The 72089-nt window shown below is 36.7% G+C and overlaps 5 protein-coding genes across 5 annotated transcripts; all 5 read left to right on the top strand.

The window, feature by feature from the left end:
- Window positions 1–2053: 2053 nt before the first annotated feature.
- On the top strand, window positions 2054–2998 carry LOC308417187 (olfactory receptor 5P72; the record flags this gene model as incomplete). The annotated part of the gene is made up of 1 exon (XM_080912343.1): window positions 2054–2998. The coding sequence occupies one exon, from the start codon at window positions 2054–2056 to the stop codon at window positions 2996–2998; it is 945 nt and encodes a 314-aa protein (XP_080768469.1).
- A 25253-nt stretch (window positions 2999–28251) lies between these two features.
- LOC308417186 (olfactory receptor 5P69) lies at window positions 28252–29196 on the top strand (the record flags this gene model as incomplete). Its single annotated transcript, XM_080912342.1, has 1 exon — window positions 28252–29196. One exon carries the CDS (start codon window positions 28252–28254, stop codon window positions 29194–29196), a length of 945 nt encoding a protein of 314 aa, XP_080768468.1.
- A 17198-nt stretch (window positions 29197–46394) lies between these two features.
- LOC308417182 (olfactory receptor 5P76-like) lies at window positions 46395–47339 on the top strand (the record flags this gene model as incomplete). Its single annotated transcript, XM_080912338.1, has 1 exon — window positions 46395–47339. The coding sequence occupies one exon, from the start codon at window positions 46395–46397 to the stop codon at window positions 47337–47339; it is 945 nt and encodes a 314-aa protein (XP_080768464.1).
- An 11493-nt stretch (window positions 47340–58832) lies between these two features.
- LOC308417181 (olfactory receptor 5P79) lies at window positions 58833–59777 on the top strand (the record flags this gene model as incomplete). Its single annotated transcript, XM_080912337.1, has 1 exon — window positions 58833–59777. One exon carries the CDS (start codon window positions 58833–58835, stop codon window positions 59775–59777), a length of 945 nt encoding a protein of 314 aa, XP_080768463.1.
- Window positions 59778–65540: 5763 nt separating this feature from the next.
- On the top strand, window positions 65541–66473 carry LOC308417197 (olfactory receptor 5P80; the record flags this gene model as incomplete). The annotated part of the gene is made up of 1 exon (XM_080912352.1): window positions 65541–66473. One exon carries the CDS (start codon window positions 65541–65543, stop codon window positions 66471–66473), a length of 933 nt encoding a protein of 310 aa, XP_080768478.1.
- Between the last annotated feature and the right edge of the window lie 5616 nt (window positions 66474–72089).

Below are 72089 nucleotides of genomic sequence, written 5' to 3'. Positions count from 1 at the left end.
TTTTTTACTTTGTTGGTAAATTTAGATATTTTGTCTTAGAAAATGCACTATATTCTCAAGCATTGTATAAAAAAAGTCAGATGCAATTACACAAATATGCAGTAGAAGAAAAATAAACAAACTTTATGAAATCACCCTATATTTATATATGCAAATTATTCAGAATGGCTTGGTATAAAGCTAAGATGTTATTTTTACTTATAGAAAATAAATTTTTTTCTCTTATGCAATATATTCCAGACATAGTTTTTTCTCCTTCCTCTCTTTCCAGCTCCCCTCCAGTTTTCAAAGATTCTTTATTTAATCTGGTAAGACCCAAAACCAACACGTCCCTCAAAGGTGTACACATATAGCATCCAGGCAATGGCAACAGACACTTTGAAATGCTTATGTCAGTGAATATCATATGCAAAGACCTACTTTGGTTATGTAGTGAACTTTCTAGCATCACAGTTATAACAGTGGACAAATGAAAATAAAGATAGAAAATGTGAGAAATTACAATAAATCTGCTCCATGTTAGGTAAACTTTGATAAATGTCTTAACTTCTCAGTTTGACTATTTATTAGGTAGTGTCCTCTGTTGACACTCATGTGAATAGATTCCATTCAGCTCTAGATTTAAAACGCTATGGTATTGGGAATGGAGTTAGTATCTTTTAACAAAAGATGATAATAATGTGATAATAGCACTCATATTTTATGTGGCAATGAAACTTATATCTCATATTTACTTTAAAAAATAGTGATCTATTTAGAATCACAATATTTAATGAACTTAAACCAGGAAGTTCCATTTGTAAATTTAACATGACAATACATTTCTATTCTATTTCTTCTCAATTCTGAAAAGAAAATGTATTATCTTTTTAAAAGGTCATGAAGGCATTATCTTACTTACATAAATAATAGATTTTATGACCAGTGTCTCCAACAAAGCACCTCTCTGTGTACTAAACATTGAAAAACTGAAACGCTACCCTACTTTCTTTCCATAATTTTTATGTACCTTTAAGTTCATAACCACCATTCTTTTATAGTGTTCTCACTAACAGGAAAAGACTGAGTCCAACCTGCCTCATGTTTATTTCTAATTCTCTTTTAAAAGACTTGTTTTTCTTTTTGTGTGTATCAATGTTGCATACATGTCGATGTATATGTGCATCTCAAGCATGCATGGTCCCCATGAACACTAGAAAGGATCATTCAGTCCCAATAATTGAAACCATAGACGGCCGTGAGAAACTCGGTGAGTGGTAGGGATCAGACCTGAATTCCCTACAAGTACACCAAGCACCAAATATATATATATATATATATATATATATATATATATATATATATATATATATATATATATATAACTTGAAATTATTTTCTTCTATAAAATGGAAATAAGATAAGAAATTAATGGTTGAAGGACAACAAAGCAATAACACAAAGTTTTAAAGCATGTGCTCATATTTTAGTAAGTATTTAGTAAAAGTTAGCAAATATTTAAGTCTTCATTAAATAATAATATGCTTTTAAAATTTAATCATTTGTTATAATTATAATATATATGTTTATTTGTACAAAGAGAATGGTACAGGAAACATATCATATTGTGGATGTCAAAGGACAATATTCAGGAGTTGTCTCTCTCCTCCCATAATCTAACTTCCAGGAATTAAACTCTGACTGTCAGGTGTGAGGCTTGATGGTGAGAACAATAATATAAAAAGCAGCTTCACCAGGAAAAGTCTAATAATTTTATATCTTCATCTTTAATGACAAATAAATGTTTTATTATAAATAAATGTAAATAAAAGTTATAAATAGTTTATATTTATAGCATTTCTCCTTAAACAAATGTCAAGGCCTTATTTTGTCAAAATATATATGCAATAAAAATCCTAAGTAAAACATCCCTTCTTGGTCCAACTAGTAAAATAATGTATTAGCTTGTAATGTTCTCCCTGTCCATATTAAAATAAATGAAGTGAACTATTTATAAACTCTTTCCTGTCTTATATCTATCACAGCCTTGATCTGGCAGCGGCTACACTGTCCCATGGCTTTCTGGGAAGATGGAAACTACACTGCAGTGACAGAATTCATTTTGTTAGGCTTAACAGATGACCCAGTCCTTAGAGTCATCCTCTTCAACATCATTTTGTACATCTACCTGGTGACAGTGTCCGGGAACCTCAGCACCATCCTTCTCATCAGAGTCTCTTCCCAGCTCCATCACCCCATGTACTTTTTTCTCAGCCACTTGGCTTCTGTTGAAATAGGTATTACATCTTCTGTCACACCCAATATGCTTGTCAACTTCCTGGTAGAGAGAAATACCATCTCCTACATTGGATGTGGCATACAGCTCAGCTTAGGTGATATCTTTGGATCAGTTGAGTGCTTCCTTCTGGCTGCCATGGCTTATGATCGCTTCATGGCAATCTGCAACCCACTGCTTTATTCCACCAAAATGTCCACACAAGTCTGTATCCAGTTGGTTGTGGAATCTTATATAGGAGGTTTTCTTAATGCTTCCTTTGCTATGGCTTCCTACTTTTCTTTTCTATTCTGTGGTCCAAATAGAATTGAACATTTTTTCTGTGATTTTACTCCTTTAGCTGAACTCTCCTGTTCTGATGTCAGTGTCTCTGTACTTCTTATCTCACTTTCTGCTGGCTCAGTTACTATGATCACAGTGTTTGTCATAGCAATCTCCTATTCCTACATCCTCATCACCATCCTGAAGATGCGCTCCACTGAGGGCCGACAGAAGGCCTTCTCCACCTGCACCTCTCATTTCACTGCAGTCACTCTGTTCTATGGGACCATCACATTCATTTATGTGATGCCCAAGTCCAGCTACTCTACTAACAAGAACAAGGTGGTGTCTGTGTTCTACATGGTGGTGATTCCCATGTTGAATCCCCTCATCTACAGCCTCAGAAATAATGAGATTAAAGATGCTCTGAAGAGACAGATTGGTAAGAAAACCTTTTCTTAAAGTAATCTGTGGTTTTATAAATTTTAAGATAATACTAGCAATTGTGCAAGATCCATGTCACTACCATCCCATGTTTGGGTATTTTTCTTTTCACTACTCTTTTACCCTCATCTCCCTTTCCTCCCAGGGTAGATAGCTATTTTTTTTTTTTTTTTTGTATTTTTAAATCTGTATTTGAGAATTTTACACAATGTGTTTGTATCATTCCCCCTTCCTAATTTATCCTAAACCTATAGTTCCCTCTCCTAATTCCATGCTCTCTTAGTCAGATAATACTTGTGCTGCCTTTATATACTCTGGTGTATAGGCAAGAACATTGCTTTAAAGACAGTTGAGTCTCCTTCTCCTGGCAAATATCAATCGTCAATTTCTCCTCTCAACTCCATATTGGGCTTTTATATGGTTTGAGCTCAGAAACACTGACACTGCTCCCATGAGTTCATGTCTGCAACCATTCTATTTAAAAGGGTTCTTTGTAGTCATTGAAAAGTGTATTCACAGTCATTCACCACCTAATTCTTGTAATCTTTTATCTACTCTTTGACAATAACGCCTTCGCTTGTAGAGTAGAGGGGACTAAAATAGGTGTCTCATTTAGAGCTGTACCTTCTAATTATCTGCATACTGACGAACAAAATGACAATTCTCGAATGATGTTTGGAAAATATCCTAATCTACTGGCATAATGACAAGTCATTTAAAAGTGTTTTAACACTATTTTCATTTAATAATAAAATGGTGGTAGATTCTTTGCTAGGGCATTTAGCCTTTATATTACAAGTTTATCCCTGAGTAATATTAAGTACGGGTTTTACCTTCTGGAGCTAACATTAGATCTAGTCAGAAAGTGGTTGGTTACTCCTATAAGATTTTACCACTATACCATACTGGTAGCCTTCCCAGTCTGGAATGTGTTGAAGTGGGACACAGAGTTGGACATAGGTGTAGCTTTAATTACTGATGGTCTCAAAATATAGTTTTAAATACTGATGATCTCAGTGTTAACTTTAATGATACGGTTGTCTCACTGATAGATTTAAAGAGTGATCATTTCAGATCTTCTAGCTCTCTAACTACACTGAATGCTTGCTGATAACTTGTAAAAAGTCCTAAAAACGTTCTTGTTCATTCTGAGGGTTAGAAACCACATTCTTGGGCAAATAACACCTGTAGCCTAATATCAGAGATTTAAATAAAGTACTCTATGCTCCTTCTCTGTGGGATATTCACTGGCTCTGACTCCCAGGCTGCTAGTGAAAGTCACGGAGAAAAAAAAAGAACACTTTGAAAAAAATTTAATTTTTATTTCTAAGTTCAAAATGTAAAACATTCTTTCATAGCTGTGATCTGTATAATGTCCCCATCCCTAATGTTTTTTCTAAAAGGTTCTTCTCTTTCTCTCTAAAAGTTCTCTGAGATATCTTTGTCCTCAGCACTTATATATATTTCAGAATACATGATCCCATGGTAAAAGGTTCATCATGAGTTTGCACACAAATTCAAATCATAAATTGAATAAGAAGTTTACTACAGAAATCTGTACATGCATATTCAATAATACTACTTACCTGGCAAATTCACAGTCTATCACTAGCTTCAAAGGTTCGTGAAGAACTAAAGACTATAACCCAGTTATCATTGAAATTTCATATTGGTAAACCCAGTCAAATTTTTACCTTCTGTCTTTGTACCTATAATAAATTGTTAGTTTCTTTTTATGACCTATGGTTAATTGTTTCACAAACTCTTGGAATGTGCTCTAGTTTGTAAAGCTCTGGTTTCTATCTCAGACACAATTAACCCATGACACTTGACAAGTTCTCATTGCAGTATTGATTATCAGAGAAGACTTGATAGCAGTCCTATGATAAAAGAGCTTAAAATTACTAACATAATTTTAGAAATTCTTATAGTCATCATTAAGAATTAAGAAGTCATTTATTTGTTTATTTAGCATTACTATAAAACAGTACATCTTCATTATTCTGCATACATCTGCTCAAAAGTGTGTGGTACTACCTATGGATTGTTATATATATTTAATAACAGGGAAAGCATATTAATAGTAGGAATTCTTCCTCAAATGTAATTTTCTCAGCCTTGCATAAAGGAGCATTTCTATCATAGCTTTAAAGTCCATGGGGGAGCAGCTCAGAACTATCACTTTCTAGTTTTTAGCTTCTCCTTGATGACTTCTGGCAATAGCAATAGTAAGCATGTCTTTCCAGGCTGATGGTTATTATAGCTTATAGGGTTTGTGAGACAAGTTGTCTGTACAACACATGATTTTAAAACATTTTCATTATACATTACTTCTATTGAAAATTTTATATATCTTCCATCTCATTCAGAATACAATTCAGATACTTTTCTACATGAAATCTTTCTTTAATTACCTTGACTTGCTTTTGTATTGAGATTATAAAGATGAGTATACTTGTTGTTTTCCTTCTGTCAACATTTTACTTACTCTATTTTTAAAAGCCTTGTCACTTTTTGGCTCTTATATCACTTGCCCCATGGGAATTTCATTGTTACTCTACACAAGCACCTATTACCTAACCCCACCATGGCTATTTTCACCACTAATTTCAGTTCTATTTATTCTTTTCTACTGTGTTCTAAGTTTTAAAAGGTTGATTTTTTTATTCAGTAATATTTCCTTTGTATCTATTTTCTCCTAAGATACAATAAATTATCCACAATATATCCATATGGAACGAATGGTTCCCGTGGTTATTCTGTAACAAGTCCAGTCTGACACAATATTACGGCAATAATTTTAAGTTTGAAAAGCATACCCCACTCTTGTTTATCTTTTCTGTCTTCTTCCAAAACTATACTCAAGCAAGTCACAAGAAAGCTAGAAATCTTCATTAATATGTTTCTTGCTGGTCATTAACTTCTTATTTCTCAAAAATATAACTTCAACTAATATATAATATAAAATACAGAAAACATATAAATATTATGACCTCAGAGATATGAATTTGTTGTGTTTATGAGAAAATTAATCTTTATGTTTAAAAATTTGAGGTTGACATGACTAAAGTTCTGAGATCTTATATAATCATATTGACCTTAAATTTTGCCAGATATTTTGAGATGTTTATAACATGATAAAAACTATGAAAAACCTATTCAGAGAGATTTGTATATAGCTTCCAACATGAGTGTTGTTAGGATGAAAAAGCAGAAGTTCAGTGGAAAAAATCAATACCACAATGCCAAATAAACTGACCTTGATCCTGGGGAAACTACATGAAAAAAATTGACTCCTTTAAATTGTGCTTTAACTCACACAGGCACACACACACACACACACACACACACACACACACACACGAGAGAGAGAGAGAGAGAGAGAGAGAGAGAGAGAGAGAGAGAGAATAACACTTTTAATGAGTGAGATAGGAAATTAAAGAAGCAGACTACACAAATCAAAAATTAAAAACTAAAGCAAGACAACAAGATATAAGATGAAATTGGAAGTATATTAGGAGATTGGATGGACTGGAGAATTGTCAGTTAATATAAGTGTATTCTACTCTTGCTTAGAATCTCGGTTCAGTTATCAGAACCTACATTGTGACTTGAAAGCATCTACAATAACAAGTCTAAAGGTTTCAGCACACTCTTCTGCATTCTAAATGTATCTGAAGTGCATATAGGGCACATCCTTGAATGTAAACCACCCATATGCATAAAATTTAAAAGGAAATTAATCCCTTTAAAAATTAAACGAGAGGTTTTGAGAGTGAGCTACTCTATATAAATTTAAGGACTCTCTTTCCTATACTTAATATTAAAGTAACAGTCTCTGTCACCAATGACTATAGTGTTAGTTCATGATTTTACTGATATCTTCATTAGCCCTTGTTTCCCTATTCTACCTGGGAATCTCAAAGAAAAAATAGTGTAGAGCATAGCACCCATTCAAAATATCTGGGCTATTTAATATTGGGAATAATATCAATTAATATTGATAATGGGAATCATGACAACCCCTTCTCTTTGACTGAGTCATACCAATAGAACATTTTATTTCCTAATATTTTTCAATATGTAGTTTCCTTATTTTCTCTTTCTCCACAAAACTGATTTATGTTGTGTTTGTCTCCTGGAGACCTAGAGTTTGTTTCCTAGTCACTCTCCTAGAATGATAGTTGCTCAAAATTACTTAAACACTTCTAACTACTTTATTATCCTGCATGAATCCTTTTACTGTAAATATGCCCTTGTGTGGAATTTTCATTTTCCTAAAACCTAGTTCCAGTGGACATCTGTGGACTCTTTCCTTGATAAATCTATATCCCTTCATATATTTTATCACTATTTAATATATATTTCATGATTTTGATGCAGTATTTCTTTTGTGAAATTTACACAGAAACATGGAAAAATAGTTTACTAATGATACTAACTAGTGGTTAAATTTTTAAACGTTATTATATGTGGCCCTAAATTAAAATAACTCAGTGGATTATGAGGAATTTTGAAAGTTATAAGTTCAGGCCAGCCTAAAACTATTAGTACTCAAGGCATGCCCGAAGATTGCTGAGCACCCAGAGAAGCCTCAGGAGTGCTCTCCCTCCTGTGTCCAGAGGTGAGCCCTCACTTTCTCTCCACTAACTTTTTGAGGAGAGACTGCCGGGAACTCTCAGGATGCTGGTAGTGTGGTACTGTTTGAGAAAAAGATTATTTCATCCAGAGCCAGAGCCAGCCCAATGCCATCAGGGCCCATAGCCTACCTGAAGATTGCAGAACACCCAAAGAAGCATCAGGGGAGCTCTCCCTCCTGAGTCCAGAGGTGAGTCCCCACTGTTTCTCCACCGAATATCTGGAGAGAGACCAACTGGAACTCTCGGGTATATTGGAGCTGCTTGGGAATGAACTGTTCCAACCCTCATCTGCGCCGAGAGCCAAACCTGGTCCACCAACATCAGAACACACAATTTACCCACAGATAGCTGAACACCAAGGAACAATATCCTCCCTGAGCCCACGGGCTCACAGACACACAGGAGAGACAAGCTTTAGACAGAGACAACAATATCATCTAACATCACAGATAACAAGATGGCAAGAGGCAACTACAAGAACCTAAGCAACAAAAACAAAGACAACCTAGCAACATCAGAACACAATTCTTCAAACACAGCAAATAGTAGATATCTCAACACATCAGACAAACAAGATTTGGAGGTAATATTATACCTCATGTTGATGATTTAGGGCCTCAGAAACCCATCTCTACAAAGGATAATAGATGGAAAATTCCAAAAACAGGAGGAAAACTACACCCTGGGAAAAAACAAAAAATAATATTCTTGTAAAAAAATCCTAAACAATATAACCACAAAAACATAATATTTTACCTTTAATATAAAAAAGAAAAGAAAAAAAAACAATCACTGTTCTTTAATATCTATTAACATCAATGGACTCAATTATCAAATAAAAAGACATAGACTATCAGACTCTATATGTAAATAAGATCCAGCTTTTTAATGCATACATGAAACTCTTCTGAATAACAAATACAGACACTGCCTCAGAATAAAGGATGGGAAAATAATTCCAATCAAATGGCCCCAAGAAACAAGCTCAAGTAGGCATTATAATATCAAATAAAATAAATTTTTCACCCAGAAGTTTATCAAAAAAGATGATGAAGGACACCTTTTACTCATCAAGGAAAAAAATCTGTCAAGACTCAATCCTGAATATCTATGCTCCAAATAAAAGGGCATCCATTCAAAAAAAAAATTCCAAGCATATGTCATATGTTGCACTACACACAATAATAGTGTAAGACTTCATCACCCCACTCTCATATATGGACAGATCATGAAAGCAGGAACTCAACAAAGACCCAGTGAAACTAACAGATGTGGTGAACAAAATGGATTTAACAGACATCTATAGACTATTTCATCCTAAAACAAAAGAATATACCTTCTTCTCAGCACCTCAAGGTACCTTCTCAAAAATGACCTTATAGTCAGACACAAAACAGACCTCAAGAGATACAAAAACATTGAAATAATCCCATACATTCCATCAGATCACCATGGACTAAGGCTGATCATCAAAAACAACAAAAAGACCACATACACATGGAAACTGAACAATGTTCTACTCAATGAAAACATGGTCAAGGATAAAATAAAAAATTATTTTTTTTAGAATTTAACGAAAATGAAGACACGATATACCCAAACTCATGAGTTACAATGAAAATAATGCTAAGAGGAAAACTCATAGCTCTGAGTGGCTCCAAAAAGAAACTGGAGGGAGCATACACTAACAACTTGACAGCATGCCTGAAAGCTCTGGAACAAAAAGAAGCACAATAGATTGCAGGAAATAATCAAACTCAAAACAGAAATCTACCAAGTAGAAACCAAAAGAACTATACAAAGAATCAACAAAACCAAGAGGTGGTTTTTGAGAAAATCAACAATATTGATAAAACCTTAGCCAGACTAACTAGAGGGCACAGAGAGAGTATCCAAATTAAGAAAATCGGAAATATAAGGGGAGACATAACAGAAACTGAGGAAATACAAAAAATCATAAAATTCTACTGCAGAAACATATAATCGACAAAACTGTAAGATCTAGAAAAAATGGACGATTTTCTAGACAGATACCAGGTACAAAAGTTAAATCAGGATCAGATAAACCATCTAAAAATCCCCATAACTCCTAAAGAAATAGAAGCAGTCATCAAAAGCCTCCCAAACAAACAAACAAACAAAAAAAAAAAAAAAACCCCTCAGGACCAGTTGGGTTCAGTGCAGCATTATATCAGATCTTCATAGGAGGCATAATACCAATATTCTCCAAGCTATTCAAAAAATAGAAACAGAATAAACACTACCCAACTCATTCTTCAAAGTCACAATAATGTTCATTCCTAAACCATACAAAAACCCTACAAAGGAAGAAAACTTCAGACCAATTTCTCCCATGATCATTTTGACATGTTCCTAAACACAATGTAGGAACATGTCAAAATGATCATTCATCACAACCAAGTAGGCTTTATCCCAGGGATGCAGGGATAGTTCAATATACAGAAATCCAGCAATGTAATCCACTATATTAAATCTCAAAAAAGCCACGTGATCATCTTATTAGATGCTGAGAAAGCATTTGAAAAAACTTGACACCCCTTCATGTTAAAAGCCTTGGAAATATCAGGAATTCAAGGCCCATACATAAACATAGTAAAAGCTATATTCAACAAACTAGTAGCCAACATAAAACTAAATAGTGAGACACTTGAAGCAATCCCACTATAATCAGAAACTAAATAAGGCTGCCCACTCTCCCCCTACTTATTAAATATAGTACAGGAAGTCCTGGCCAGAACAATTAGACAGTAAAAAGAAGTCAAATGGATACAAATTAGAAAGGAAGATGTCAAAATATTAGCATTTGCAAATGATATGATAGTATAATTAACTGACACCAAAAATTTCACTAGCGAACACCTATAGCTGATAAACAACTTCAACAAAGTGGCTGAATATAAAATTAACTAAAAAAAAACAGTCAAAGGATAAACATGCTGAGAAAGAAATTAAGCAAAAAATACCCTTCCCAATAGTCACAAATAAAATGAAATACCTTGGTGTGACCCTAACCAAGCAAGTAAAAGATCTGTATGGCAAGAACTTCAAGTTTCTGAAGAAAGAATTTGAAGAAGTTCTCAGAAGATGGACAGATATCCCATGATCAGGAATTGCAAAGACTGACATAGTAAAAATGGCCAACCTGCCAAAATCAATTGACAGATTCAATAAAATCCCCATCAAAATTCCAACTCAATTCTTCATAGAGTTAGAAGGCACAATATTCAAATTCATTTGGAATAATTACTTAATATTGAAAACTATTCTCAACAATAAAAGAACTTCTGGGGGGATTTTTATCCTTGACCTTTAGTTGTATTACAGATCAATTGCAATAAAAACCACATTGTATTAGTACAGAGACAGGCAGGTAGATCAAAGGAACAGAATTAAAAGACCCAGAAATGAACACACATACCTACGGTCACTTGATCTTTGACAAAGGAGCTAAAAATATTCAATGGAAAAAAGGACAGCCCCTTCAACACATGGTATTGGTTCATCTGGCAGTCAGCATGCAGAAGAATGCAAATATATTCATTCTTATTTCCTGTATAAAGTTAAAGTCAAAGTGGATCAAAATCCTCCACATAAAACCGGGTACACTGAAACTAATAGAATATAAAGTGGGGAAGAGTTCAGAACACATAGTTAAAGGGAAATTTTCCTGAACAGAACACCAATGACTTATGCTCTAACATCAAGCACTGACTAATGGGAGGGACCTCATAAAATTGCAAAGTTTCTGTAAGGCAAAGGATACTGTCAAAAGGACAAAATGGCAACCAACAGATTGGGAAAGTATATTTACCCGTCCTACATATGGTAGAAGGCTAATATGTAATATATACAAAGAACTGAAGAAATTAGACTCTAGATGCCCAAAAGTGCTTACTGGTAGGAGCCAGATATGGATGTTCCTATAGGGGCTCTGCCAGAGTCATACAGATACAGTAGAGGATGCTTGTAGATAATCATCAGACTAAACATGGGGACCCCAATGCAGGAGCTAGAGAAAGGACTGAATGAGTTTAAGGGTTTTCATCCTCATAGAAAGATAAACCAACCAAACTTTCCAGAGCTCCCAAGGACTAAAACACCAACCAATGAGTATATATGCAGAGACACATAGCTCCAGTTGCATATGTAGCAGAGGATATCATTATCTAGTTCCATTTGGAGAAGAGGCCATTGGTCCAGTGAAGGTGCAGTTTTCTCGGTGTAGGGGAATGCCAAGGCGCTGAGGTAGACAGGGTGGTTGGGAGAGGGAGCACCTTCATGGAAGCAAGGGAAGTGGGAAGGGAATGGAGTGGGGGGATTACATTTGAAATTTAAATACAGAGAATATCCAATAAAAAATAAAATAAAAAGAATTACAAAAACACCAAAAAGTAAAAGAAGATGATGTATGGGATTCAGGATTCTACATAGGAATAAGCAAGAGCTTTTATACAAGGGCAACCACATATAGACACTCCAAATATTGTGCTGGTCACCTTGACAACCATTGAATTTACACCATACTTTCGAAGAAAAATTTTTAAACTGTTTAACAAAAGAAAGTTTTAAATTCAGAAAGGTGTGGATTCATGGGGGGGGGGGTAGAAAGAAATGGGCAAGAATAGAAGGATGGGAAACCAAAATCAGAATATACTGATTATATTATAAGAAAAATCAACTTTTAATAGAAGGAAAAAATTAGAGACATAAGAAGGAGAGAGGGATGGAAGGACAGAGAGGTGGAGAGAAAGGGATGAAGGTAGAGAGAGAGGGAGGGGCAAAGGAGAGAGAGAGACAGAGAGAGAGAGAGAGAGAGAGAGAGAGAGAGAGAGAGAGAGAGAGGAAAGAGAAAGAATGTTAATAGAGTTAATGCTACATCCAACTTCTCATCCCAGCATATCCTTCTTCAGGATCTAGTCTCGTAAGACTACTTTACCATCCTCATCAAGTAGAGTTTTCTTTCGCTAAAAGAAAATATATGTTGGCAGGATTTGTAATCAATGGATCTTAGCTGAAACTGTTATTATCTAGTTGGAGTAAGTAGCATAGGACATGAATAAGTGAAAATTCTTACACCAAAAATGATCTACCAGTCAAGCAGTTGTTGAGAGATCTAACAGGACTTTAATGTAAATCCTGCTAAAACATAAGGGAGATATGAGATCTCTCAAAGAAACATTAAACGATGCTTTCTAAACTTTAAATTCTTCAAATGTCAATGACACTGTTAGCACAAGTGCTGAAACACAATGGGTTTAGAAAAGACTGCTGAATTAAACCAGCTCATATGTTATAGGCATATGTCAACTTCAGAATGGAAGTCAGGAAATATGTTGCCCTGGAGAAAAGGTTATGCAGGAAGCAAGAAGCTATTTCTTCAAAAGTAGTAAAGATTTGATTTTACCAGGGGAGAGCCCCTGAAAAGCCTGGCTGCAGACATGAAGAAGAAGACCCAGAACAACAAAACAGATGATGTGAATGTGATTCCTCTACTTGAGAACATCTCTGAGACATGAATTCCTCTGCAGTAGTCAATAAATCATGTTGTTGCCAGAACCCTTATGATTTATTATTACATGACATCCTCTCATATGGTATGGAGTGAGATAATATTACAGCTTGATTATACAATCCAAACAGATTTATTAAGTTTGATGACTTTCATCTGCTCAAACATAGAGCCAAGAATCATCTTTAGCTGATTTGTTCACACCCTACATTCAATTCCATACATGCATTAATGCATAAATGTATATTACCTTTAAAAGTTTATATGTTTTCAGAACAAAAGGACCAGACACCAATGAAAGCAAGACAAGTTGCCCGGGTGATCCAGCCTCACAGACTTGTAGTCCACAGTTCAACTGCTTCTTTCTGGGTGTCAGATGTTTATGTACATCAGACCAACCAAGGAGGGTGAAAAGGATCCTGAGATGAATAGGTTTCACAGGACTCCAGTCTGGACAGCAGTGTTACAGCTCTTAGTAGAGAAATAAAGAGGTTCGGGTGTTTTGCACAGGGCAAGTTGCTGGGATCCTGAGTCATTCAACAGCTGTAGTTGCAGTGGTGCTTTGGCTGTGGGAGTCTAGATGATGGCATAAGCTGCCACTGACTATTATTTGAGTCGCTAAAGCCAACTGAGATGTGCCTTCCCCAAACTGGTTCAAGATCCAGTGGTGAGTGCCCCTGGAGAGAACTCTTCCCCAAATGTTACAGCTCAGCAAAAACAGGCACTCTCAGAGTGAAATAACGTGTGCACTTTATTCCATGTGGGCAGGGACTATATGAACCATAGGGAGTGGGATGGGATTGGGGGGCAAGGATTTTCTCTTGTCTGAGTTTGAGATGTTAGTGATGCTCCATTTACGTGCAAAGGAATTCCAGTGCTACATTATGTGACGGACTGCCCATGATCCTCTGAAATGGGTATTGTGGTTACGTGTTCCAGATCAGGTAAGAAGTGGCTCGACTCCTGCAGTTCTCAAATCTCTGAGATTCCCAATGTTGAGCTTACTCAACCTCAAAAGTTCTTATGCCTGTCAGGTAGCACAGCACACTTGTTCTACACAGAGTGGCTCATTTGTTGCATCCAGGACCATTTCAAAAATGGCTGGGTCAAATGGTCCAGCCTCACAAACTGCTCCAGCCAGGACTTCAGTTAAGCCCATTCCACAAAGACTGAACATCAAAAGAACAGCTAACTCTCCTAAATCTTGACCAATATCATAATTTGCTTAGGTTTTTCAGAAGATACCATTGCCCCACAAACAGCAGGAATAAATTGTAAGAATACAACAAACTCAACCCCCGTTCCCACGACATAAGGTGGGTGGTTTCGGGTCATTTAATAGGTAATAGATATTGTCATCATTTACAAGGTTGGTAACAAGTTGTTAATGGTCTTGTTCAGAGAGGAAACAAAGTAAAGAAGGTTATGAAAAGGGACAATAAGGTAATTTTATAGACCTGGCGGCGACTTCAGGGCACAGAACAGGGCTCGGAGCATCTGCCACCTGGACCTGTGGAGATCCAGGGACACAGACCAGATACAAGGGAAAGGCAAGAACATATCACTGAAAACAAGATGGCAAGAGGAAAGTGAGAGTATATCCCAAGGAAACCAAGACAACCTGGGAACACCAGAACACAGCTCTCCCATATCAGCAAACATTGGAATGCCAAACACTCCAGAAAAAAGAAGACAAAGACCTGAAATCATACCTCAAGATGCTGATAGAGATAATTAAAAAAGAACAGGAGAAAAAGCAAAAACATTCACAAGCTTTTAAAGAGGAAACAAGAAAAACACTCAAGGAACACAAAAAACTAGAGGAAAACAGAACCAAAGAGATGAAGGAATGGAAGAGGAAATTTAAAACAGAAATTGACACAATAAAGAAAACACTAAAAGAGATAACCCTAGAGGTAGAACACCTAAAAAAGAAATCAGGAGTCACAGAAGCAAGCATTTTCAATAGACTACAAGAGATGAAAGAGAGAATCTCGGGGGCAGAAGACAACATTATAAACATAGACAAAACAGCCAGAGAAGATGCAAAAAACAAAAAGCTCCTAACCCAAAACGCCCAGGAAATCCAGAACACAATGAAAAGACTGAACCTAAGGATAATAGGAATAGATGAGGGAGAAGAGTACCAACTAAGAGGCACAGCAAATATCTTCAACAAAATCATAGAACAAAACTTTCCTACCCTCAAGAATGAGATGACCACGAGCATAAAAGAAGCCTTCAGAACTCCAAATAGGTTGGACCAGAAAAGAAATACCTCCGGACACATAATAGTCAAAACACCAAGTGCCCATAGCAAAGAAAGAATACTAAAAGCAGTAAGGGAAAAAGTTCAGGTAACATATAAAGGCAGACAAATCATAATCACACCTGATTTTTCAACACAGACTATGAAAGCTAGAAGAGCTTGAACAGACATCATGCACATCCTAAGAGAGCACAAGTGCCAGCCAAAGCTGCTATACCTAGCAAAACTATCAATCACCATAGATGGAGAGATGAAGATATTTCAAGACAAATCTAAATTTACACAATATCTGACCACAAACTAAGCACTACAATGAATTATAGGTGGAAAACCCAATACAAAGAGGGGAACTACATCCTAGTAAAAACAAGAAAACTCCTAAGCAAGAAAACCAAAAGAAGAAAAAGACACAGACACAACTCAACCCACAAAAACAATAATAGCAGGAAACAGAAACCACTATTCCTTGACATCTATTAACATAAATGGACTCAACTTCCCAATAAAGAGACATAGGCTAGCAGACTGGATACATAAACAAAATCCAGCATTTTGCTGCATACAGGAAACTCATCTCAGAGACAAAACAGACACTATCTCAGAGTAAAATGGTGGGAAAAACTTCCAAGCAAACAGCCCCAAGAAGCAAGCTGGAGTGGCTATTCTAATATCGAATAAAGTAAATTTCCAACCAAAAGTTATCAAAAAAGATAAGGAAGAACACTTTTTACTCATTACCGGGGAAATATCTCAGGAGGAACTCCCAATCCTTAATATATATGCTCCAAAAAAAAAGCACCCACATTCATAAAAGAAACCCTACTAAAGCTCAAAAAATACATTTAACCCAACATAATAATAGTGGGAGACTTTAATACCCCACTCTCACCAATGGACAGATCAGGGAAACAGAAAATGAACAGGGACACTGCAAAACTAGCAGAGACTTTGAACAAACTAGAATTAATAGATATATACAGAACATATCATCCTAACGTAAAAGAGTACACCTTTTTCTAATCACCTCATGGCACCTTCTCAAAAATTGACCACATAATTGGACACAGAACGAGCCTCAATCAATATAAGAAGATTGAAATACTCCCATGCATCCTCTCAGATCACCATGGTCTAAGGCTGGTCTTTAACAACAACAAAGACATCAAAAAGCCCACATACACATGGAAACTAAACAATGCTAACAATAGCAGGGTCAAAGAAGAAATAAAGAAAGAAATTAAGGATTTTCTAGAATTCAACGAAAATGAAAACACAACATACCCAAACCTATGGGATGCAATGAAAGCAGTACTGAAAGGAAAATTCATAGCCCTAAGTGCTTCCAAAAAGAAACTAAATAGAGATTACATCAACAACTTGACAGCACAGCTAAAAGCCCTAGAACAAAAGGAAGCAGATATATCCAGGAAGAGTACACAGCAAGAAATAATCAAAATTAGGGCAGAAATAGACCAAATAGAAACAAAAAAACATTGAAAAAATCAACAACCCCAAGAGTTGGTTCTTTGAGAAAATCAACAAGATTGATAAACCCCTAGCAAGACTAACTAGAGAGCAAAGAGAGAGTATACAAATTAACAAAATCAGAAAGGAAAGTGGAGACGTAACAACTGAAACTGAGGAAATTCAAGAAATCATCAGATCCTACTACAAAAACTTATACTCCACAAAACTGAAAAATCTGGAGGAAATGGATGAATTCCTAGACAGATACAAGATCCTAAAGTTAAACCAGGACCAAGTAAACCATCTAAATAACCCTATAACACCTAAGGAAATAGAAGAAGTCATCAAAAGCCTCCCAACCAAAAAAAGCCCAGGTCCAGACAGTTCAATGCAGAATTTTATCAGACATTTATTGCGGATATAACACCAATACTCTCCAAACTATTCCAAAAGATAGAATCAGATGGAATACTACCTAACTCATTTTTGAGGCTACAATAACCCTCGTACCTAAACCTCACAAAGACCCTACAGGGAAAGAGAACTTCAGACCAATCTCACTTATGAACATTGACTCAAAAATACTCAAGAAAATCCTTGCAAACCAAATCCAAGAACACATCAAAACGATCATTCACCATGACCAAATAGGCTTCATCCCCAGAATGCAGGGATGGTTTAATATAAGGAAATCCATCAATGTAATACACCACATAAAAAAACACAAAGGACAAAAGCACATGGTCATCTCACTAGATGTTGAGAAAGCATGTAACAAAATTCAACACCCCTTCATGTTAAAAGTCCTGGAATGAACAGGAATCCAAGGTCCATACCAAAACATAATAAAAGCAATATAGAGCAAACCAACAGCCAACATCAAACTTAACGGTGGGAAACTTGAAGCAATTCCACTAAAATCAGGGACTCGACAAGGCTGCCTACTCTCCCCCTACATATTCAACATAGTACTGGAAATCCTGGCTGGAGCAATTAGACAGCAAAAGGAGATAAATGGGATACAAATCAGAAAGGAAGAGATAAAATCATCACTCTTTGCTGATGACATGATAGTGTACTTAAGTGACCCCAAAATTCCACGAGAGAACTCCTACAGCTGATAAACAAGTTCAGCAAAGTGGCTGGATACAAAATCAACTCAAACAAATCTATAGCCTTCCTATACTCAAAGGACAAACATGTGGATAAAGAAATTAGGAAAAAAGTACCCTTCACAATCGTCACAAAAACTATGAAATACCTTGGTGTGACTAACTAAGAAAGTGAAGAACCTGTATGACAAGAACTTCAAACCTCTAAAGAAAGAAATTGAGGAGGATCTCAGAAAATGGAAAGATCTCTCATGCTCATGGATTGGAAGGATCAACATTTTAAAAATGGCCATCCTAACAAAAGCAATCTACGGATTCAATGCAATCCCCTCAAAATTCCAAGACAGTACTTCATTGAATTGGAAAGATCAATGTGCAATTTCATATGGAATAACAAAAGACCTAGAATAGTGAAATCCATCCTCAACAAGAAGAATACATCTGCGGGAATCACTATCCCTAACCTCAAGCTATATTACAAGGCAATTGTGCTGAAAACAGCATGGTACTGGTACAGAAATAGGCATGTGGATCAATGGAATAGAATAGAAGATCCAGAAATGAGCCCTCAGGTATATGGTCACTTGATTTTTGACAAAGGAGCCATAAACATTCAATGGAAAAATGACAGCCTATTCAACAAATGGTGCTGGTCCAACTGGCACTCAGCATGCAAAAGAATGAAAATAGACTCTTTCTTATCTCCTTGTACAAAACTCAAGTGAAAGTGGATCAAAGATCTCCACATTAAACCAGATACACTGAAACTATTAGATGAGAAAGTAGGGAAAACCTTAGAACACATAGGCACAGGAGAAAATTTCCTGAACAAAGCACCAATGGCTCAAGCTCTAAGGTCAAAGATTAACAAATGGGACTTAATGAGATTGCAAAGTTTCTGTAAGGCTAAAGACATTGTCAAGAAAACAAAATGGCAGCCAACAGAATAGGAAAAAATCTTTACCAACTCCACATCAGATAGAGGCCTAATATCTAAGGTATACAAAGAACTCAAAAAGCTAACACCAGAGAATCAAATAACCCTATTAAAAAATGGGGTACAGAGCTAAACAAAACATTCTCAGTTGAGGAATATAGAATGGCTGAGAAATATCTGAGGAAGTGCTCCACATCCTTAGCCATCAGGGAAATGCAAATCAAAACAACCCTGAGATTCCACCTCACACCAGTCAGATTGGCCAAGATCCAAAACTCAGATGACAACAGATGCTGGCGAGGTTGCAGAGAAAGAAGAACATTTCTCCACTCTTGGTGGGGTTGCAAACTAATACAACCACTCTGGAAATCAGTCTGGTGAAACCTCAGAAAATTGGACATAGTACTACCTGAAGACCCAGCTATTCCACTTCTGGGCATATACCCCAGAGACCCTTTAATACACAACAAAGATATATGCACCACAATGTTCATAGCGGCTCTATTTATAATAGCCAGAAGCTGGAAAGAACCTAGATGTCCTTCAAAAGATGAATGGATACAAAAATTGTGGAACATTTACATAATGGATTACTACTCAACCACCAGAAACAATTACTTAACCAAATTCTTAAGAAATGGCTGCATCTAGAGAATATCATCCTGAGTGAGATAACCCAGTCACAAAAGAACAGACATAATATGCAGTCACTGATAGTGGGATGCTAACCCCAGAGGCTCGCACTGTCCCAGAAACAACTCACAGACTGTATGAAGTCCAAGAAAAAAAGAAAACAAAACAAAAAAAAATAGTCATGCTCAATCCTTACCCACCAAGAACACATTGACAAATTCCAGGTTGTACCCTCTATTACATGTACTGTCTGCTCATTTAAAAAAAAAAAAAAATCTTTACACACCAAGAAAACTTTGACTATTTCCAGGTTGCATCTTGTTTTACATGTAGTTTATGCTGATTGTTACTGGTGGGATCTTTATCACACTATCAAACCTTTAAAAAAATTAATTAATTAAAAAAAACAAGTACTGACAAAAATGTGTTATATACTTTTATGCAAAAAATGCTTAAAATCTGTACATTTATTTTTGTTTTTTAAAATAAAGTTGTTTAAAAAAAGGTAATTTTATAAGTTTTTTGGATTCCAAGTTTTGTATATATATATATGGTGTGAGTGTCTGTATAATGGAGACCATAATATACAAATTGTAAAAGAAGAATATATATAATTTTTGACATTTTTTAATTATTAAAATAATTTTTTAAAATAATTTTAATTAAATAAATTTTGATCACATTATTATACTTCCAAAAGTTCTTTCAGATCCTATCTCCATTTTTACCCATTCAACCTTAAGTGTTTTCCTTGAAAAAAAAAAAAAAAAAAAAAAAAAAACACAAACACTCAATACAAAAACAAACAAAACCTTCCAAAATCTAGGGTGGAAAATCCAAATCATTCCCAACAATGACAACAACAAAAGGAAAAGGGAGAGAAAGAATGGGGGAGGGGGACCAAACAACCATACTGTGACTTAATTAAAAGCACACTGAAAACCGGCAAGCTCACCATGTGTGGCTCGCAGTTGAACAGAGGCCTGTCAGGGAGTGGTTGATGAATAACTCTCTAGCAGGCCCAGTCACTACAGGCAGGTCTTGCTCACCCTACTTCCTCTGCCTTACTAAACCCCTGCATCACATCTTAAGGCTATAACCCCTCCCACCAAGTTCTAGTTCTTCATTTAGCTACTGATTCAATTCTGAGACTAAAAACCAAGGTCGAACAATTGAAAATCATTATTTGGCTGCACTAGGTAGCCTGTCTGATCAGGACTTTCCAACTTACTATTGAAGAAATTGCCCCTTTTCTACTTAAAAAGTTTTACCAAAAGAAAAGGAAAGAAAATCTGTCATTTGCTGCCTTTGTCTGATACAGAGGCAGCAGCCCCATTGCCCTTGCAGTATAATAAATCTCCTTTGTGCTGAGAATATTGTGTTTGGGTATGTTCTGTACCAACCCTGAGCAGCTTCCCTCCCCTTATGTTGGTACTGGGTCTTGGGTCTTAACTTGAATGGGTCTAAAAGCCCTCCAACCCTGTTCTCATATGTTTAAGACCCTCTCTCTTGCCTACTTACTTCATACAACAGTAGTTAATTGGTGACTTTTTGTTGCACTAAATATTAAAAAATAAATGGCAGTTTATCTCTTTACTGGCCCTGAGGTCTCACTCCTCAGGGTCGACCCTGGTTCAGAGCCGCGCACTCCTCTGGGGCCCAGTCTGAGCTGCCACCACAGACCAATTCGTCTGCGCAACTCCCTTCCCTCGGTGGTTTTCTACAGCCTGTTCTCTGCCTCTGTCCCAAAGCACTTCTGTACCCCAAAATCCCGCACAACAACAATTTTACAGCCAGATATCTTTTCATACAGATTTACATATTCAATTCTCAATCCACAAACCTTCTACACAATAAGATTTCATCAAATAAACAAAGATACAAACTGCCCTTCATATAAGATGCTAGACCTATGAAATCCTTAATGTTCATAGCTATTTAATGCCAATTAATATCACCTGGGTCCAGCTGGTCCTTGGTAACCTCCATTTGCCACGACCTCTAATCTCCATCCTCTCACTTCCTCTGCCTCTCTGACCTCTGACCTCTCCCATCCTCTGACCTCTTAGACCTCCCTTCTCTCCACCCCCCTTGTCCCACCCAGTCAATTATTTCACTAATTAAAATGGGAAGGTTCAGTTGGAGTCCTGAGTGGGCAGCCCTTCTTGGGGAAGTGGAATTAACATTAAAATACAAACAGCTTCGGGACAATCTACAACTTTTTCCAAGTTTCCCAGTCCTAAACATTCCTGAAGACATCAGGTGGTAACTTTTGAATGTCTGGTATCCTTGCTCTATCTTTTAGAATTGGGAAGAATATAGCACACAATCACCTTCAGCAGCTACAGTGGACTGACTACCTTGTATGAGCTGTAGGCACATTCCATTAAATTCAGCTTGTTTGGCAGTTTTCCTTTCACTTCTGGTAGTTTCTCCATTCTCTATATCATGTTAGTCTGTGGGCCTCTATGTCTGTTCTGCATACTGGAGGCTGTCCAGGGGGACCTCTGGGCCTGCCTGGTGGGAGGGTTCAAGGGAAGGGGAAATGGCATGAACAGGAAGGGAGAAGGGCCTCTGCTGTCTTTGTTGTTGCTGCTGCTGCTGCTGCTGCAGCCGACACTACTTTTGCTCTGATACGCTGCACTGGCAGCTCTGAGCCAAGACAGACTGAAGGGTGGTTAGTGAGCAGAGTAGATGGAGCTTCTGGTGGCAAAAGCTTCTGGAGAATATTCTCTTCCCAGGCAGTGTCACAGCTCTTATGACAGATGCTCTCAGACAGCTGAGTGATTTTCACACACCTTTGCTTCTTCTGGATAGATACTTATACACAGTTCTGGGGTAGGTTGGGTCTGACAGCAGATGCTTCCTATTGGTTTTGTCTTAAATGCCTCATCTATGTAAGGAGGAACTTGTAGGCACTGCTCCTACATGACTAATGGCCACAATTATCTCTATGGGTGTGCTGTGGTTACATGACAGGGGCCTGGAGTCAGGAGCAGGCAGAGTTCTACTGTCCCTTCTGGGTCTCTGGGGCTTCAAGCCCTAAATGGACCTTACCAGGCTTCCTCTCACAGTTTATCAGCCCAAAACTTTTCCTTTTCTTTTCATAAAAGAGAGGTTTTCATCAGATAACTGTCTTCTATGTTGGGAACAGTTTGATATTAAACCAAGACCTGATTATTAGTACTCTTTGCAATGCTACCCATCTGCTACTTTAGAAACTTATTGAAGCAGGTGCCAAAAGAAGCAAGGCTCCAATGGCTAGCACAGAGCCAAGGAGGGGAAGAAGTCAAACTACAAAGAGATTAGAGTACCAAGGTGTAGGGTATTGGGAGCATAATGTGCATGGAAGTTCCCTTGGAGCTCTTTGGGCAGCTGTATATTTTGTTCTTCAAGCTCAGATTCATTGTCATAGACGCAACATTTCTCCCCCAGAAAAATGCAAGTCTCTCCCTGTTCACCAGGCAGTAAGTCCAGTACTCTTACATTTCAGAGAATGACTCCTGATATGGAGGGTTTCTGGCATTGAAGAGACTCTCAAGGCTGTCTGCAGTGGAGGCCATTGTCTGGTCATGCTTGTCCTTCATCGTCCTTCATGGTCAAGTTGGCCAACATCGATGGCCAGATGTTGTGTTTGAGCAATGGCTGTTCCAGTGTTTTCTGTCATACTCAGTGAGACAGCAAGGCCCAGTCCAATGAGCAGAAGGATGAAGATCTCTCTCTTATTTCAGCTCCCTCCCATTTGCAAGGCAAGTTCTTCTGGTTCGTAAAGATAAACCTGGGGAACAAGTATTATATGGTGCAGGATTCTTGGAAATGGGGGTTAATACAGGAACCTGAATCCTCAGAGGAGAACAGCAGGATTAACACATACTGACTTGGTGGTGGTGATGTCATGGCCCATGTAAGGTAGGGTTTCAACAAGGGCCCTACAAGGCAAAGAGAGGAATTTCTTCTTTCCTTGTGGCTAAGGCCCCATGGAGGTCATGAAGGGAAATAAATCTTAATGGGAATGACTGCTAATAACTGTCAGAAGAAAAAAGCATAAAAAAGCATTGGGAAGAATTGGGGTGAGTGTTTAAGGAAAAAAAGTCAGTTACATATTGGATGTACTATAGCCAGGAGAGGGTAGCTAGAGTTCCTTCTGAAACTGATTTTCCTATTGAAGAATATTAGCATATGTAAAACATGATTTGGAGGCAGTAACAACCTCATGGGCGATATGTAGGTCAGTTATGGGATATTGGGCATAGCCATTAGGGTAAATTTTACACATGACTCCAGTTTGCCAATGTTTATCCCATGGATCGCTGAAAGATGAAAATGATCTTTTAAGGTTGGTGAGTGTGGTGCTGTCTTGGCCAGTGTATTCCATTCTGAAGCTTCAGTATCTGAAACCTCCATATGTGAAGAACTCCCAGAAATATACACCTGTGCTTTGATAAGGAAAGCAGAGGAAATGACTGAGGTAGTGGAAATGGAATCTGAGCATCTCAATCCTGGTCTGACATCCTTCAGGTGGGCAATCCTAGGTTCCTATGACTTTGTTGTGTTTCTTGTATGTCCTTAGTGAGGAATCGCCACTGGCAAGTGTTGGGAAGGCTAGGGGAGGATGGACAGTAGCAGTTAGTGTAAAGAATGACAAAAATAGCCATAAAATAAAGGAAAGGAGAGCTGGTGGTGGGCACATGGCCTGGGCAACAGTCACTGCCCAGGAGATTTTGCTTTTCTTCTGGATGTGTTACTTCCTCTGCCTCATCCTCTTCCCCTGTCCTTGATCTGCCAGTGAAAGGCGAGCCATCTTCTTGGTTGGAAGAGTGGTGTTGGAAATTTCTGGCAGGAACCCAAATAGGTTTAAGCTGGTCCTGTGGATAAACACAAGTGAAACCACTTCCAATTATAAGGAGTGGCTCTTGTCCCTTCCAAATTCCATTTAAGGGATCATGCTATCATACTAGGATGGGGTGGGGGCAGTAACATTGGTGTGTGACAATGAAGGGAGATAGAAGAGTATTTAGAGGTTTTTATAGATGTTAAATATGTTTAGTGTAGTCAGAACCATCATTAATAGTTCATTAGAGGAGAAGGTGGTTATCTTTTATCTTAGAAGTTGGCCTTTTAGGGTTTTATGTGTCTGTTCTATTATTGCTTGGTCCTTAGGGTTGTGGAGATTCCCTGCATAGTGGGCAATTTCCCAGTGTGTGCAGAAAGTTTTGAATTGAGAGCAAGTGAAGGCAAGGCCATTATCAGTTTTTATTTGTTGAGGAATGTGTTCATGTGAGTCCTAGTATACATATGAAAGTCAGAAGACAATGTCACTTCAGTCATGATCTTCCACCATTTGTTATACAGGGTCCTTTATAGCATTCATTGATCCATACACAGGCTAGGAGACCAGGTAGCTTGCAGTGATGAACCTCTCTCTGCCTTTCTTCTGCCAGCAGGGACAAGAGACACTTTAAATGAAAGATGACTGACACTTTGTGTTCAACTACATTTTTTCAGGATGATATCAAAGCCTCAGTGTAAACCTTAATCAAAATTAGCATTGGGAGAGAGTTGAACTTAATCTTCAGAAGAAGGATCACTGTGTCTCCTATCCACCATTACAGCATTTAAGCTGAGACCAGATGTTATGGGTTTGGAATGTTAATTCTCTGGAATTCATACCCACTTCTTTCTGTTCACTATTTAAGTAATCATAACATTTTAGACACTTGTCTATAAAAAAACTGTGTGCCTAAAATAACTATTTATATTATATCTCATACCTCCCTATATTTACTAAAGTATGTAATAAATTATATTACATGAAACCTAAAATAATGAAAGAAAAATTGGTTAACATGAATGGACGAAAATATTTCCTTTTTCATGAATAGTTTTATGTCTTCTAACATTCACTAACATGAAATCAATATCAACTTGCAAGTATATTTACCTAAGAAAAAATTTCATCATGTACATCATTAAAGTGCACCAATACTTGCATAAAGAGTAACTTAAAACTTGCATAAAGAAAACAAGACTGCTTGAGTTTGACTAACTCCTTAAAAATTAATTGTGTTTGTGTGAAATGCACTCCTCAGTACTCACTGGGAATGAGATAATGATCCCTGATGATTTGAATTAAAATTGGAATCCAGAGCATCTGCAGAGACTTGTCCTCAGTGACAAACAACGACAGCAGAGACAGCTTTATAGCTACAAAAACATAGTAACTTTGAACTTCTCATTGTGAAATGAATTCTTATTTCAAGAGGTAAGATTTTGACTTTGTTGGTAAATGGAGATACTTTACTCTTTGAAATGCATTCATTTACATACAAACAATGGTGGAAGAACAAGACAGATGGAATCATAAAGATATTAAATATAAGAGAAAATTACAAACGACATTCATATACTCACTTTGTATTTCATTAGTAAATTATCCAGAGTGTCAGGCATAAAACTAAGTTTTCATAGACTATTTATCTATCCACTGTTGAGATCAGAGACCAACATGGTCGTGAAAGGTCATGATACAGAGTATTCACCAACAGACTGAAATGTTCACTACCCTCCAAGTGCTTTTGTGACTTACTGTCAGGGTATATCATGTGTATTCTGACGCTTTGTTTATGGACTGAATACTCCAGAATCATAGGCACCAATGTGTATAAATGAGGATGTAAATATAAAAAATAAAGTATAAGAGTCCATCTGTATAATGCTGGGTGAACACTGGTAAACAAACCAATTAACTTCTAAGTTTGAAGATTTGTAAATGAGTGTCTTCTATTGAAAATCATGTGAATTTATTCCACATTCCTGTTATAAAACACCATGACATTGGGAAATGCTTTGGTGTGTCTTAATAGTTAACAATAATGTGCTTAATGTTCACATTTTGCTCAATGATTATGTACTGTTAATTATTATTGGCAATTAAATATATACGTTTTTCTATATGCTATTTTCTAAGTAGCAATGTCATCATATACTATTGCCATTAAAACCCGTGTGTGCCTAAACTAATAATTCCACTTTGTATCTCATTCTTCCCTATATTGAGCATTTTATGTTACACCAAACTCTAAAATACTGAAAGAAAAATTAGTGCACATGAATGGAACAAAAAATAGCTTATCTTAAGGATTATTTTAATGTCTTCTAATGTTTACCAACCTGAAATAATTTAGAATAGTAATGATTTATTTAGAAATATTTAAATATTTAATGAGTTTGGAATATGAGATTCCATTTGAAATTTTAGAGTGATCTTCCTTCTGTTCTTTCCAAGTTCTAACAAGAAAATTTAGTATCATTTAAAAGTTGTTTAAGATATGATTATACATAAAGAAACAATAGACTTTATGTCCAGTGTTAGCAACAATGCATGTCTGTACCATAACCGTCAGAAAGCTGAAATGCTTCCCAGATGTTGGCATAAATATTTATGTGCCATCCACTACATGGCCTTCATTTATAGCTTAGTTACTAAAAGAAATGCTCTTCAGTTTAACCCACTTCTGTTTATATCTACTTCTTTCTTGTTACTTTTACTTTGTGTATGTTAATGTTGCCTGCATACAAATATTGCACCACATGCATGTATGGTGGCTGCAAAGCCCAGAAGAAAGCCTTAGCTCCACAGAAATGGAAATACAGACTGCTGGAGGAAGCATATTGGTGCTGGAGATCAAACCCAAGTTCTTTGCAAATACAGCAAATGGTCTAAATTACTGATACATCTCTAAAACCACACATGTAAAGTTCTTTATATATACATATGTATATATGTGTATTTGTGTGTGTACATATATATGTGTGTATGTGCATACATCTGTATATGTGTGTACATATATATACATAAATGTGTGCATATATACATATAGATGTACATATATACATATATCTGTGTATATATATATATGTACCTATATACATATATATGTTGTGATATTTAAAATTTTTTCTTCTATAGAATGGAAACAAGAAGAACAATGCAATTTAATGGAAATTAAAATAGGAAAACATACAAGTTAATTTTAATAGTGCTGGAGATATAGTAAAGATTTAACAAAAGATACAAATTATTTATGTCTTAATTATAATTTTATAGTTTTAAATTTTGTGCTTTCATTATACTTATTATAAATACATTATTACTTTACAACTCACATCATTTTATATTATTTATTTCACTATTTATTTAAGTGAGGGTGTGGTATTGGTAACATTGCATACATAAGAATAGCAAAGCAAAAAAAATTAAAAACCAATCATCAGGAGTTAGTTCTTTCTTCCCATCTTGTGAGTTCTGGGAATTAAATTGTATTTGTAAGCTTTCAGACTTGGGGACATAACTTGCCAAGTCATCTCACCAGGCCAAGCCTCATAATTTTAAACTTTATCTTTAGTGACAATTGGGTATGTATTAGTATAAATAAAATGTAAATAAACATTTTTATTATACCACATTTCTAGCATTTCTTCTTAAATAATTTTGAAGGAATTACTGAACATAAATGTACTGAAAAGACCATTTCAGTAAACCATCTATTCTTGATGCAATTTAAAGTAATACATTAGTAAAAGTCCTGTTATCAGCATTAAATGAAAGGAAGAGACCTATTTATAAATTTCTTCCTGTACTTTCTTCATCATAGCTTTGATCTGACAGGAGCTGCACTGTCCCATGGCTTTCCTGGAGGATGGGAACCACACTACAGTGACAGAGTTCATTTTATTGGGTTTAACAGATGACCCAGTCCTTAAAGTTGTCCTCTTCACCATCATCCTGTGCATCTACCTAGTGACGGTGTTTGGAAACCTCAGCACCATCCTTCTCATCAGAGTCTCTTCCCAGCTCCATCACCCCATGTACTTTTTTCTCAGCCACTTGGCTTCTGTTGACATTGCCTACTCTTCTTCTGTCACACCCAATATGCTTGTCAACTTCCTGGTAAAGCAGAACACCATCTCCTACCTTGGATGTTCTATTCAGTTTGGATCAGCTGCTTTCTTTGGTACAGTTGAATGCTTCCTTCTGGCTGCCATGGCTTATGATCGGTTTGTAGCAATCTGCAACCCACTGCTTTATTCCATCAAAATGTCCACACAAGCCTGTATCCAGTTGGTTGTAGGATCTTACATAGGTGGGTTTCTTAATGCTTCTACCTTCATTCTTTCCTTCCTTTCTTTTATCTTCTGTGGACCAAACAGTATCAATCACTTTTTTTGTGATTTTGCTCCATTGGTGGAGCTCTCTTGTTCTGATGTCAGTGTCTCTGTAGTTGCTACCTCATTTTCTGCTGGCTCAGTCACTATGCTAACAGTATTTGTCATAGCAATTTCTTATACCTACATCCTCATCACCATCCTGAAGATGCACTCCACTGAGGGTCGGCAGAAGGCCTTCTCCACCTGCACCTCCCACCTCACTGCAGTCACTCTGTTCTATGGGACTGTAACATTCATCTATGTGATCCCCAAGTCTAACTCCTCCACCAGTCAGAAGAAAGTGGTCTCTGTGTTCTACATGGTGGTGATTCCAATGCTGAACCCCCTTATCTATAGCCTTAGAAATAATGAGATTAAGGGTGCTCTGAAGAGACTGTTTGGTAAGAAAATATTTTCTTAGGATAGTCTGTTTTATAAAACCTGATACAATAATGGCAATTACCCCAGAATAATGAGAACATCATATAAGATTTTGTCCTTTACCTTCTTGTTAGTCTTTTTGTCCTGATGTCCCCCTTTTCACAGTATGTATATAGCTTTTACTGCATTTCTCTTGTGTAAATTTTGTGTTTTGAAGAATATTATACAATGTAGTGTGTGTACATTTGTATATGTGTGATCATTCTATTTTCCATCTTGTCTCATTACAAATCCCTCTCCTACATATGCAACTGGTCTTTTTGCCAAACCCATCTTGTGATATCTGTACATACTTAGATATTTAGGCTTCAACTGAAGCATGGTTAACCTGTCAGAGGCTGCACCCTTATAGAAAACTGACTTTCCTTCTTTTGGAAGACATCAGTTGCCAATAACTCCACAACTACCAATGGACCTCAGGCATATGTCTACTCTCTATGCTCAGATTTTGTCTGGTTTGAGCTTGTGCATGACAGCACAGCTAACATAAACTCATATTTGTTATGATTCTCCGGTGTCCTGAAAAGATGGTTTATGAGTAGTTGTCAAGCAGCTCTGACTCTTGTACACTTTCTATCCACATTCTCATGATGCTTCCTGAGCTTGGAAAGAAAGAGGTATGATATATATGCCCCATAAACTGTGAAGCCATAGTAATTACAATAGCCTTTAAGTTTCTGCATGTTGATAAATTAATGTTAATTGCCTACTGTCTGTACAAAAAGAAGCCTGATAAGGAGGGTTGGGAGATGTACAAATCTATGGGTATAATGATAATTCGTGGCAAGTTGGTTTGATACTATGTCCATTTAAAGAAAACAAGGTGGTGTGTTGTTCCCTAGGTGAAGTGGAAGTTTCTGGTTTCTTGAAAAACTCAGTAGTGTCATGAAATGTTTTTTGGAAGCTGTCTTGTGAGTAGGCATGTGATGTTTTTCTGAAAACAGACACTTACTTGAGAGGATATGTGATATTTAGAAAGAATATGAATTGAACCCCAGAAACAGTGAGAGGATTCTCCTGCATTGCTATGCCATGCAATGCTTTACTGGTTTTGTGGGTCTTTGCTGATCTTGACTTCATAGAAAGAAACATGCCAAACAACTTCTCATGGTATTCCAGCTGATTCTTGACAATATTCCTGACTTATACTGATTCAGCAGAAAGTTTCATTTTCTGTTGGATTGAGCCACCCCTACTTGTTTCTTATTTGGTTTTGTTATTAAACTGGACTACTGTTATTCTTACAATGAAGAGTGAGACTGCTTCAAAGAACTACGTCTAAATAGATAAACAATCTCCTTTTCCTACTAACCTTCTTTCTCTCTACCTCTGATGAGTATGCTAGGAGGGAAGTTGAAGCGTTGGGGAACCTTAACTACATTAGGTTTTCAAAAATTAACTTCACATTTAGGTTTAATAACCTCTTTAGCACAGGTTTTGTCCCTGAGGGAGGTGTTAGGTGTGGTGTTCATCTTGTGGAGTTAGATTCATCTTGTGGACTTGATTCAGTAAGAAGGATGTTCATTCCCATGACATTTTTGTGACCATAGCAACAGAAGATATGACTTTCCCAGCTTGTGGTTATTGTACTTGAAGTATTCACAATATAAATTGTCTATACAACATAGATATTTTGAAAAAACATGATTATATTAGGATATATATATTTAAAAATCTTTCTATTCACTTGTAAAAAGAATCCAGGTACCTTTTTGTAAGCACTTCTTATTTTCCTGCTCTAATACTATTTTCCCTTGGGGACTTCATTGCAATTGTACAAAAGCTAATACCACCCACTCATGCCACAACTACATTTACAATTCATAAATTAAATTATTCTTACCAGCCACATTCTAGTGTACTCTCCACTGAACTATCAATTTCATGGGAATTGTTTTATTCAGTGACAGAACTTTTGTAATATTTGGTTCAACAGTAAAATAAGTATTCAATAAAAACACATACGTGGAATGAATGGCTCAGTGCTTATTCTATATACCTGTAAAATCATCTCAAATACCTGACACAATATTTCAGAATGAATGTCTCATAAAAATAAACTCTGCTGACTTTTGATGCCTTTTTTCCTGCTTTCTTAAAAACTAGTCTCAAACATGTATACAATGAGCTTAAAGTCTTTATTGCTACATAAATTAACATTTGTAACTGGTCATTAATATTATTTCTCAGTTAGCCATGCTCGGCTAATACCTAATGCAAAATATAGAAATTATTTGAACACACTGATTTTACATATTCAGATTCAGAGTTTCTAAGGAGGTTAAAATTTACATGTAGAAATTTTGGAAAAAGGTTTATTGGTAGAAAAATGTCTTGAAATTACATAATTAAAATTCCAACCTTTCAGGTAGTCAGAAGCACCTTAACATTTTACCAGATATTTTGAGTTTGTCAGATTGTGTGATAGTTCATTAACTGTTAAAGACTAAGCTGTAAGGAGAGGTAGACATAAACCTCCCAACATGAGAGTTATTAACATGAAGAAGCATAGGATTACTGGGAAAAGTTGATGTCTCAAACATGATAATCTGATTTTTATCCCGGAAAGATATCACAGACACACACACACACACACACACACACACACACACACCAAGAAATAGGCCAAACAAACTACAAATTCATGACAAGTTGACAAAGGGTAAAATTAAGAGAAATTGGATGTATTACAGCAATAGCTTAGTATTTAAGAATATATTATACTCTTACAGAAGACCTGGCTATGTACTACTCTCAGAATTTGCACTGATTCTTACCACCATCTATAATTTTAAATCTAGGAATTTAGCACCCAGTTATACCTTCTTTTTAAAAATATTTTATATTGTATATTTTATGTATTTATATTTCATTGCTTTCATGAAGATGCTCAAATTCCCAAACACAGACTAGCACCTCATTGCCCTGGCATTCCTGTACACTGGGGAAACGAGCCATCACAGGACCAAAAGCTTCTCCTCCTATTGATGGCAGACAGTCCAATCCTCTGATACATATGCAGCTGGAGCCATGAGTCTCTGCGTGGGTACTCTTTGGTGTTTTAGTCTCTGGGAGCTATGGGGTAGTTAGATGAGTGATATTGTTGTTCTTCCTATGGAGTGGCAAACCCCTTCAGCCTCTTTAGTCTTTTCTCTAACTCCTCAATTGGATTTCCCGTGCTCAGTCCAATGGTTAGCTGCAAGCATCCTCATCTGTATCAGTATAGCTCTGGCAGAGCCTCTCAGAAGACATCTATACCAGACTCCTGAGAATAAGCACTTCTAGTAATCAACAATAGTGACTGTGTATAGTGGCTGAATATGGGATAGATCACCGGATGGGGTAGTCTCTGGATAACCTTTCCTTCAGTCCCTTCGCCATTCTTTGTTTGTATACTTTCTCTTGTAAGTACTTTGTTCACGCTACTAAGAAGGACTGAAACATCCATATTTTTGTCTTTCTTCTTCTTCATCTTCATATGATCTATGAATTCTATTTTGAATATTCCAAGGTATGGGCTAATAGCCACTTATTACTGAGTACATACCATGTGTGATTTTATGACTGGGTTACCTTACTCAGGATGATATTTTCTAATTCAATCAATTTGCCTAAGAATTTCATAAAGCCATTGTTTTTAAGAGCTGAGTAGTACTCCATTGTGTAAATGTACCACAATTTCTGTATCTATTCCTCTGTTGAAGGACATCTGGGTTCTTTCCAGCTTCTGGCTATTATAAAGTTGCTATGACCATAGTGGAACATGCATCCTTGTTATGTGTAGGAGCATCATTTGTGTATATGCCCAGGAGTGGGTATCTGGGTCCTCAGGTAGCACTATGTCCAATTTTCTGAGGAACTGCCAGACTAATTTTCAGAGTGGTTGTACCAGCTTTCAATCCCACCACAAATACAGTATTGTTCCTTTCTCTACATCCTTGCCAGCATCTGCTGTTGCCTGAGATTTTTATCTTAGCCATCCTGACTGCTGTGAGGCAGAATCTCAGAGTTGTTTTGGTTTGCATTTCCCTGATGACTAAGGATGTTGAACCTTTCTTTAGGTGCTTCTCAGCCATTTGGTATTTCTCTGTTGATAATTCTTTGTTTAGTGCTGTACCCCATTTTTAATAGGATTATTTGATTTTTGGGAGACTAACTTATTGAGTTCTTTGCATATGTTGGATATTAAGCCTCTATCAGATGTGTAACTGGTAAAAGATTATTTCCCAATCTGTTATCCTATTGATAGTGTCCTTTGACTTACAGAAGCTTTGCAATTTAGAAGTCCCATTTGTTGATTTTTGAGCATTAATCAATCTTAAAGTATAAGCCATTGGTTCTCTCAGGAAAATTTCCACTGTACCTATGTGCTCTAAGTTCTTCCCCACTTTCTCTTCTAGTAGTTTCAGTGTATCTTGTTTTATGTAGAGAATTTTGATCTACTTGGACTTGAGGTTGTACAAGGAGATAAAAGTGGGTCTATTCACATTCTTCTAATTGCTGATTGACAATTGAACCAGCACCATTTGTTGAAACTGCTGTCTTTTTTCCATTGGATGTTTTTAGCTCCTTTGTCAAACATCAAGTAACCATAGTTTGTAGATTCCTTTATGAGTATTCAATTCTATTGAATTGATCAACCTGCCTGTCTCCATACCAAAAACATACAGTTTTTAATATGATTGATCTTTAATACAACTTTAGGTCAGGAATCTTGATTTCCCCCAGAAGTTCTTTATTGTCAAGAATATTTTTCACTCTCCTGAATTTTCTGGTATTCCAAACCAATTTTCAAATTGCTCTTTCAACCTCTATGAAGAATTAAGTTGGAAGGTTGATGGGGATTTCACTGAATCTGTAATTGCTCTCAGCAAATTGGCCATTTTTATAATATTAATCCTATAATTCATAAGCATGGGGAATCTTTCCATTTTCTGAGATCTTCTTTGATTTCATTTTATCCTAAAACAAGACAATATACCTTCTTCTAAGTAATTCATGGTACGCTCTATAAAAAAGAACATATAATTTGTCACAAAACAGACCTCAACAAATACAAGGATACTGGTATAATCCTATGCATCCTATCAGATCACCATGGACTAAGGCTGGTCTTCAATAACAACAACAACAACAAAAAAAACCCCACATACACATGGAAGCTGAACTATTCAATGACTATGCTCTATTCAGTGACAACTTGGTCACCGAAGTAATAAAGAAATTAAAGACTTTTCAGAATCTAATAAAAATGAAATTACAACATACCCCAACTTATGAGATACAATGAAAGCAGTGATAAGAGAAAATCTCATAAATCTGGATGCCTCCAAAAAGTAAATTGGAGAGAGCATACACTAAGAGCTTCACAGTACACCTGAAAGCTCTAAAACAAAAAGAAGCAAATATACCAAAAAGGAATAGATGGAAAGAAATAATCAAACTTAGAGCTGAAATCAACCAAGTAGAAACAAAAAGAACTACACAAAGAATCAACAAAACCAGGAGCTGGTTCTTTGGTAAAATCAAAAAGATAGATAAACCCTTGAACAGACTAACAAGAGGGTACAGAGACAATATTCAAATTAACAAAACCAGAAATGAAAGGGAGACATAACAACTGAAACTGAGGAAATTTTTAAAAATTATCATATCCTACTACAAAAGCCTATATTCAACAAAACAGGACAATCTGGAAGAAAGGGACAATTTCTCAACAAATATCAGGTACCAAAGTTTAATAAAGATTTGATAAACCATCTTAACAGTCCCATAACCCCTAAAGAAATAGAAACAGTCGCCAAAAATCTCCCAAACAAAAAAGCCCAGGACCAGATGGGTTTGGTGCAGAATTCTATCAGATCTTTATAGGAGACCTAATATTAATACTCTCAAAACTATTCCACAAAAGAGAAACAGAAGAAACATTACCCAATTCCTTCTATGAGACCAAAATTACACTTATTGTTAAACCACACAGAGAGTCAACGATATCAGACCATTTTCCCTTATGAATATTGATGCAAAAATGCACATTCTCACAAACCAAATCCAACAAACATCAAAACAATCATCCATGATGATCTTAACCATTCTGATTGGTGTGAGGTAGAATCTCCTTGTCATTTTAAGTTGCATTTCTCTTATCACTAAGGACTTTAAACATATCTTTATGTGCTTCTTAGCCATTTGGGATTCCTCTGTTGTGACTTCTCTGCTTAGTTCTATATACTACATTTTTTATTGCATTATTTGATTTCTGTGTGGTTAACTTCTTGAGTTCTTTATATATTTTGGCTATTAGCCCTCTATCAGATGTGGTTTTACTGAAGATTTTTTCCCAATCTGTAACAGGAAAGCAACCTCGAGAGGTCAGAGTTGGGGGGACCCTCCCAAATATACCAGAGACTTAGGAGGTGAGAGACTCTCAGGACTCAAAGGTAGAAACCTTAAATGAAATGCCCCACAGTGGGCAGAGGAAACTTATAGAACCCACTTTCATCAGAAAAACAGGGCATCAAGTGAGAGACAGGGTTGCCATCCCACAGTCAAATATCTGACTCATAATTGTTCCTGTCTGAAACAGCATGAATGGAAATAGAGAGGAGTTTGAGGAAAAGGAGGTCCAGTGACAGACCAAAAGGGGATCCAGCTCAATGGAAGGCTCCAAGGCCTGATGTTATTACTGAGGCTATGGAGTGCTCACAAAAAGGGACCTATCATGACTGCCCACTGAAAACCCAACAAGCAGCTGAAAGAGTCAGATGCAGATATTTAGACCCATCTAATGTACAGAAGTTACTGGCCCCTGTTGTTGAATTAGGAAAAAGCTGAAAGAATCTGAGGAAGAAGACAACCCTGTAGGAGGACCAACAGTCTCAATTAACCTGGAGCCCTGAAATCTATCAGACACTGGTCAACCAACCAGACAGCACACACCAGCTGCTATGAGGCCCCCAACACATATATAGCAGAGGACTACAGTGTCTGGGTTCAAACAAAGAAGAGACAGAAGGCCCCAGGGATGAGGGTTGGAAAGTTGCGGACATCCTCCATGAGATAGGGGGGCTAGGGAGGTGGTATAGGATGTGGAACTGCCAGAGGGTGATCCAGGAGTAGGATAAAATCTGGAGATAAAAAAACTTTTCATAATTTTTTTTAATTTTACAAATTTCTCAGGAAGAAAAAAATAAATCTACCTCAAGATCCATCTGTAGTACTTTTAGTTATATACCCACAAATATATACATAATACTACAGAGACACTTTCTCCTTTTTGTTCATATATAATAGTCTCTATTTCTAATAGCCAAAAATTGGAAACAATATAGATATCCATTAACAGATTAATGGGACAAAAATGTAATACACTTACATAATAGAGTATTCAGCTATTTTAAAAAACAAAAATATAAAATACACAGGTAAATTGATAGAGCTAAGAAAAAAGTCATTGTGGATTAGGTAACTGTATTAGTCAGGGTTTTCTAGAATCACAGGATATTGGTAGTCTGTATATAGTAAGGGGATTTGTTGGTGACTTACACTCTGTAGTCCAACTCCCCAACAATGGTCAGAAGCAGCTGTGAATGGAAGTGTAGATTCATGTTAAGGTGATGCATACTTGGACAGGAAAGAGATAGGCCGGGAAAGGTCAAGGAGTAGAAGTAGAGGCAGGAGGCAGAAAGGGGATTTCAGGAGGAAAAAATGGTGGCAGATATTTATGTGTCTCTTAGAGTATCTCTTTATAAATAAGGTTGTAATGAATGTTTTATAAGGGATAGAATTGTACAAGATCATTTGATTTATCTAGGTGGGAAAATTATATTTTACCCATTGGATCAGACTGTTTTGATGTTTTCTCTAATGTGGCAACTTAATTGAGTTCAAAGCGTGTATTATCAGAACACGCAAAGCCCACCACAGAGTTGAAATTTGTGTGTTTGCGGCTTGGCAACAACACACCAAGGGGAATTGTAGGAGAACATCATGTCAGGGTGGTTGTATCCACCCAGTACAGAAGCAGCAGAGGCAAATGGAATGAAGCATGACTGAGTTCTTCTGAGATAGATTCCCATAGTGCCATATCGCCCCACAGGAGCTGGTCTTAGCATGGGACAAAAAAAACTTTACTTTTTAGTATTTATTGCAACATGGAAGTCCAAGAATCTATCAGTTGCTCAGTCAAGCAGGTGAAGAGAGAAAGCCTTCCTTCTTCCAATGTCCTTATTTAGGTCTCCAGCAGAAGGTGTGTTCTAGATTAAAGGTGTCTACCACCATGCCTGGATCTAAAGCTTGTATTGTCAGATGATCTTAAACTCATAGATCTCCTTGCCTTAGTATCCTGGGATTCATAGCCACTATGACTCAAGAACTCCATGTCAAGATTCAGGCCAGAAATGTGTATCTTCCAGCCTCAAGAACAGGATCACAGGTGAGCCTTCCAATCTGGATTATGATTCATTTCTGATATAGTCAAGTTGACAATCAGTAGTAGCCACTATGGTAACCTAGCTTCCAAAAGGGAAATATAATATGTATTTCCTTATTTACATACTTTAAGGCTCCAGTAGACATGCTACTATTTAAAAATTATAGAGTATATGTATAGACTAAGGAACTATAACATGGGAAGAATCTCCCAAGGAAATGAAAATACAATATATAGTTATAGAGGAAAATATAGGAGTCTGAAATGAGAGGATAAAGGGTGATTAGGGAAGGAAAGATGTTAACAGTGGGTTTTTGGGAGTATCAACTAACATCATGTGGCATTTAGGGAGTCATATGTAAATTTACTACTATAAAAGAATGTACATATACATATATATGTACATATATAACACACGTGTGTGTGTGTGTGTGTGTGTGTGTGTGTGTGTGTGTGTGTGTATTTCACAACTAAATAGAGTCCCCATATAATGTGGGTGAAAAAGTCCCAACTAAACATCACTTCTCACTAAGTGAAACTTTCAGTGACAGGAGTGAGTTACATATAATTGAGATTCTGGGCAAATCAGGTTGATGAATACCCACACACAACTAAGGATATTGCCAATATTATTGTTTGTCATCCACATCATGATGGTTATGCCATATTGGTGAAGACAACACTTACATATCTCTTTGAACCCAAAGACAAAAAGCTGGTTGCTATTTAGAGCCTTCACCCATGTCCCCTGCATGATGCACTAGTAGTGTATTGGCATAACCCTCATGGGAGTAACCAACAACTAGGAAATTGCATTTATAGCTCAGTTCTTGAGATAGAACACATGTGTGGCACTTGATATCAAAAATCTGAGACTACTTCTTGAACTCTTGCTCTCTTTTGCCTTCTCTTGCTCCCTCTCTTGTCCCCTTGTCTCCCTCCTCCAAGCCCTCCTTTTCTTCCCCTTCTCTTCCCTCTTCTCCCTCCATGTGCTCATGGTCGGCCTCTACTACTCTACTTCTCTATTCCTCTCTCCTCTCTTTCCTCTTTGCCCCTCCTGCCCTCTTAAATCCCTCATGACCTAAATAAACTCTGTTTCATACTATACCATCATGTGGCTGGTCCCTCAGAGAGAAGTAATTCCCAACATGGACCCCCCAGAGGCATCCCCCTTGTCTCCAGGCCTCACCTCACCTCCATGGGCCATACCCCCCCCCCACTCTCTTCATCCTTTTACTAAGATTGGTGCTAAAACCCAGGATGTCATCTTTTAACAACATTGATGCCCCATTTGAGGAGATTAGATTTCCTCACGACAGGTTATTTCTTTTTCCTTTCATTGGTGCCATGATTTGGATCAAGAAACTACAGGTTTGCACCCCAATGCTCACTAGCTCAAGCTTCAGAGACCTGCTATAGGAAACCCATTCAGATCTACCTCCAATGGACCAAATAAGACTCCACCCAGATAAGTACATCTGCCAAAATCTCACTATCTATTCTAAAGGCATCTTGTCAAGTCCAGGCACTCATTACCTATAGAACAGCTCCAGGGAAGCAACTTGCAGATACTTCAGCCTTCTCGTACAGACACAGATGCTTCTACTGGACCTGTTTCTTCTGATCTATCCTCAGATGGATCCTCAAACCCTGGACAACAAGGAAACAGCCAACTCTAAGTCTGGAAAAACATCCCCACCTCAACTTTTCTTGTCACCCCAAAACAAGTATGAAGTAGTCAGAGATCACAACGACCTTATCCCTGGTCCACCATAACTTTTAATTTTTCTTTGTTAATTAAACCAAAATGGGGGAAAGTTGGGATTCTGCAAATCCCACCTCTCAGTTACCTAGCAACAGCAAGGTATACCCCACCCCTCAGTTACCTGGCAATAACCAGGTATACTCCACCCCAGTTACCTGGCACTATAAAAGGGGCTATGCCAGAGACATACTAAAACAGATTGAGATGATTGCAGCTATCAGACTGAACTCAGCACCCCAATGGAGGAGTTAGAGAAAGGACTATAGTTGCTGAAGGGGTTTGCAACCCCATAGGAAGAACCACGATACCAACCAAAGAGACCCCAAGAGCTCCCAGGGTTTATACCACCAATAAAAAAGTACACATGTGACTGGGTGGGCCCATGGCTCTAGCCACATATGTAGCAGAGGATGGCATTGTCAGGAGCCAATAGGAGGAAAAGCTCTTGGATCTGTGATGGCTCATTTCCCCAGTTAAGCAAAATTCCAGGGTGTTGAGGTAGGAGTGGGTGAGTGGGAAAGGGAACATCCTCATAGAAGCAAGGTAGGGGAATGGGAGAGGTGCTAACTGGGAAAAGAGATAACATGTGAAATGTAAATACATAAACTATCCAATAAAAAAGAAAAGAAAATATACTTTCATCAAGGAAGTCTCACTGGTCATACAAACCTCATGTTAGGTCAGATCATGTGCCCAGCAATAGATGGCCAACAGAACAGGAAATAAAAATGTTAGAAATTATTTTGTCTTATATTGATTGGTTTGAGCATTTTTTATTTAACTGGTATTCTGTTGATATGATATGGATTCAGAGAGAAAAAATGCATGTGTGTGTGAACCAAGTCTGTATGAGTGCATGTGGGTAAATTTCTATACTCTTTGGTTTTGCTTTCAATTTGTTTTGTTCTAGTTTGTTTTAGTTTATTTGAATGTTATTTTTTTTAAAAGTGAGAAAGAAGAAAGCATAGAGTTGGAAGCGTACTGAAGTGGTAAGGTCCTGAGAGGAGATGAAGAAACTGAAACCATAATCATATATATTTTAAATAAAAAGAACAGTTTTCAATAACAATGAAATAAGATGGAAAACATAAGAAAGGTTAGTAGGGAATTAACCCTACATAGTAATACATCTACTTGCAACTTTTGTAGTGAATAAATAAAAATACTGACATGGTAATTTGGCCTAATTACACTCAATTCAAAGTAACATGACCAATACAGAGTATATGTTTGACAAATACATGTATGTACCTATTAACTCTAACTCAATCCATGTTTACTGATTATGTCTTATAAATATATATTATGTGTATACCATTCTTTTACACTATTAATAATCAAAATGATGCTTTTTTATTAAAGCTGAATGAACAAATCTTATACATTGCATTTAGCACAAAATATATTGACAATTGAATAGTACAGTTTATTTTGTGTAGACATTTTAATGGGGACATGTATTGAAACACACTTAGAATACTTTACTTTTACAATCTCTAGCACAACTATTAAAAACATTAAAGCCTGAGCTACAATTTAGGAAATGCATTAGTGAGAATGAAATGTGAATGATTAAGTTGGTCCTACAGGCAGACAATCACCTCAGCTGTATATGCAGTGGGCATATCTCTCCTGCAACAAAGTATATTTGTAGGAGAGGTTGTTCACCCTACCTTGGCCCTTTTCAGCATCCAGATGCGTGCTAATGGTGTATGAAAAGACCAAAGCTGTCAAATAATATGTCAGAAGTGCAGTGACCTGGATCCAAAGAGAAGCATATCAGGAGAGAGCATGACCATTTTCCTCTTGAGCATGAGACACGCTGAGTAACCTGAGCTAATCTAATTAAGGCCTTGGCAATAGAAGGATGAACATCAGTCCCATGGCAGCAACACAACATAGGATGAGGAGACTAAATAACTCATGAAAATTAATTGTGGATTGAAGAGTTTTAAACGAGGTAGTGGCTGCCATGCTTCAGTCAATATCAATCCACTGGTGTAGCAGTTTACCGAATTGACATGAGATCTTTCCATACATTACTGGATCAAAACACATTTCTCTTTGTTTTAATATCTCCTTAACTGCCTAAGATCGATGAGCATACACTTGGAATGAGAGATGGCAACATCTACAGGTCCTGTCCACCATTAAAAATAAGCCTACTCCATGAGGTTAACCTTTGAGTTTCTTATGGATTTATTATTACATCTGTAAAAACATAAAAACAAGTCAAGAAGTTTATTCAAAGGCACCAACCATGAGTAGAAAAGAGCACTCTCCCAAACTAAAAGATTGTATGATTAATATCCCAGTAAAAGGATTAAGCTACATATTTAAGATTTATGGCTCAAGAAGAGCCCTGAAGCCACTACAAACTTAAAGTCTGTTCTACTGCATTGTGTTGTGTGTGAGAACTGGATCGTAGGATCCTATCACTGAAGACTCCACTTGCCTAGTTACATGACATCCAGAAGCTAGGCTGATATTGAACTAGATGATCACTACTTTCTGATTAGACTTTATTATACTGGAAGATGCTATAAAAGGTGTTGGTTGGGTATCAATCATGTAACCTACTGAAGTAGCATTATGCCATGCAATATGCTCCACATAATGTTTCCTTGTGGGTCTTTTTATCTGTTTCAATTCACTACTGGAAGAAGCCCCTCAGAAGACAGTGATACTAGGCGCCTGTCTGCAAGCATAGCAGAGTATCATTAACAGTGTCAAGGCTTGACTCTTTCCCATGTGATAGTCTAAAGGCTGGTAAGTCATTAATTAGCTATTCCACCAAAGTCTGTTCCATCTTTTAGGCATGACAAATTTTTGGCCAAAAATTTTTTTGTTCAGATACTGTCCCCATACCACTACAGGAGATACCCACTTCAGGGTCCATACATCAGCTGCTAAGAGTCTCAGCTAGTGTCACCCGCTTAGGCTCCTAGAAGTATCTCCCACCCCAGGTCTCAGATCATAGAGATTTCCACTACCAATTTTCATTCTCTCTTCCATCCCTTTCTGTTCTGGTTTCTCCAATATATGATCTTCACCCACAATCTTCTTGTGATGCCTTTTATCATCTAGTTCCCTCCCACAATCCAGATGCATGACTTTTATTTCCCCTTAAGAGGGAGATTTGTAAGTAACCCCAAAATTCTATAAGAGACCTCCTGATAAACACCTTCAACAAAGTGCCTGGATACAAACATCACTAAAAACAAAAAAGAAAAACAAAAACAAACAAAAAAACTCAATAGCACTCTTTTATTTAAACAAAATGGCTGAAAATGGCTGAGAAAGAATTAATTATATAACAACAAAACAAAAACAAGGAAAGCACACACAAACACACAACAATAAAAAATGAAATACTCAGGAATTAACAATCATGGGTCATTAATATCTCTCAATATCAATACTCAGTTCACCAATAAAAAGATGCAAACTAATAGAGTAGTTGAAAAAACAGGATCTATAATTCTGCTTCATACAAGAAATACACCACAGCAATAAAGGTGGGTATCACCTCAGAGAAAAGGTCTAGAAATATGTTGTACAAGTAAATAGAGCCAAGAAACAAGCTAGAGTATTCATTCTTATAAACAAAATAGACTTTCAATCAAAATTATTCAAAAGATGTGGGGAAAGGCATTTCATACTCAAAAAAAATCCACAAAAATAACTCCTCAATTCTTAACATCTATGCCCCAAACTCAAGGGCAACAACATTTGTAAAAGAAACATTGCTAAAGCTTAAAGCACACATTGAACACAACACATTACTAGTGGGAGATTTCAGCACCAACTCTCACAAATCAGTAGGCCAACCAGACAAAAGCTAGAAGCAATAAAAGTAACTGATATTATGGTTCAAATAAACCTAACTAATATATACAGAACATTTAGTTGAAACACAAAAGATTATCACTTCTTACTGTATAACAGAACCTTCTACAAAACTAATCATATACTTAGTCACAAAGCAAAACTCAGCAGATACAAAATATTTAAAAATTGCCTTGTACCTATTCAAACCAACATGGATTAAAGCTGGACTTCATCAACAACAGAAAGCATACATAGTCGTGGAAACTGAACAACTCTCAAATCAATGATATCTGTGTCAGGAAAAAAGAAAGAGAGAAAGAAAAAAAAGAGAAAGAGAGAGAGGGGAGAAAGAAAGAAAGGAATGAAACACTTTCTAGAATCCAATCACAATGAAACCATGATCTAACCAAACTTATGGAAGACGATGAAAGCAGAGCTAAGAGGAAAGTTCATAGCCCTATGTGCAGGCACAAAGAAACTGGAAGGTTCTTATACTTGAAATTAAAGTACATCTGAAATCTCTATTTGATAAAAAAGCAAATACACATAAGAGGAGTAGAGGGCAAGAAATAATAAAAATATGTGCTGAAATAATTCAATTAAAAACAAAGAAAACAATACAAAAAATGAATGAAACCAAGAAAGCGCTGGTTCTTTGAGAAACTAAGTGAGATAGACAAACTTAAAGTCAGAGAGACAGAATCCGCATAAACAAAATTAGGAATGAAAAAAGAAACACAAAAAGAGACAATGATTCAAAGAATCATTAGATCTTACTTCAAAAACCTAAAACCCAAAAAATTAGAAAATCTTAATGAAATAGATAATTTTCTAGAATGATATTATTTACAAAATTTAAATCAACACCAAGTAAACTGTCTAAACAGCCCTGTAACCCCTAAGCAAATAAAAGCAGTCATTAAAATTCTGCCAACCAAAAAGGTTCAGAACCAAATGGTATTAAGACAGAATTCTACCACACTTTCAACAAAAAGCTAATACTGATACTCCTTAAACTATTCCACAGAACGAAAATAAATGGAACGCTGTTAAACTCATTGAGGTTACAGTGTTACAGTCACCATAATACTTAAACAATAGACTCAACCATAAATAAAAATTTCAAACCAGTTTCTCATATAAATATTTTTGCAAAAATACTCAATAAAATACTCAGAAACAAAATCCAAGAACACATAAAAACATCATCCAACAGCATCTAGTAGGTTTCAACCCAGGAATGCAAGGGTGGTTCAATATAAAAAATCTGTAATATAACCTACCCTGTAAACAAACTGAAAGAAAAAAAAATCACAGGATCATCTCATTAGATGTTGAAAAAGCCTTGACAAAACCCAATACCCCTTCATTCCAAAAGTATTAAAAATAATAGGTGTAAAATGTTCATATATAACATAATAAAAACAATATATAATATGCCAACATCAAATTAAATAGAAAGAAACTTAAAGCAATCCCACTATAATTTATTTAACTATAAGTGTATATTAGTCATAATGTACAGGGTAACCAAACTACAAAAGTCAGAACCAAAGAAGTAACAAGGTGAGCCCAAGGGAGGATGCTTGAATATCACCTGACATAATTTCATCATATTTTTGAATAATTATCATGTAGTGCATGTTCATTCTTTTATGAGAGGAAAGGACCACGAGATAAATTCCTTAAAGAATACTTCTGTGTGTGTGTGAAATGAACTGGGAGTGAGATAATAATCTCCAGGGACTTGAATTCACACTTGAATCCAGGGTTTCTGCAGGGACTTACACTCAGTGACAAACAATGACAGCAAGAGACAGCTATGCAAATACAAAAGCAAAATGACCTTGACCTTATTACTTTGCAATGAATTCCAGCTGGAAGAGGTAAGTTTTTTTAGATTTTAAGGTAAATCTGGCCTTTTATTTGACTTTTATCTTAGAGAATAATTTATTCTTTGACAATTATTCCAAACTCATAAGCGTTGGTGGATACACTCATCTTGTAGAATAGGCAATCAACTGGACCAATAATCAGCTTCTGTTTCTATATTCAAACCCCTGCGAATATACAGCTACTCTCCACTGTTAGACATTTCTTATCTAGCCACTGACGAATCTATAACCCAGCATGATCAATAGCAATACAGAAACTTAGTACTCAGGAAAATGAAGTCACTATTTTTAAAATGCTTTTCTTTTCTTGTAGAAATACTTGCTTTGCTTATTGACTAAAGGTTCTAGTATGAACAGCAGCAGATATTTTAGACAATCAGAAGGGATGATATCAAAAATCTTTAATTAAGAGTTCATATGATCCTGAGATGGATGAACGTGGATAACCTTAATATTTTATGTTGAGTATTTTTCTCCCCTTTATACTATGTAAAAAACAATGTGATTTTATTCTATCACACTCCACTTGGAAAATGCAGAATCTTTTCTAGTTTTTCAAGTTCTTATAAGAAAATTTACCTTGATGTAGCCTTACTTCACTAACAGACAATATGAATTTTATATTATGGAAACTCACCTTTTGTATATCATATAGCTGCTTTACATCCCAAATTTGCGTGTGCTCTCAACTTCACTGTGACTTTTTCAGGAATAGTAATTACTAAAATTTAGGTCAAATACTGCCTGTGTGAAGCCCATACCCTCATGCTAGAGTTCTTATACAGTCACCTAAGTATTCTCAAAGAAATATAAATCACAAAGTGCTTAATATTTGGAAAAGTAAGAACTATATATAAAACTCTACATCTTATCCTGGTGCTTAGTATCATCACTAAGGTTATCGGTTATTAGTACTTATCACACACAAAAGTGGTTGTGTATTTTAGGTCTTGTGATATTTACAATAGCCTTTACTATTTACATGTCTATATTTTAAAATCTTACTTATAAAACCACATAGTTATATTGTATTATATACAACTAAAAAGATAACAGACATACTATTAGAAGGAATACTACTAGCATTTGTTTAAAATTTTCAAGTTATATTTATATACAAATACATATGCATGCCTATATTGTTGACCAAAATTTTGTTAGATAGATGAGTTAATTAAAATGAGGTCATCTAATCATACACTCCTTCCTGTACTCTCTCCATCAAAGCATTGATCTGATAGCAGCTATACTGTTTCATGGCTTTCCTGGAGGATAAGAACCACACTGCAGTGACAGAGTTCATTTTACTGGGATTAACAGATGATCCAGTTCTTAAAGTCGTCCTCTTCACCATCATCCTGTGCATCTACCTGGTGACAGTGTCTGGGAACCTCAGCACCATCCTTCTCATCAGAGTCTCTTCCCAGCTCCATCATCCCATGTACTTTTTTCTCAGCCACTTGGCATCTGCTGACATAGGCTACTCATCGTCTGTCACACCCAATATGCTTGTCAATTTCCTGGTGGAGAAAAACACCATTACATACCTAGGATGTGGTACCCAACTTGGCTCAGGTGCTTTCTTTGGAACAGTAGAATGCTTTGTTCTAGCTGCAATGGCATATGATCGCTTTGTGGCAATCTGTAGCCCACTACTCTATCCAACCAAAATGTCAACACAGGTCTGTTTCCAGTTGCTTGTAGTAGCATACATAAGTGGTTTTCTTAATGCATCCTCATTCACCCTTTCATTCTTTTCTTTCTTCTTCTGTGGACCAAATACAATCAATCACTTTTTCTGTGATTTTACTCCTTTAGTTGAACTCTCTTGTTCTGATGACAGTGTCTTGATTATTCTTGCCACTATTTCTGTTGGTACTGTCATTGTGATCACAGTGTTTGTTATAACTGTCTCCTATATCTACATCCTCGTCACCATCCTGAAGATAAGCTCCACTGAAGGTCGACACAAGGCCTTCTCCACCTGCACCTCCCACCTCACTGCAGTCACTCTGTTCTATGGAACTGTCACATTCATCTATGTGATGCCCAAGTCCAACTACTCCACAGACCAGAACAAGGTGGTGTCTGTGTTCTACATGGTGGTGATCCCCATGTTGAACCCCCTCATCTACAGCCTGAGGAGTAATGAGATTAAGAGTGCTCTGAAGAGACAAATTGGAAGGAAAATATTTTCATAGAAATATCTGTTACATTGTCCGAGTTATTATAACAATAATATGGATATAGTAATAAAATTTGAGTTTCTGTGGTTGAAAAGTCTATTGATATATTATTAGCAAATGTGAAAGTTTGTAGTAAATATCAGTTCAATTTTCAGACTACAGAAGAAACAAAAGTGTCTTTGTAAATTACCTTCAATAAAATCAAATAATTATTTAATTAGCAGAATAAAATAGTTCATATAAAATATAATATGCTGAAAATATTTGACATCATTTTCCATTTTTTTTCAAATATTCTACAGTCAGCTTTGTTACAAATTACATCTTAATGGCCCCCAAGTCTTATGTGATTTTAAGGTCTGTTCTCTAGTGCTGTTGGGAAAGACTAGAATCACAAAGTATGAGTCTAGTGGGAAATCTTCTGTTTACCAGATACATTCCATAAAGGATATATTGGAACTCAGAATATTATTCCTCTTTATTGGCCATAATATGAGGGATTTTTTTCCACTATGTTTTCCTTTGATGATATACAACTGCAGGTATACATCAATGGAGTTCAATTCATAAAAGACAGAAACTTCATAGTGTGGTAAAAATTAACCTCTATATTCATTGCCAGTTCCCCACCAGACCTCTCAACACCCTGGGACCTCATGTCTCTCAAAGGTTAAGTGTGTCTTCTCTCACTGAAGCCAGAGCCAGCAGTCCACTGCTGTATGTGCTGGGGTACTCATATAAGCTGGTGTATGCTGCCTGGTTGGTGGCTCCGTGTCTGATATTAATAAAAGTAACATAAATGGTGTCTAGAGAGAGCTAAGTTATAACTTCAACAGTGAGCCTGTGAAGATGAAATGTTTAGAAAGACTTCATGGTCAAACCATTTATCCTCATGTGCATAAGTGAGCAGACCAGGCTATATCTCCTTTGAAATCTTAATGTCTTTAGGAAATGAAATCAACCTTCACAGGTGGGTGATGATCACGTTTATTCCTCTTTCCCCTCTACTTTAATTTTCCAGAAACAAATCCCACCTTCTTGCTGATAGAACCAAAGACACTGACTGATGTTTTTGCTCATTCACTTACATTTTTACACATTCCAGAATGTGGGCAATGATTCTTACATTTCAGATGCTAGTCTAGTACACTGGAAGTGGTCACAAATTAAAAACTAGCAACAGTGAAATTTAGAGTCACTCACATAGGATCTTGTCAATATAACTAATAGGTAAGTGATGTAGACTATCATAATTGATTGAGTACCACTGATAAAACAAATATCAGCAGAAACCAAGATCATGTGGTTAGATTGATATGCAAGGGGAAGGGTTGGCAGTGTAGTTCTCACTGAGAACCTAATACCTGAGAAAGGACTGAAGGATGTGAGGACACTCATGTTAACAAAACCAGTACCTATGTGAGACAGTGGTGCAAGTGTAATATTGCTTTTGTGCACACTGAGGCTTCTCTTGAAGTGATGGCATAGCTGTTCACTTGAATTAGTCCTATAATGTGCCCAACTGGAGCAAATAAAAATGTTAAGTATATCTTCCACATTAAATTATACCTTACAAAATAAGCATTTAATACACATTCCCAGACGGTGACAACTCAGGGAAGTATATTTAGATTTTAATTTATTATATTTTGTGTCAGTGAGGTGGCTTATCAGGGTAAAGTGCTTACCACAAAACACTGATGACTTGTGTTTATTTCATGGAACCCACACAAAAGTAGGAGAGGGAAAGTCTCCTGCCTCTACACATAACCCAACAGAAATCAATACACTTTTCTTTTCAATAACAGAATTGACAACTCATTTTAAAAAATGCTATAAAGTTGAGTTAAATTTTAGATGAGAAGAAGAATTAGAGAAGCAAGAATCATAAACTCAGACATATCTTTGGGGGAGATCTTATCGATAGAAATCACACATATTAGCAAATATAGAGAAACTATGGGAAAGTAACCCTTGCACAGATTACAGCCACTGTGGAAAATGGAATAGCAGTCCTTGAACTTGGCTCTAATAGTCAAGAACAAGCGCTACAACAGGACTAACTGAGTAATAAATAGATTGGTCTCCGTTTTTTCTGCCAAATAAAGTGAAAAATATTGACCCACTACATCGAAATCAGGGAAACTAAACAGAAAATCAATGACAGTGTGCAAGAAGACAAAGTCACTAGAATTTAAGATATAAAACTTAATCAACATACACAACATTCACAGAAAAGGTAAAGGACAGATGAAGTGTACACAGTAACATAAAATGTTAAGTTAAATCATATAGAGCTTCATAACTTAAAAGTTCATAATGCCAGCATTTGCATCAGGCTTTTCTTTGAGAACAGCATTTTCATTTTTGGTATTTATACTATATATTTGGTGGCTGTGAGGCAGAGGAGCAGCCTAGTTAAGACCCTCTAGAAGAAGGTTGAGATAGAATTTTGTCTGCTATTTTTCATGGTCAATACAATGTTATATTTTTTTAACTTTTTTTTAATTTGTTTTTGCTTTTTCTTTTTGTTTTGCTTTTATAATTTTTATTGGATATTCTACATATATACATATCAAATCTTATCCCCTTCCTACATTCCATTTGCCCTCTACCCTCCCCTTGCTTCCATGAAGATGCTCCCACTCCCAAACTCCCACTCCCACATCAGCACATTGGCATTCTCATACACTGAGAAAAGAAGCCTTCACTGGATCAAAGGCCTCTCCTCCCATTGGTGCCAAACAATGCTGTCCTCTCCTACATATGCAACTGGGAGCCATGGTTCTCTTCATGTGCACTCTTTGGTTAGTGTTTTAGTCTCTGAGAGCTCTGAGGGGTTTGGTCAGTTGATAGATATTCTTTCCATGGGGATGTAAACACTTTCAACTCCTTCAGTCCTTTCTCTAGCTCCTTCATTGGGGTCCCCTTGCTCAGCCTGATGGTTAGCTGCAAGCATCCTCATCTGAATGCATATGGCTCTGGCAGAGCCTCTGAGGAGAAATCCATTATCAGGCTCATGCCAGTAAACACTTCTTAGCATCAGCAATAGTAACTTGGTTTGGTAGTTACATATGGGATGGATTCCCAGATGAGGCAGTGTCTGGAAATCTTTTTTCGGGCCATGCTCCACTATTTGTCTCTGTATTTCCTCCCACAAGTATTTTGTTCCTCCTGTAAGAAGGACTGAAGCATCCACATATTAGTCTTCCTTTTACTTGAGCTTTATAAGGTCTGTAAATTTTTTTCTTGTGTATTCCAAGATTTTTGGCTAGTATCTGCTTATCATTAAGTACATACCATGTGAGTTCTTTTGTGCCTGGGTTATCTCATTTTGGATGGATGATATTTTCTAATTTCATCCATTTGCCTAAGAATTTCATGAAGTCATTGTTTTTAATAGCTGAATAGTACTCCACTGTGTAAATGTATGACATTTACTGTATCTATTCCTCAATTGAAGGACATCTAGGGTTTTTTTTCTATTTTAGTCATTCTGACTGGTGTGAGGTAGAATCTCAAGGTTGTTTTGATGTGAATTTCTCTGATGACAAGGGATGATGAGCATTTCTCTAGGTGTTTCTCGGCTCTTAAATATTTCTCAGTTGTAACTTCTAGGTTTAGTTCTGTCTCTATTTTTTTTATTGAAGAACATTATTTTAAAAAACAAAGATAAATGTATGTATTTTAAGCATTTTTCCATAAAAGCATATGAATACATTTTTGTCAGTACTTCATTTTTAAAGGTTTGATAGTGTGCATTAAAATCTTTCTAGTTACAATAAACATAAAGTACATGTAAAACAAGATGTAACCTGGAATTACTCAAAGTTTTCTTGGTGTGTTAAGATTAAGCATAATGTTTTTTTTTATTTTTGGCCTTAATTTTTATTGAACTTCATAGAGTCTGTAAGTTATTTCTGGGGTGTTCAGACCTTCTTGGGTTAGTATCCCATTACCAGTGACTGCATATTATGTCTGTTCTTTTGTGACTGGGTTTCTCACTCAGGATGTTATTCTCTAGAAGCATCAATTTTCTTAAGAATTTCATAAGGTCATTGTTTCAGATAGCTGAGTAGTACTCCATTGTGTAAATATACCAAAATTTTTGTATTGATTCATCTAATGAAGGATATCTGGGTTCTTTCCAGCTTCTGGCTATTATAGATAGGGCTGCTATGAACATTGTGATGCATGTGTCTTTGTTGTATGTTGGAGCTTCTCTGAGGTATATGCCCAGAAGTGCAAAACTGGGTCTTTGGGTAGTATTATGTTCAATTTTCTGAGGAATCGACAGACTGATTTCCAGAATGGTTATGCCAGTTTACAACCCCACCAACAGTGGAGAAGTGTTCTTCTTTCTCAGCATCCTTGCCAGCATCTGCTGTCATCTGAATTTTTGATCTTAGACATTCTGACTGGTGTGAGGTGGAATCTCAGGGTTGCTTTGATTTGCATTTCTCTAATGGATAATGATGTTGAGCACTTCCTTAGATGCTTCTCAGCCATTTGAAATTCTTCAATTGAGAACTTTTTGTTTAGATCTGTACCCCATTTTTAATAGGGTTGTTTGATTCTCTAGTGTCTAGTTTCTTGAGTTCTTTGTATAACTTGGATATTAGGCTTCTATATGATATGAGGTTGGTAAATATCTTCTCACACTCTGTTGGCTGCCATTTTGTTTTCTTGACAGTATCCTTAGCCTTACAGAAACTTTGCAATTTAATTAAGTTCCGTTTGTCAATATTTGACCATAGAGAACTAAGCATTGGTGTTCTGTTCAGAAAATTTCTCATGTGTCAATGTGTTCTAAGGTATTCCCTAATTTCTTTCTAATAGTTTCAGTGTACCTGGTTTAATGTGGAGATCTTTGATCCATTTGCACTTGAGCTTTGTACAAGGAGATATGAAAGGGTCTATTTTCATTCTTCTGCATGCTGAGTGCAAGTTGGACCAATACCATTTGTTAAAGAGGCTGTCCTTTTTTCATTGAATGTTTACAGCTCCTTTGTCAAAAATCAAGTGACCATATATGTGAGGGCTCATTTCTGGATCTTCTATTCTATTCCATTGATTCACGTGTCTAACTGTACAAGTACCATACAGTTTTTAGCACAATTGCCTTGTAATATACCTTGAGGTCAGGGATAGTGATTCCCGCAAATGTTTTCTTGTATTTGAGGATGGATTTCACTATTCTAGGTCTTTTGTTATACCCGATGAAATTGCACATTGCTCTTTCCAACTCTATGAAGAACTGGGTTGGAATTTTGATGGGGATTGATTTGAATCTGTAAACTGCTTTTGGTAAGATAGCCATATTTACAATATTGATACTTCCAATCCATGAACATGGGAGATCTTTCCATTTTCTGAGATCTTCAATGATTTCCTTCTTTAGAGATTTGAAGTTCTTGTCATACAGGTTCTTCACTGGCTTAGATAGAGTCACACCGCAGTATGTTATATTGTTTGTGACTATTATTAAGGGTATCTTTTCCCTAATTTCTTTATCTGCATGTTTCTCCTTTGAGTAGAGAAAGGCTACTGATTTGTTTGAATTAATTTTATATCCAGACACTTTGCTGAACTTGTTTATCAGCTGTAGAAGTTCTCTGGTGGAATTTTCTGGGTCACTTAAATATACTATCATGTCATCTGCAAATAGTGATGCTTTTACTTCTTCCTTTCCAATTTGTATTTCTTTGATTTTCATTTGCTGTCTAATTGTTCCAGCCAGGACTTTCAGTACTATGTTGAATAGGGAGGCTGAGAGTGGGCAGCCTTTTCGAGTCCCTGATTTTAGTGGAATTGATTCGAGTTTCCCAATGTTAAGTTTGATGTTGTCTGTTGGTTTGCTGTATATTGCTTTTATTATGTTTAGGTATAGACCTTGGATACTTGTTCTTTCCAAGACTTTTAACATGAAGGGGTATTGAATTTTGTCAAATACTTTCTCAGCATCTAATGATCTTACCATGTGTTTTTTTTCTTTGAGTTTGTTTATATGGTGGATTACTTTGATGTATTTCAGTATATTAAACCATCCCTGTATCCCAGGGATTAAGCCTACTTGATCATGGTGAATGATGGTTTTGATGTGTTCTTAGATTTGGTTTGCAAGGATTTTTTTTGAATATTTTTGCATCAATGTTCATAAGTGAGATTGGTCTGAAGTTCCCTTTCCTTGTACGGTCTTTGTTTTAGGAATGAGGGTTATTTTGGCCTCAAAAAATGAGTTAGGTAGTGTTTCATCTAATGCTATTTTGTGGAATAGTTTGGAGAGTATTGATATTAGGTCATCAATAAATGTCTGATAAAATTCTGCACTGAACCCATCTGGACCAGGGCTTTTTTTTGGGGGGGGGAGAGGCTTTTGATGACTGCTTCTATTTCTTTAGGTGTTACGGGATTATTTAGATGGTTTATCTGGTCCTGGTTGAATTTTAGTACCTGGTATCTGTCTAGGAATTCATCCATTTCTTTCAGATTTTCCAGCTTTGTTGAGTATAGACTTTTGTAGTAAGATCTGCTGATTTCTTGAATTTCCTCATTTTCAGTTATTATGTCTTTACTTTCATTTCTGATTTTGTTAATTTGGATACTCTCTCGTTGCCCTCTAGTTAGTCTGGCTAAGGGTTTATCAATCTTGTTAACTATCTCAGAGAACCAGCTCTGGGTTTTGTTGATTCTCTGAATGGTTCTTTTGTTTTTCTTTGGTAAATTTCTGCTCTGAGTTTGATTATTTCTTGACGTCTACTCTTCTTGGGTATATCTGCTTCCTTTTGTTCTAGACCTTTCAATGTGCTGTCAAGTTGCTAGTATATGCTCTCTCCTGTTTCTCTTTGGAAGCACTCAAAACTATGAATTTTCCTCTCAGTGCTGCTTTCATTGCATCCCACAGGTTTTGGTATGTTGTGTTTTCATTTCATTAAATCTAGAAAATCCCTAATTACTTTCTTTATTTCTTCTTTGACCCTGCTATCATTTAATAGAGCATTGTTTAGTTTCTATGTGCATATGGGCTTTTTGTTGTCTTTGTTGTTATTAACGATCAGCCTTAGATCATGGTGATCCAATAGGGTGCATGGGAGTATTTCAATCTTCTTATATCTATTGAGGCTTGTTTTGTGACCGATTTTATGATCAATTTTGGAGAAGGTGCCATGAGGTGCTGAGAAGAAGGTGTATTCTTTTCTTTTAGGATCATATGTTCTGTATATATCTATTAATTCCAGTTGGATCATAACCTCTGCTAGTTTTACTGTGTCCATGTTCATTTTCTATTCCATGATCTGTCCATTGGTAGGAGTGGGGTGTTGAGGTCTCCCACTATTATTGTGTGGAGTGCAATGTATTTTTTTTTTTTTTTTTAGCTTTAGTAGGGTTTCTTTTATGAATATGGTTGCTTTTGTATTTGGAGCATATATGTTAAGGATAGAGAGTTCCTCCTGATAAACATTCCATGTAATGAGTAAAAAGTGTCCTTCTTTATCTTTTTATAACTTTTAGTTGAAAACCCACTTTATTTGATATTAGAATAGCCACTCCAGCTTTCCTCTTGGGGCTGTTTTCTTGGAAGGTTTGTTCCCAACTTTTTACTCTGAAATAGTGTCTGTCTTTGTCTCTGAGATGAGTTTACTGTATGCAACAAAATGCTGGGTTTTGTTATTCTAAGCAGTCTGATAGCGTATATCTTTTTATTGGGGAATTTAGTCCATTTATGTTAACAAATATTAAGAAATACTGTTTGCTGTTTTCTGCTATTTTTGCCTTTGGGGAAGAATTGTACCTGTCTGTCTTTCTTCTTTTGGTTTTCTTGCTGAGGTATTTTTTTTTTTGTTTTTGTTTTTACTAGGATGTAGTTTTCCTTCTTGTATTGGGTTTTCCACCTTATAATTCGTTGTAGTGCTGGGTTTGTGGTCAGATTTTGTGTAAATTCAATTTTGTCCTGGAATATCTTGGTCTCTCCATCTATGGTGATTGAGAGTTTTGCTGGGTATAGCAGTTTGGGCTGACACTTGTGTTCTCTTAGGGTCTGCATGACGTCTGTCTATGATCTTCTATCTTTCATAGTATCTGTTGAAATCAGGTGCGATTCTGATTGGTCTGCCTTTATATGTTACCTGACCTTTTTCCCTTACTGCTTTTAGTACTCTTTTTTGCTTTGAGCACTTGGCATTTTGACTATTATATGTTGGGAAGAATTTCTTTTCTGGTCCCCTCTATTTGGAGTTCTGTAGGCTTCTTTTATGCTCATGTTCATCTCATTCATTTTCTTCTACAATTTTGTTGAAGATAATAACTGTGCCTCTTAGTTGATATTTTTTGCCCTCTTCTATTCCTATTATCCTTAGGTTTGGTCTTCTCATTGTGTCCTGGATCTCCTGAACATTTTGAGTTAGGAGCTTTTTGTTTTTTGCATCTTCTCTGACTGTTTTGTCTATGTTTTCAATGTTGTCTTTGGTCCCAGAGATTCTCTCTTCCATCTCATGTAGTCTGTTGGAGATACATGTATCTGTGACTCCTTATGTCTCTTTTTGGTTTTTGACCTCTAAGGTTGTCTCTTTTAGTGTTTTCTTTATTGTTTCCATTTCCATTTTCAAGTCCTTCTTCCATTCCTTCATCTCTTTGGTTCTGTTTTCCTCTAGTTCTTTGAGTTTTTTGAGTATTTTTCTTGTTTCCTCTTTAAAAGCTTCTATTTTTTTATGCTTTTCCTCCTGTTCTTGTTTAAAGATCTCTATCATTGTTTTGAGGTATGATTTCAGGTCTGAGTCTTCTTTTTCTGTAGTGTTTGGCATTCTGCTGTTTGCTGTGATGGAGAGCTGGGTTCTGGTGTTGCCAGGTTGTCTATGTTTCCCTGGGGTACTTTCTTTCACTTTCCTCTTGCCATCTTGTTGTCTGTGATTATGCGTGGTCTTGTTGTCAGTGATTGGTTCTCTTCTCTCCCATGTATCTGGACTGTGTCCCTGGCTCTCTGCTGTTTCTGGGGGCTGATGGCCTGAGTGCCTGTTCTGCATGCATGGGCTGTCCAGTGGAAACAGAGACCCTAAGGCAGGGTTCCTGCTCCCCTGAGACAATCAGGGTAGATGTACTTTCTGAGCACTCAGCACAAACCTCTCTGCTCCCTGGCTACTTGGCGTGCTGTCTCACTAGGCCTGTGTCCCTGGATCTCCGCTGTTCCTAGTGACAGATGTCTTGAGTGCCTGTTCTGCATGCATGGGCCACTGGGTGAAAACAGACACCCTAAGGCAGTATTCCTGCTCCCCTGAACCAATCAGGTGGGGGCGCACTTTCCAAGTGTCGGCACAGACCTCTCTGTTCTCTGGCTACTTGGAGTGTAGTCTCACCAGGCCTATGTCCCTGGATCTCCGTTGTTCCTTCTGTCTCCATTTTTTAAATGGGTTATTTTATTCTCTGGAGTCTAACCTCTTGAGTTCTTTGTATATGTTGGATATTAGCCCTTATCAGATGTAGGATTGGTAAAGATCTCTTCCCAATCTGTTGGTTACCATTTCATCCTATTGACAGTGCCTTTTGCCTTACAGAAGCTTTGCAATTTTATGAGGTCCCATTTGTTGATTATTGATCTTGGAGCACAAGCCATTGATGTTCTGTTCAGGAAATTTCCCCTGTGTCCATGTGTTCCAGGCTCTTCCTCACTTTCTCTTCTATTAGTCTCAGTGTACCTGGCTTGGTGTGGAAGTCCTCATTTGTCCTTATATACTTCTAATTATTACCAAATAAATTTAGCCAATTCTCAAATCAAAATAACAGTGTTCAGATTAACTCCTTGGCATTTGTTTTCATGTGTAGTAAGTGTCTTTTACACCTGAGATAATGGTCCCTGGGGTGGGGGTTGATTCATATGTGAATCCTGAGATAGTTCAGAAAATTATTCTCAATGGTAACAGAATGATTGTTGGGAGATAGTAAGAGCACTATAAAGTCAAGTTACAATTATTGTGACTTTCTTACTTTAAAATGAATTCTTATTTCAAAAGGTGAGTGTCCTGGCTTCCTTCTATCATTGAAAAATACTTTGCTATTAAAATGTGCATAATTATACACACATATATGTATGTTGTGTTTGAGAAATAAGACTTGTATGATTGAGAAAAAATAACTGAATCAAATTACATTTTAAGTCAAATTTCTGTGAATAATTATGTATAGAAATAATTTCTCAAATTTTTCTTATTTATCCAAATACTTACTTAGAAGAAGAGAAACCCACAAGATCTCTAGTGGCACATAAGCTTAGCACTCAAGAAAATAAAATGCTGATAAATTCATTAGCATTGCCACTGGTTAGTGTTTTCATAACAAATGTCTCATGAAAATACATACTTTGTTTTCTGACTAAATACTGACTAAATGCTCTATCATCATAGACTCTAGACACCATAAACAAATTCAAAACTATAGGGCTGAAAACTCTCAAGACATGGGAATCAGCCTGATCCTAGCTGGGATCTTAGATAAACATAAGATTTTGGTTAAATATTTGCACCTTGTCCTCTATAGACAATCACATTTCATTTCATTGTGTTTAGCTAGAAAAAAAAAATCATTGCATGAGGAGAGGATTTGGTGAGTATATGAATCAACAAATACTAATATTATTAGAAATAGTATTCACATATTTGTAAGCGATTAGACTGGTAGAGAAAATGACTTGATAAAGTAGTGGTTTAATTAGCAAGAGTTTAATAATTTTAGATATGGTCCTCACATTCAGAATTTTAGTGTGAATTCTTTTTCCCCATCCCACCCTCAGTTTCTGTAAGAAATTTTAGCTCTAGTTATAAATGTTAATCCTAAAACAATCAGGTAGCCAACAGGCTTCAGGACCCCTTTCTCTAACTAAGAATTCTTGTTTCAAAAGCTACCCTGTTGCCTCTCTCAAATTAGCACATGCTCTTCACCGTATTGGCACTTTTCAAACACAAGGTAATAAGAGCAGACAGAATTCACTCAGGCTGTGGTTCATATCTTCACACTCATGCTTCTAATGTCACACTAAGTTACCTAACAATCTCATATCACACATTCCATCAACTTTTAATTTGAACTAAATTGGGACTTAATATTATTCCATAGAAATGACACTGAGCATCTTATAATGTATTGAATATAGCAAAAGTCACTAAATAATTTTACATTTGTGACTTTTAATCTTTTTTTGCACATGTGATACTTTTTGTTATTTTCATCAGTCTCACAGTTTACATACATAGTTCAAATAAAATTATGTGACTTTTACTATAAACATATATTAAAGATACATTATTTAAAAGAAATTCCAGCATTCCATTCTAAAATGGATTAAATAGTCAATGTAATGAGTATACCTGGGTGTTCGATGAACTACCCCAAATATGTTTTAAATAATGCATTTATTTGTAATAATTTCTGTGTGTTACTGGAAATGCATCCACATGTTTACAAATCTGCTCCTATACTGTCTTCATCCCACCCATGATCCAGCCTCAGCTGCACTGTCCCATGGCTTTCTTGGAGGATGGGAACCACACTACAGTGACAGAGTTCATTTTATTGGGTTTAACAGATGATCCAGTTCTTAGAATCGTTCTCTTCACCATCATCCTGTGCATCTACCTGGTGACAGTGTTTGGGAACCTCAGCACCATCCTTCTCATCAGAGTCTCTTCCCAGCTCCATCACCCTATGTACTTTTTCCTTAGTCACTTGGCATCTGTTGACATAGGCATTTCATCATCTGTCACACCCAACATGCTTGTCAACTTCCTGCTGGAGAGAAACACAATAACTTACCTTGGATGTGCCATCCAGCTTAGCTCAGCTGCTTTCTTTGGATCAACTGAATCATTTCTTCTGGCTGCCATGGCTTATGATCGCTTCATGGCAATCTGCAACCCACTGCTTTATTCAACCAAAATGTCCACACAAGTCTGTATCCAATTACTTATAGGATCTTATGTAGGAGGATTTCTTAATGCTTCATCTTTTATATTTTCCTTCTTTTCTTTTCTCTTCTGTGGACCAAATATAGTTAATCACTTTTTCTGTGATTTTCCTCCTTTAGTTGAACTCTCCTGTTCTGATAACAGTGTCCTCCTAATTCTTGATTCATTTTCTGCTGGATCCATCATTGTGATCACAGTATTTGTCATAGCCATTTCCTATGCCTACATCCTTATCACCATCCTGAAGATGCACTCTACTGAGGGCCGCCACAAGGCCTTCTCCACCTGCACCTCCCATCTCACTGCAGTCACTGTGTTCTATGGGACTGTGACATTTATTTATGTGATGCCAAAGTCTAGCTACTCCACAGACCAGAACAAGGTGTTGTCTGTGTTTTACATGGTAGCAATACCCATGTTGAACCCCCTCATCTACAGTCTTAGGAATAATGAAATTAAGACTGCTCTGAAGAAACAGCTTAGTAAAAATACATTTTCTTAGTGTTGTCTGCTAATCAGTTTGTCACATGATGTATAGTAATGATATACCATAGACACTGTGTTAAAAGGAAGCTGAAATATGTTATGGTATATAACCAGACTTGAAGTTTGGTAGAAAATGTGCCAGGTGAGTATTCATATTTCATATAGTAAATTATATACTCATAGTAAGTAATACATTTCAATAAAAACAAAATTTCCAAACAAAATTCAGATGTTAAAATTATTATTTCAATTTTACTCATATTTTAAAGTAATTCTCTGCTGTTATTGACTTCATAAAATTTTAAGTCTATATACATTTTTAGTAACAGCTACCCTTTGGTGTATATACTTACTATAGTTAGAACCAAGCACATTAGAGAGCAGATGACAAAGTAACACAGGCAATAAGTATTGGAGATGTATTTTATTGTGGTTGTATCATTTGGATGAGTCTTTCATAGTTAAAGACATTAGAGAAGATATATATACTCTAATTATCTCTCTGTTTCTCCTTGTATGTGAATTTCATATAAATGTGTCAAGAGAGATTTTATATATTAATATTTGTCTGTATATACATCTATATGCATGCATGTGTCTATATGTGTTTATTGGCTTGTTTCTCCAGATTAGCCTGACTAATAGCACTGCTCACTAAGATTTTATTTCTATGGCTGAAACTCTAAACCAGTTTATGTATACCATAAACAACTAAAAATCTAAATAAATTATATTCTTTTGTAAGTGTCAATTTTTTGGATTGTATTGTTTTCTTGACTGTTGAATTTTCAATTCTTTGTATATAATGGTTACTAATCCTCTATCAGATATGTTGAAAAATTTTTATCCTACTTTCTGGGTTTTCTCTGCACTAGCCTGATGGTTCCTTTACTATGCAGAACATTTTAACTTTATGAGGACCTACTTGTCAATTATTGACATTAATTCATGAGCAAATGGATTTCTTTCTGAAAAGCATTCTCTTGAATTTATGTCTTGCAGAATACTCTCAATGTTTTCTTCTAATATTTTCAGAAGATTAGGGTTCACTTTGAGGATTTTTTTTCCATTTGGAGTTGATTTTTGCCCAGGTGATAAATATAGGTCTAATGTTATTCTTCTTCATAAGGACATCCGTTTTCCAAGCACCATTTGCTCACTTTTAAAATCTTTTTACCTCATAAAGTTAAGAAAATTCTGCACATCAAAGAAACTATAAGTCAAGCACAGAGAAAGCATGAGAAAATATTTGTCATCTCTAAATCTGAGAAAAAAAAATTAATAGCCAGATGTTTCATCTAAGTAGTTAAAATGTTTCTTTCTCTAGACTAATTTTCACATATTTCTAGGACTTTACTAAACTTAAATAGTAAACCTTAATAAATGAATAAAAAGTTAATTAATGGAAAAACGCTTTTTCTGTCTACAATCTTGATTTTAGAGATTGTAAACATGTTATAGAACATGTAAACAGTCTCTACAGACTAAGAAAACAGTCACGGTCACAGACATTTGCCATCCATTAAGGACCTCTCCATGAGGAAGAGAATGGTCAGCCTTGTAGATCCTTACTTGAGGACAATCATTTTTTTATATGTTGCTTTGAGTAAGCTCTTTTCTTCCTAAATATAGAGGCTTCCACCTCTAAACTTTCATGATAGATTGTATTCAATCTACTAACTTCTTTAAAGGTTTATGAGAGTTGGGCTAGATAATTTTTGTGCTAATTATTTTTATTAAGAAATGAACTGCTTAGGTGCCTTGGGACTGAAGGGATAGTACAGAGGAGAATCTCTTTATTTTCATGTTTTTATTTATAGAAGAAAATGTGGAGCTTCCCAATAAGAACCCCAGATAGACCCAGACAACAAAGCCTGAGATTCCTAAAGAAAAAAATGGTAAGACGGTGACCTTAGAGAGCATAAACTCCTTGGACAACACTTGTCATAATTCATACAAGCACAAATGATGAAATAACACCCTTCTTGTGGGGCAATTGATGCTGAAGGGTACCTTGATTCTTGGTTGAGATAAGTGATGCTTTGGGGACCCTAAGAGACAGCAGGAGCTTCCTAGTCTCCCAGGATATCAGCTCCCTCTCATGCAACTACAGCCCCCCCACAACTCCCTGTAGAAAGGTTTGAGGAAGTCTTGCCCCAAGTTCCTCCTCCAGGTAGGCTCAGAACAGAACAGCCATTCCCCAAGTCTCTCCTCCATAGGTGACCATGTGTTGAGTAGATTCTAGACAACAACAGATCCACACCCCAAAATATGTAGATGAGGTATTCCCAAGCCTCAGGCCAAGCCAATAGGAAGCACCTGTTGTCAGACTCTGAATCAACACAAAACTGTATATATGAGGCCTTTCCAAAATTAAAGGTGTGCAGAATTACTCCATCCTCTGAGAGCTTCTATCATAAAAGCTGTAACAGCACTGCTTGGGAAGAAATCTGTTCTTCTGAAGCTTCTTGCACACACACTCCACCCCTGCTGGCTCAGCCCAGCCCTTTGTCCTGCAAATCAGCAGAGACCGAGGAGAGGCAGCATCAGCAGTGGAGGCAGCAGAATCAGTTTACCCCTCCCTTCTGAGCTCTTTCCCCTTCACCTGAACCCACTCACCTAGCCAGACCTAGAAGCTGAGGTGGCCAGAAGCTGTTCCCCATCTCTTTCCTCTCCATGTTGGTTTTTGGTCAGAGTTTTAACACACAACAAATGTTGCTACAAAAAGAGAGAGCAATGACATCAAGCAGTCAACATATTATAGCATGAAAATATCCCAACATTAGTAATATATCATATATATTATATATAACAATATACATTTGCATATAATTTCTAGTTACACGGTGAACAGAAGAAGCAGTAAGTTAATAGCTTTCTAATGAAAGGTAGTAGAAACATTCATAGAGGCCACACTGAGATGACCCCCTAGGACCTGGTAGTTACAAATTCATAAGGCCATGTACAACTTTTTATTAAAGAAGCACAGAGAAAGTTATATCCAGATAAAAATTGGTTAGCTTTTAGAAAAGTCTATTTTGACTTACAGTTCCAGAAGAATAAAAATCTATGATAAAAGAGTGAAGTCACAACAGCTATAACTGGATGTCGTGAGTTTTACATTTTGAATTTAACACCCACATCATTCCATCTCATACCAAGGCTCCCAAACTGTGCTACCAACTGGAGACCATATATTCAAATTTCTGAGAGTATGGGCGATATTTCATCCAAACCACCTTAGTTTCCTTCACTAGACAACAAAATGGTCAGCAAATTGCCTGGAAGTTTAAATATACCACAGGGATTTGTGCAAAATCAGCATTCAGTAAATGCTCACTGAATAAACACTTATGCAAAAGCAAATGCAGATTAAAGACAAAGTACTGTCTGTTCTACACTAACACCTGAATTCCTATTGGATGTTTCAAGGTGTGGGAAAAAATAGTCATACACAATGCCATTTCCACTTCATTGTAGCATCTCCCAGGTTACAGGGGTTGGGGGAGTCAGTTTTATCACATTATCCTCAAACCCTTACTCTTCCTCTAAATCCACTCTATGTCCCTTCCCCGGCATCTTCATTTTCCCTCTGTATTCCTTCTGTGTCAGAAAACATGTGTGCTTTCATCTCATTTTCTAAGATACTCTGTAGGCATAAAATGCTTCATACTATGATTTCATAAGCATGAACTCTGAATAAAATTCCCCATACACACAAAAAATGCATAATAGTGCTATCACTCTATTTTTAAGCATTTTTCTGTTATCAGTATGGGGATTTATCTTTTTCTGGGATCGCTATGGAGCCCAACAGGCTCGGGACCCATCTCTTCCACTCCAGATAAAATTATTAAAATTAAAGACAGACAAATATTGAAGTATCTAAAGACAAAGAACTCATCATTTAGAGAGTAAAACTGATCTGAAGGATGGTTTCATGAAGATAAACATGAAGTCATATTGTGGGATACAGAAGACATATGTTGTGAGAGATAAAAGAGATAATTAAGAATAGAATAAGATCCCTATAGTTTTAATTGGCAGCATAAACATCTCATGACGGTAAACATGGTCTGGGGCTTGACTTTACTCCTATTCTCTGTCACTACACTTGTTGTGACATTATACTAAGGTGTGAAGTACACAAAATCTCTGTGGTATAATCTGCTACTGTTCTGTGTGATTTTCCCACACAATAAATTTAAAAAATAAGGATAATAACATTTAAGAATGTGTGAAATGTACTTTTTTCCCAGAAATCTTTTAACTGTGAGTTAAAAGTACTTCCACTGAACTGTGTTCTTGTGCATTCATGACATTTCCAAAAATGCTGGAAGGACGTTAATCAATCCTTGAAGTTTTCATGAAGCTAATGCACAAAAAGATTAGTTGATAGATGCTAATATTTAACACGTATTTTTATAAATATGAGTATATTCATTTTTTTAGTCCTGATGGATTTTCAGTGGAATTTTAACAAGTGAGGTAGATACTCAAGGGATTATTTCCCATAAGAAACCATTTCTTATAAAACACAACCTTGGTTTACATTAGCAATTCTTTGTTGTTTGTCCCGGAGGCTGAACCACGCATAGGTAATAATTTTTCTTTTCTTTTGATACAGAAATTTTTGTTCATCATTTTAATAATTTAAATTATAAACACATTTTAAAAACACAATAATTAGTTCCACATTTGCTTGTTTCTATAGTTAACAACATGGCATAATATATACTATTATGTTCAAATTAAAATATCACAACATGGCATGTTTTAAAATGAAGCAGTGATAAATATTGTATAGTGCATATAACTTATCCAAGGTCCCATTTTAATTGTTAGCTAATTGTTAGTGACAAAGTCAGATCCTTATCTTTGATTTGTGTTGTTAAACCAGTCATGAAATTTTTATATAACATATTGTGTCTATGCCATATAATGATTATTTCAGCTTTGATACTGTTATGTAAATATGTTTTCTTTAAAAGGTTAAGTTTCACTGATAAATTTTATATGTCTACCCTGCAAAAGAAAATACAGCAAAGCTCAGACACATGAATATACAGTGTTCATAATGTAGCTTTCTATTTTTTAGTCAGTTCACATATACTGTTATTAAAAGGTAGTAATATTTATGCACACATACATAACATGGATGATGGGATATTTGGGAACCGGAAGGGGACTGATGTGAAGTGAATACATAACTAGGAGAGGGAAATGGAGGAGAGTGTGGTTAAAGCAGATGAGATTATTGGATAAAACTGCCACAAAATCTATGGTTTGGTGCAGTGAAAATAAACTGATCATTTTAAACAAACTGAAGATGTAATGGTGCAATATCATAGTACACAGTCTTCAAAACCAGTGTGTGGGGGGGGGGGCACGTGTGTGTGTGTGTGTGTGTGTGTGTGTGTTTTACTTTGTGTGTGAGAGTGTGTAGATGACGTTTTCTTCACTGAATCCTTGAAAAAAAAATTGAGTTGTTCAGATTCAGTTGCTTTTTATTCTTCACTGTAATGTAAACTAACAACATGAAGCATGAATAATGTGCTACACAGAGAAAAAACCAATTTTTACTTTACATGAACTAATTAATGTTTACTATTTTGGTATCTATATAAGATAGAACAGGAAATACTCCTCCTAAAATTTATACATAATATCTATATTTCTGTCATTTACATTATATAGCTGCTGCAAAAGTAAGTGGCAATACTGTATTCTAATCTAATACTAGACTGTGTTTCTTTCAGAGGCAGTATTCCTATCATACATGGAACCTGGAAACTACACAGTGGTAACAGAGTTGATTCTTTTGGGGTTTACAGAGGATGCTACAGTCCGTGCCATTTTATTTATTGTGTTTCTAATAATCTACTCTGTCACCTTAATGGGCAATGTGAGCATAATCATGTTAATCAGAACCAGCCCTCAGCTTCATACTCCCATGTACCTTTTCCTCAGCCACTTGGCATTTGTAGACATTGGGTACTCCTCATCAGTCACACCCATCATGCTGAGGGGCTTTCTCAGGAAAGAAACATTTATCCTCGTGGCTGGCTGTGTGGCTCAACTCTGTTCTGTAGTAACATTTGGGTCAGCTGAGTGCTTCCTGCTGGCTGCCATGGCCTATGACCGCTATGTGGCCATCTGCTCACCCCTCCTCTATACCACTCAGATGTCCTCCACTGTCTGTATTCTCCTAGTGGGAGCTTCCTACCTAGGTGGATGTATAAATGCTTGGACATTTACTGGCTGTTTATTAAATCTGTCCTTTTGTAGACCAAATAAGGTTAATCACTTTTTCTGTGACTATTCACCACTTTTGAAGATCTCGTGTTATCATGACTTTTCTTCAGAAGTCATTCCAGCAATCTCTTCGGGCTCCATCATTGTGGTCACTGTGTTTATCATTGCATTGTCTTATGTCTACATCCTTGTGTCAATCCTGAAGATGCGCTCCACTGAGGGCCGACAAAAGGCCTTCTCCACCTGCACCTCCCACCTCACTGCAGTCACTCTGTTTTATGGGACCATCACATTCATTTATGTGATGCCCAAATCCAGTTACTCCACAGACCAGAACAAGGTGGTGTCTGTATTCTACACAGTGGTGATCCCCATGTTAAACCCCCTCATCTACAGCCTTAGAAACAAGGATGTTAAAGAGGCCATGAAAAAACTGATGGCTAACACTCACTGGTAGACATAATATCTGCAATTTTAAACAGTGTAATAAGCTCTGACTTTCAAACAAATGAACAGTATACTATAAATAATTAAAACTGTATTTATTATGTTTGAGACATAAGATTTATCATCTTACTATCAATAACTGCATCATAAAAACAGTAAATTCACTAATGTGGTAAAATTTATCAAATTCTCATTGTTTTATTCTTTCATAGGCCACCATCTTCTGAGTCTATAAGCACAAGCCTCTCATATAAATTCTGTTTCATTTGAATGCAACTTTTTTTTCTCTTACAACTTTATTTTAAAAAGAGGGATACATGTACAGATTTTTAAAGGCATTTTGGCATAACACTATATGAATATATTTTTGTCAGTACTTAATTCTTCTAGAGGTTAGATAGCATGCATTTAAATCTTACTAGTTACCATAAGCATAAAGTACATGTAGAACAGAACGTAACATGGAAACAGTCAGAGTTTTCTTGATGTGTATAGATTAAACATAATGATTTTTGAATACCAAATATTGCCACAAGGCTATATTCTTAGCTCTTGGATTATTAATGACTTAAGGTCCAGGTGTGTGAATGTAACTTTTATATTTGAAATTGGAGAATCATTTTGTGTATTTTGAATATGAGTGAAATTGCTTTATAAGATCTCATCCTGAAAGAAATTACCTTCTGCATTGTAGAAATCTAAAGCTTGAAAACAGAGGCATAAATAATAGAAAACTTCTGTTATCAGCAAGATTTTTCTTCTGATACCTCATCCAGCCAACTCTAGGACTTAATCATATGTTCTCTTATCTATTGACTCTTCCTGTTTAGAAACCTGTTGAACTCAATACCTAAAGGAGGTTGTTAAAGATATCCTACTGGGGATAATTTGGGTTATTTCATATCTGTAGACATGAAGATGTAGAGATTCAGAGTTCGTGGATTGTTATAGTCCTAGGATATACTGTGAATTTCTTTTAAACAAAATCTTTCTTGGATGTCTCTGAAACTGCAAATTCGTAGTGTTTTACACCTAATTCTTATAGTGTCATGATATTAAAAATGATTATCCTGACTGCCAGCCGGAAAGGCGGCTCGTACAGGCTGAGCAACTGTGACCTGGAACAGATCTTAGGAACTTCTGTTCCCACCCGGAGAAGACTTCAGGACACAGAGCGGAACCTGGCTCAACCGCCAGCCGGAAAGGCAGCTCGTACAGGCTGAGCAACTGTGACCGGGAACATATCTTAGGAACTTCTGTTCCCACCCTGAGACGACTTCAGGACGCAGAGCGGAGCCTGGCCCAACTGCCAGCCAGAAAGGCGGCTCGTACAGGCTGAGCAACTGGTGAGTGGGAGACTTAGGCTGCTGGGGAGCAGAGGGATCTCTGCGGAGTGCACACGGAAAGGGCACCCCCTGCCCTGACCTGCCCTGTCCTCCCCGATCCAGTGACCTGAAACAGATCTTAGGAACTTCTGTTCCCACCCGGAGACGACTTCAGGACACAGAGGAGAGCCTGGCCCAACTGCCAGCCGGAGAGGCGGCTCGTACAGGCTGAGCAACTGGTGAGTGGGAGACCTAGGCTGCTGGGGAGCAGAGAAATCTCGGCGGAGTGCACACGGAATAGGCACCCCCTGCCCTGACCTGCCCTGTCCTCCCCGATCCAGTGACCGGGAACAGATCTTAGGAACTTCTGTTCCCACCCGGAGATGACTTCAGGATGCAGAGCAGAGCCTGGCCCACCTGCCAGCTGGAAAGGTGGCTCAGAGAGGCTGAGCATCTGTGACCAGGAACAGATCTTAGGAACGTCTGTTCCCACCCGGAGGCAACTTCAGGACACAGAGCAGAGCCTGGCTCGGCTGCCACCCGGAACCTGGGCTGCTGGAGAGTAGAGAGATCTCTGCGGAGTACACACAAAAAGTGTACCAGGGACACAGACCAGATACAAAAAAAAGGCAAGAACATATCACTGACAACAAAATGGTAAGAGGAAAGAGAAAGAGTATATCCCAAAAAAACCAAGACAATCAAGCAACACCAGAACCCAGCTCTCCCATAGTAGCAAACATCAGAATTCCAAACACTCCAGAGAAAGAAGACACAGACCTGAAATCATGCCTCAAGACGCTGATAGAGTTACTTAAACAAGAAAGGGAGGAAAAGCAAAAAGATTCAGAAGCTTTTAAAGAAGAAACAAGAAAAACACTCAAAAAACTCAAAGAACGAGACGAAAACAGAACCAAAGAAATAAAGGAATGGAAGAGGGAAATTAAAACAGAAATTGACACAATAAAGAAAGCGCTAAAAGAGATAACCCTAGAGTCAGAACACCAAAAAAAGAAATCAGGAGTCACAGAAGCAAGCATTTCCAACAGATTACAAGAGATCGAGGAGAGAATCTCAGGGGCAGAAGACAACATTGCAAACATAAACAAAACAGCCAGAGAAGATGCAAAAAACAAAAAGCTCCTAACCCAAAATGTCCAGGAAATACAAGACACAATGAGAAGACCGAACCTAAAAATAATAGGAATAGAAGAGGGAGAAGAGTATCAACTAAGAGGCACAGTAAATATCTTCAACAAAATCATAGAAGAAAACCTCCCTACCCTCAAGAATGAGGTGACCACGAGCATAAAAGAAGCCTTCAGAACTCCAAATAGGTTGGACCAGAAAAGAAATACCTCCCGACACATAATAGTAAAAACATCAAGTGCCCAAAGTAAAGAAAGAATACTAAAAGCAGTAAGGGAAAAAGGTCAGGTAACATATAACACAGACCAATCAGACTCACACCCGATTTCTCAACAGAGACTATGAAAGCTAGAAGAGCCTGAACAGACATCATGCACTCCTTAAGAGAGCACAAGTGCCAGCCCAAGCTGCTATACCCAGCAAAACTATCAATCACCATCGATGGAGAGAAAAAGATATTTCAAGACAAATCAAATTTCACACAATATCTGAAAACAAACCCAGAACTACAAAGAATCATAGGTGGAAAACCCAATACAAGGAGGGAAAATACAGCCTAGTAAAAACAAGAAAACTCCTAAACAAGAAAACTAAAAGAAGAAAAAAACACAGACACAACTCAACCCAAAAAAGCAAAAATGGCAGGAAACAGAAACAATTATTCCTTGATATCTATTAACATAAATGGTCTCAACTCCCCAATAAAGAGACATAAATTATCAGACTGGATACAGAAACAAAATCCAGCCTTTTGCTGCATACAGGAAACTCATCTCAGAGACAGAGACAGACACTATCTCAGAGTAAAAGGGTGGAAAAAAACTTCCAAGCAAACAGCTCCAAGAAGCAAGCTGGAGTGGCTATTCTAATATCAAATTGAGTAAATTTCCACCAAAAGTTATCAAAAAAGATAAAGAAGGACACTTTTTACTCATTACCGGGGAAATCGGTCAGGAGAAACTCTCAATCCTTAACATATATGCTCCAAATAAAAAATCACCCACATTCATAAAAGAAACTCTACTAAAGCTCAAAAAATACATTTCACCCCACACACTAATAGTGGGAGACTTTAATACCCCACTCCTACCAATGGACAGATCAGGAAAACAGAAACTGAACAAGGACACTGCAAAACTAGCAGAGACTTTGAACCAACTAGTATTAATAGATATATACAGAACATACTATCCTAAAGTAAAAGAATACACCTTCTTCTCACCACCCCATGGCACCTTCTCGAAAATTGACCACAAAATTGGACACAGAAAGAGCCTTCATCGATATAAGAAGATTGAAATACTCCCATGCATCCTCTCAGATCACCATGGTCTACGGCTGGTCTTTAACAACAACAAAGACAACAAAATGCCCACATACACATGGAAACTAAACAATGCTCTGTTAAAGGATAGCAGGGTCAAAGAAGAAATAAAGAAAGAAATTAAGGACTTTCTAGAATTCAACGAAAACGATAACACAACATACCCAAACCTATGGGAGGCAATGAAAGCAGTATTGAGAGGAAAACTCATAGCCCTAAGTGCTTCCAAAAAGAAACTGGAGAGAGCTCACATCAGACACCTAACAGCACAGCTAAAAGCCCTAGAACAAAAGGAAGCAGATATACCCAAGAAGAGTAGACGGCAAGAAATAATCAAAATTAGGGCAGAAATAGACCAAATAGAAACAAAAGAACCACTGAAAAAATCAACAAAACAAAGAGTTGGTTCTTTGAGAAAATCAACAAGATTGATAAACCCCTAGCCAGACTAACTAAAGGGCAAAGAGAGAGTATCCAAATTAACAAAATCAGAAAGGAAAGTGGTGACATAACAACTGAAACTAAGGAAATTCAAGAAATCATCAGATCCTACTACAAAAACTTATACTCCACAAAATTGGAAAATCTGGATGAAATGTCCGAATTCCTAGACAGATACAAGGTCCCAAAGTTTAACCAGGACCAAGTAAACCATCTAAATAACCCTATAACACCTAAAGAAATAGAAGAAGTCATCAAAAGCCTCCCAACCAAAAAAAGCCCAGGTCCAGATGGGTTCAGTGCAGAATTTTATCAGACATTTATTGGGGATATAACACCAATATTCGCCAAACTATTCCAAAAGATAGAATCAGATGGAATATCACCCAACTCATTTTTTGAGGCTATAATAACCCTCGTACCTAAGCCACACAAAGACCCTACAAGGAAAGAAAACTTCAGACCAATCTCACTTATGAACATTGATGCAAAAATACTCAACAAAATCTTGCAAACCGAATCCAAGAACACATCAAAACCATAATTCATCATGACCAAGTAGGCTTCATCCCTGGGATGCAGGGATGGTTTAACATAAGAAAATCCATCAATGTAATCCACCATATAAACAAACTTAAAAACCAAAATCACATGGTCATCTCACTAGACTCTGAGAAAGCATTCGACAAAATCCAACACCCCTTCAAGTTAAAAGTCCTGGAAAGAACAGGAATCCAAGGCCCATATTTAAACATAATAAAAGCAATATACAGCAAACCAACAGCCAACATCAAACTTAATGGCGAGAAACTTGAAGCAATCCCACTAAAATCAGGGACTCGACAAGGCTGCCCACTCTCTCCCTACCTATTCAACATAGTACTGGAAGTTCTGGCTGGAGCAATTAGACAGCAAAAGGAGATCAAGGGGATACAAATCGAAAAGGAAGAGATAAAAACATCACTCTTTGCCGATGACATGATAGTGTTCTTGAGTGACCCCAAAAATTCCACCAGAGAACTCCTACAGCTGATAAACAAGTTCAGCAAAGTGGCCGGATACAAAATTAACTCAAACAAATCAGTAGCCTTCCTATACTCAAAGGACAAACATGAGGAGAAAGAAATTAGGGAAAAGGTACCCTTCACAACTGTTACAAAAACTATGAAATACCTTGGTGTGACTCTAACTAAGGAAGTGAAGGACCTGTATGACAAGAACTTCAAACCTCTAAAGAAAGAAATTGAGGAGGATCTCAGAAAATGGAAAGATCTCCCATGCTCATGGATTGGAAAGATCAACATCTTAAAAATGGCCATCCTACCAAAAGCAATCTACAGATTCAATGCAATTCCCATCAAAATTCCAACCCAGTTCTTCATGGAAT

Source organism: Micromys minutus (assembly GCF_963924665.1).
Source record: "Micromys minutus genome assembly, chromosome: 2".
NCBI lineage: Eukaryota > Metazoa > Chordata > Mammalia > Rodentia > Muridae > Micromys > Micromys minutus.
Note: the sequence above shows the minus strand (reverse complement) of the source record. Positions and strands in the feature narration are given on the sequence as shown.